Genomic DNA, 72,089 nt, shown 5'->3' with positions numbered 1-72,089 from the left:
GTTAGTTTTGATTCCCCTTCTATTATTAGATATCTTGAACCTTTAACAATTAATTTGTTTAAATCACAGTTTCAAAATTGTCATTTTGATGAAGCAGTATTCCCTACATTAGGGGGAGCCAAATTAGTGCCTGAAGCAAAACATGAAATCACGCGGAATGTTATGAGTTTATCTTATTTAGATTCTCGCACAAATCAAAGTGAACTTGAAGTTCAGAAGATTATAAATTTAAGGGATTGCAAATTAGTTACCAGATTCTTTTGCAGACACCAAGGTCATATTAAAATCTCATATACTTGCTGCAAATATTCCAGCATATATTCATGTCCCTGAAGGAAGACAGCCAGCTAATAAACTTAAGCCGCAAGTTAAGCGTGGAAGGCCTATTGGTGCAAAAGATAAAACTCTCAAAAAGAGAAAATTGAAATTTGTAAACACTCTAGAAAAGGTTATAAAGGTGAATAATTCATTCGACATTCACAAACTCATTTCTCCTGAAAATAAAATCCCTATTATGGAACCTCCCAAAGAAGAACCTACTAAAGAGGAACCTACTGAAGGGGAATCTTCTGAAGAGAAAATTCTTGAAAAGATAACCTTTGAAAAAAGACAAGTATATGATTTTCAAATGGTTTATGGGTCGGTTGGTGATTTTCTGTTTTGCATAACCTCTTCATATGGGTTGGCTCGTGGATTTTTAGCATCTAATCCACCTGGCCCAACCTAACTGCCTTTTTGTTATATATATATATATCTACAATTATTTAAAACTTACAAAAGAATGCATAAGATGGACTATGGAATGGACACATGCATTTTGGAATGTTTTAATTTTTATGTTTCAATTTAATTTCTAATGTAATAATGCTTATGGATATTATGTTTTAGTCATTTTGGTTGTTGATGTTATGCATGTAAGAAAATTGATATATTTTTCATTTTCTAATTTTACGTTTTTAATGGTATTCGTGTTAGAAAAAAACATAATATTTTTTTTTTTTGTTTCGAAACCTCTTTATATTATATCATCAATGTAAAATTAAAAATTAAAAAATTCTTAGTATGTTATTTATGTTTTGAAAAATATAATGGTTGCCACCCCCTTCATGTTCCACTCATTCATCTTCCACCACCATGTATTGCCCTATAAAAGGGTCCTCTCTCTCTCTCTCTCTCTCTCTCTCTCTCTCTCTCTCTCTCTCTCTCTCTCTCTCTCTCTCTCTCTCATTTTGTGATGTATACAAAAAAATTCTTGAAGAGAGTAAACATATAGAAAGGATGAGAGAAGAGGAGAGATAGAGATGAGAGAGATATTTTGTACAATGCTAGTTTGGAATCATCTTATAATTCCTCTCAAGATAATGAAGTTTTTTGTCCCATCCGCCCATACAGTAGGTATAGCCGAACCACGTAAATTTCTATCTCATCTCTATTTATTTTTCTGCATCTTTTATAACATGTTATTAGCACGAGACTCTAACTATGTGAGATATTTCTTTAAATCCTATTTAATTTATTTATTGTAAGTTTTATCCCAAAAGAATATAATATTTTCTAGAAGAGAATGTCTTTTAAAGTTTAAAGAATATCAATCTCCAGAAGAGATGGTAAGATAAACCTCCTGAAGAGGCTATATAGTTAAATCTCCCGTCTATATATTTAATCTCCCAAAAAGATAGACTTTCGGAAGAGATTATATATCTAGTCTCCAGAAGAAATGGTAAATGTTTACCTCCTGAAGAGGTAAGACGTTTATCCTCCAGATGAGGTAGTACATTTAACCTCCGGAAGAGGTAGTAAATTATTACCCATTTTCATATTGTAATTGAAATCATACTCCTAAAGAGTACAAAATTGAGAAGAAAAAAAATAATGTTCCTGAAAAAACACATTTAAGTACCTTCGGAAGGGTGGAAGTAATATTATATCTATTATTATCTCAGTTTTATTTCAATTTTTACATTTTGTTTTTCTAAATTGCTTTATTATTGTTAATTTATCCACGTGTCAAATCTAAGTAAAGTTGAATTTGTTTCCATTGATATCAAAGATAATAATTATTTATCATGGATTTTTGATGTCGATATCCATCTAAGTGCAATGAACTTGGGAAACACTGTTTTAGATGAAAATATTGCATCTCTGTAGGATCACGCAAAGGCTATGATCTTCCTTCGTCATCATTTAGATAAATAATTAAAGACTGAATACCTCACTATTAAAGTCTCACTTATCTTATGAAAAAATTTAAAGAATATATTTGACCATCAAAAGACTGTGATTTTACCAAATGCTTGACATGAATGGTTGTACCTGAGGTTGTAAGATTTTAAACCAATTAGTGAAGATAACTTAACTCTGCATAAGATTAGCTCGAAACTAAAATTATGTGGTAATAATATTACTGATGAAGACATGCTTGAAAATACATTTACTACTTTCTATCCCACTAATTTGCTCCTACAACAGCAATATAGGGAGAGGAAATTTACTAAATTTTATGAACTTATCTCATATTTTCTTGTTGCTAAGCAAAATAACAAGCTTTTGATGAAAAATCACCAAACTCGTCCAACTAGTTTAACTTCTTTCCCTGAAGTGAATATGAATACGTTTCGTGGTTGAGGACGAGGCCACAGGCATGGTCGTGGGCATGGTTGTGGCCATGGTTGAAATATCACTAGCATCTACGTGAGGCTGCAATCCCCTAGAAGAGGGATGACCCCCAGAAGCATGATAATGATCAGGATCAACGACCCAGACATCATAAAAATAAATGCCACAAATGTGAAAGAAAAGGTCATTGGTCGCATACTTGTCATAAGCCTAGACACTTGGTAGATCTATACCAAGCCTTTAAAGAGAAAAGGAAAATAGTAAAGAAATAGAAACAAATTTTGCTGATAATATTGTTCCATAGACCTTGATGTTGGACCATCCAATTCTATTTATCTTGATGTTTCTGATTTCCTTTTAAATCAAGAAGAAAATAATGATGTAATAATTTAAAGTAAGCAATATTATATTTGGTTTTAAATTCATTGTTGTTATGATCAATTATAATAATGGGTTTTTTTTTTTTTCAAATATGCATTGTAGTGTGGATTATCCTAAAGCTTTGATAGATTTTAAAATGTCTATGGAAGAATTTTGTTTAGCTGATGGTGCTACAACACACACAATTCTTTGAAATAGGAAATATTTCCATTACTTGAATATATCTTCAACAAATGTTAATACAAAATGTGGTTCTACAAATTTGATTGAAAACTCTAGAAGAGCTAATATAAAGTTGCCCAATGGTACTGTATAACAAATTGATGAAACTTTATATTCCTATAGATTCAAAAGAAATCTGTTAAGCTTTAAAGATATAAGACTCAATGGATATTACATTAAAACTACAAATGAAGGCAGTAAAGAATTTATTTATATTACTTCTATTGTTTCTAAGAAGAAACAAAATTTTAGAAAAACTATCAACTTTATCTTCTGAACTGCATTATACAAAGATTAAAACAGTTGAATCATATAATGTCTTGCACCAAAAGTACAATGACCCAAAGTTATTTACACTTTGGCATGATCGTCTTGGACATCCTGGAGATGTAATGATGTGAAAAATCATTGAAAATTCACATGATCATCCATTAAAGAACTAGAAAATTCTTTTATCAAGTGATTTCATGTGTATTGCTTGATCTCAAGAGAAATTAATTATCAAACCATCTATTTCAAATATAAGTCTTGAATCTAATAATTTCTTACAAAGAATTCATGGTGATATATGCAGACCAATACATCCACAATTTGGACCATTTAGATATTTCATGGTCTTAATTGATACATTTAGTAGATGGTCATATGTTTCTCTACTTTCTACTTGTAATATTGCATTTGCTAGAATTCTTTCTTAAATGATTAGATTATGAGTTCATTTTCCCAAATATCCAATTAAGTCAATTTGTTTGGATAATGCTGATGAATTTACATCTCAAAATTTTGATAACTATTACATGTCACTTGGAATAGATGTTGAACATCTCGTTGCTCATACTAATACACAAAATGGTTTGGTTGAATTTTTTATTAAGAGACTTCAACTCATTGCTAGACCTATGATTATGAGAACCAAATTGTCTCTATCTATTTGGTGACATGTTATTCTTCATACTGCATGTTTAGTTTGTATAAAACCAATTGCTTACAATTAACTTTAACTCATGCAATTAGTTTCTAGGCAACAACCTGATATTTCTTATTTAAGAACTTTTGGTTGTGCAGTATATGTTCCTATTGCCCAACCTCAAAGAACTAAAATGGGTCCTCAACGTAAGCTTGGTATTTATGTTGGTTTTGATTCCCCTTCTATTATTAGATGTCTTGAACCTTTAACAATTAATTTGTTTAAAGTACAATTTTAAGATTGTCATTTTGATGAAACAGTATTCCCTAAATTAGGGGGAGCAAAATTAGTGCCTGAAGCAAAACATGAAATCACATGAAATGCTATGAGTTTATCTCATTTATATTCTTGCACAAATCAAAGTGAACTTGAAGTTCAGAAGATTATAAATTTAAGGGATTGCAAATCAGTTACCAGATTCTTTTGCAGACACCAAGGTCATATTAAAATCTCATATACTTGTTGCAAATATTCCAGCATATATTCATGTCCCTGAAGGAAGACAGCCAGCTAATAAACTTAAGCCGCAAGTTAAGCGTGGAAGGCCTATTGGTGCAAAAGATAAAACTCTCAAAAAGAGAAAATTGAAATTTGTAAACACTCTAGAAAAGGTTATAAAGGTGAATAATTCATTCGACATTCACAAACTCATTTCTCCTGAAAATAAAATCCCTATTATGGAACCTCCCGAAGAAGAACCTACTAAAGAGGAACCTCCTGAAGGGGAATCTTCTGAAGAGAAAATTCTTGAAAAGATAACCTTTGAAAAAAGACAGGTATCTAAAAATAATAATGAAATCTCAATTCATTATACAGGAGAAATGTGAGATAGAAATCAAGTTGTTGTCAACAACATATTTACATATGTAGTGGCTACTAACATTACCAAAAGTAATGAGAATCATAAACCTAAATATGTTAATGAATGACGATATAGAAGTGATTAACCAAAATGGAAAGAGGCTATCACATTAGAATTAAACTCTCCATTAAAAAGAGAAGTTTGTGGACCTATAGTTTAGATACCATAAGATGTCCAACCTGTTAAATACAAATGGATATTTGTGCATAAGTGAAATGAAAAATATAATGGTTGTCACCCATTCATCTTCCACTCCTTCATCTTCCACCCCTTCATCTTCCACCACCATGTATTGCCTTATAAAAGGGTCCTCTCTCTCTCTTTCTCTCATATTTTTTGATGTACACAAAAAAAAAAAAATGCTTAAAGAGAGTAGACATATAGGAAGGATGAGAGACGAGGAGAGATAAAGAGATAAATAGGAGAGAGATATTTTGTACAAAGCTGATTCTGAATCATCTTATAATTCCTCCCGAGATAGTGAAGTTTGTTATCTGATCCACTAGTGGAGTAAGCATAACCGAACCACGTAAATTTCTGTTTCATCTCTATTTATTTTCCTACATATTTTAAAAACAATTTATACTACTATATTGATATTGATGTTTTTTTTCCCTATAAGAAGTCTATAATTTAATATATTTAACTTAAATGACACTAGCTTAAATAGAGTTAGTGTTTTCAATGTACCATATCCTATTATGTTTGACAAATATTCTCATATATACTCATTTGTATTCTTTTTTTTCTTTCCTACTTTGCTTTAAAACAAGTTAAACCACCAATCCGAACTAAACCACTCAATATTCAAGCCGATCAAACTCAATGCAAATCATATCCTCAATAGTTCAACTTAGGATTGACTTCTTTACAAATCGATAAGATTGAATTAGTTGAAATTTTAAGCCCAACCCATTTCCAATCTGAATCATACACTCCTAATTTCAACTTAAGAATTTAAGCTTGATTTTGTTTGTACCTGGGCTAATAGTTTTGTCTAGAGAAACTATTCCACAAGAACATTATTAATATGATGTAAATATAAAAGCATAGTTTCATCTAAACATCATCTTTAAGAATGTCTTAAAAGAATTTCTATTGAACTAAAATTAAAACATTTTAAAATTTCCACCATTCAGATGGAAATAGCTTTAAAATCTCTCATAGGATGGGAAGAGCACAAAAATTTATGAGACTAATTCTCATTTCTCACGGCCGAAACTATGCTAACAAAAACTTTTGACTAACAATGTCAAAGTTTATTAATGACATGTCGCGCCCGTTGATGGCTACCTAGGAGTATTTTTATTGTTTACGTTCGTTTTTTTTATTTTTTATTTTACTTAAGTTAGATTATACTAAAAATTATTTTATGTTGAGATTTGATCTTAAATTTGTACTTGTGTAAATTTGAATAAAATTTAACACAAAATAAGATTAACTAAAAAAAAAATTTAATATATTTAAATGTTAGGAAAAATATTAATTTTTCAGTTAAATTAATATTATGCGATTCATGTTTTTTCTTTTTTTTCAATTTTTTTATAGATGACAATTCAAATATAAAATAGGACAATTGTTAAAATTGATTTCAAACTAAGCTTTTTGACGGGATAGAAAATACCCGAGAGAGAAAATTAACTCCACAAATTATGCTAATGAATTGAGATTAGGAGGTGCACCTTTCGTCATCAACACAAGGCACTCTTTACAAGCAATCTAATCTAATACTAAACACTAGGAAGAGAGTTTTGTAACTTGAATATAAGTATCACAATTTAATTTTTAAGCATAAGTTTTAAAGAAGAAAAAAGAAAAATTATTTATAGCAAAATTTTAATTTTCCACATCAATAATATTTAGGATTCGTTTGGATCAAGAATTTTATTTGAAAACAAAAAGGAAAGGAAAATGAGGATGAAACTCATTTTCCATTATGTTTTCCTTTTACATAAAATTCTATATAAATAAAAGATTTATCTGAATATGACTAAATTTTTTTTTTAAAAAAAACTAAATATTAAGTGTGTAAAATTAAAATATTGTTTACAAATTTGACATATTTTTTTTATTTTCTTTCTCACATTCCTTGATAACCAATCATGAAAATACGAATTTCTTCATATTGTAAATATGTCAATTTATTAATTTATCTATCTTTGCATTCCTAATTTCAATTTTTACTTTTTAAATATGTTATTCTTTTAATTACTAAACAAACTAATATTATAATCATATCGTAAATGTTTCCTTACATCTTATGTTTGGAAAAAAAAAATTTAAATTTAGAGTTATGGATATAGTAGTATAAAATTGTATTTGATCTTGAATTTAGAATTATATTAGATTTAAATAAAACGTAGTATAAAATTATCCTGAAAATTATTAATGTTAGATAACTACTTTACTAAAAAGTTTAAACTATTAGGTTATGCGCCGACAATGTATATCAAGCTTTAACACTCCCTTGCACGTGCAGTCTGACATCACGTGGAGAGATAAATACACAATAAATAACAACTATTATAAGGAACAATAGTTTTCTTTTTTAAAACTCGACATAATAAACGTGAGTAACAAGACTAGAACCTAGGACCTCCTAGAACCCGGCTCCAATACCTTGCTAGATTACTACTTTACCTAAAAGCTCAAACTGTTAAGTTGTAGGACAACAATGTATATCAAGTTTTAACACTATGTTAGATTACCACTTTACCTAAAAATTTAAACTGTTAGGTTATGAACCAACAATATATATCAGGTTTTAACACTCCCCCGCCAGCACGTGAAAGATAAACACGGGAACACAATAATTTTTATAAATACCACTAGAACCTAAGATCTCCTGATAACGAGATATCGTGCTAGATTACCACTTTGCTTATTAACATTTAAAAACAAGTCTAGAAAGAACTCCAAATTTTCATCTTTAACAAAAATTTAACAATTATTTCTCCCAAAGATCCAGGTGGATTCGAACCACCAATCCTCTCAAAAACCTCTCCAAGATTTTGAGCGCTCGTCCCATTTTGAGATTATGGATCTACCAATTAAATTACAACAATTGACTCAGATGTTTCACTTCATTCTTCATATGGACTTGAATAATTTACATCAGTTTCACCTGACCATGCCTTCGCAAATAAGCATGCTTTCGAGATTGGGGCAGTAGTGGTCGCTCTCTCATTTGTAGTTTTGCAGATTTACGTTACAACAACATTTAGAATTATAAACATTTTGGAATATCTAATGAATGTTGAAATGTTTCAAATGTTGTAATTCAGTTTAAGACAAAATCTGAATTTAATTCATAAAATTTAGAGGATGACATAAATACAAATACTTTTTGAAGTAGATTAGCTAACTTTATTAAAAAGATAGCAAAAGAGATTTTGGGCGAATCAAGAGAAAATTCACAAATGACGGAGAAATGTAAAAGGTGACAAAATTGTAAAAAGCTGCGCAAAAAAAAAAAAGGGTCGGTGGTGAAATTAAACACAGATTAATTTGTATAATAGATTAGATACCAAATAAAAAAAAAGGAGAAAGAGATATAATTAAACTTACTAAAATTAGAGAAAGAATGAGTAGAGACTTAGAAAATGTAAGATGTATAAAAAGTGATGATGATATTATCTTAATTAAGGACGAAAATATAAAATATAGATGGCAAAATTAGCTATTTAATGAAAACCAAATAGACAACTTAAACTTTGAATTGATAAATGGGGAAAAAATTAAAATTATTAGATTTATTCGCAAAATTAGAGTTAATAGAATTAAATTTACACTAAAAAAGATGAAAAAAGAAAAAAAGCATAGAACCAAACAACATCCCAATTGAAGTTTAAAAAATGCTTAGTGATATCTTGAGATCAGCATACAAAGCCTCGATTCAAAGTTAATAGTATAAAAAAAAGTCATACACCAGAAGTATAAATAACATCCCTTAACATTTTCAAGGTGGCCATAGCGTTGGTCCATCTGAGTGTCATGATGTATGAGTTTATCAACCTTATGATCAATGGAAAAAAAAAACACTTTAATACCTAAAGTGTTATAAAAAGTATAAAAACTAATGACTATTACCCCTTCATTTTTCACCACCATAAATTATGTCCTTTCATTTTTCACCACTATAAAATTATGTATTATCCTTATTACCTTATAAAAGGGTCCTCTCTCCCTCTCATTTTGACACACATATATAAAGCTTGAAGTGTGCATACGAAAAGAAAGGATGAGAGAAAAGGAGAGAGCGAAAGAAAAAAATATATTTTGTACAATCGGTTCCAAATCATCTTGTAATTCCTCCCAGAATAGTGAATTTTTTTATTCCATAAGCCTGTGAAGTAGGCATAGTTGAACCACATAAAATTTTCGTCTCGTCTCTATTTATTTTTCTGCATCTTTTACAACACATCTTTATTTAATACATTAAGTGTTATAAAAAGTATAAAAACTGATGACTATCACCCCTTCATTTTTCACCACTATAAATTAGGTATTATCCTTATTACCTTATAAAGGGCCCTCTCTCCCTCTCATTTTGACACACATATAAAGTTTGAAGTGTGCACACGAAAAGAAAGGATGAGAGAAAATGAGAGATAGAAAGAAAAAAAATATTTTTTTGTACGAGATCAGTTTCAAATCATCTTATAATTCCTCCTAAGATAATGAAATTTTTTATTCCATCAGCCCGTGAAGTAGGCATAGCCGAACCACATAAAATTTTTGTCTCATCTCTATTTATTTTTCTGCATCTTTTACAACACGTTATCAGTATGAGACTCTGACTATCTAAGATATTTCTTTAAATCCGATTTAATTTATTTCTTATACATTTTACTCCACAAAAGTATAATATTCTTCAGAAGAAAATATATTTTAAATTTTAAAGAATATTAATCTCTAGAAAAGATGGTAAGATAGTCCTCCTGAAAAGACTATATATTTGAATCTCTCGCCTATATATTTAATTTCCTAAAAAGATATTAAAATCAACCTCCTAAAAAGGTAAGTCATTTATTCTCTAGATGATGTGGTATATTTAACATCCGAAAGAAGTAGTAAATTATTACTTATTTTCATATTGTAATTGAAATCATACTCTTGAAGAGTACAAATTGAATAATAATAATAATAATAATAATAATAATGTTCCTTTAAAAATATATGAAGTACCCCTGAAAAAGTGAAAGTAATATTATATCTATTATTATCTCAATTTTATTTCAATTTTTACATTTTATCTTATTATTGTTCATTTATTCACATGTCAAACCTACGTAAAGTTGAATTTATTTCCCTTGATATCAAATATAATAATTATTTATCATAAATTCTGGATGTTGATATCCATCTAAATGTAATGAACTTGAAAAATACTATTTTAGATTGAAATACCACATCCCAGCAAAATTGCGCTAAAGTTATGATCTTTTTATGTCATCATTTAGATGATGAATTAAAAACTGAATACCTCACTATCAAAGACCTATTTATCTTATGGAAAAATTTAAATGATAGATTTGACCTTAAAAAAACTACGACTTTACCAAATGCTCAACATGAATGACACCTAAAGTTACAAGATTTTAAAACAATTAGTAAATATAACTCAACTCTGTCTAAGATTAATTCAAAACTAAAATTATATGGTAAAAATATTTATGATGAAGACATGCTTAAAAAGATATTTACTACTTTTCATCCCACCAATGTGCTCCTGTAACGGCAATATAGGAAGAAAAAATTTACTAAATTTTCTAAACTTATATGATGTCTTCTTTTTGTTGAGTAAAATAACGAACTTTTGATGAAAAATCACCAGACTCATTCAGCTGGTTTTAACCTCATTCCCTAAAGTGAATATAAATACATATCATGATCAAGGACGAGACCACAAACATGGTCGTGGGCATGATTGAAATAATCACTTGCATTAGCATGAGATTTAAATCCCTAAAAGAGGAATGCCCCCTCCAAAAGAGGAATAAATGATCAAGACTAATGACCCAGACAACATGAAAATAAATGCTTCAGAAACAAATGAAAAGATCATTGATCGTGTACCTATCATACGCTCAGACACTTGAAAGATCTATTACAAGCTTCTATAAACAAAAAGATAAAAAGTAAAATTAAAAATTAAAAAAAAAACAAAACAAATTTTACTGATAATATTATTCCACCTTGATACCGGACATTAACTCTTTTTATCTTAGATATGCGCATAATTATATCTTGAAATCAGCAACACTAAGATAAATAGAATTTGATAGTCCAAAATCAAGGTCCATTTGAACAACATTATCTACAAAATTTGTTTCAATTTTTTAATTCTTTTCCTTTTCTTTTATAAAGGTTTAATATAAATCTACCAAGTAACTGGATCTACCAATGTTCTTTTCCTCCGCAATCTATAGCATTAATTTTCTTGATGTCTCATTAATCCTGATCATTATCCCGCTTCTGGGAGTCATCCCTCATATTACAGTCACACATCCATGCCAGTGATTATTTCAACCACTGCCACGACAATTCCCATTACCATGTCTGCAGCCTTATCCTCAACCATGAAATGTATTCATAATCATTTGAGGGATTAGGGTTGAACCAGTTAGATGAATTTGGTAATTTTTTAACAAAAACTCATTATTTTATTCAGCAACAAAAAGACGTGATATAAGTACAAAAAATTTAATCAATTTCCTCTCCCTTTATTGCTACTACAAGAACACATTAATGAGATGAAAAGTAAATGACTTTTCAAGCATATCTTCATTAGTAATAATTTCACCATATAATTTGAACTTCAAACTAATCTTTATACAGAGTTAAGTTATATTCACTGATCGTTTTAAAATTTAATAACCTCAGGTAAAACCATTCATGTCGAGCATTTAATAAAATCAATCTTTTGATAATCAAATCTATTCTTTAAATTTTTTCATAAGATAAGTATATCTTTGATAATGAGCATTCAGTCTTTAATTTTTCATAAGAAGATCGTACATTTTGCGCCATCTTGTAGAAATGCGGTATTTTCATATAAAATAGTGAAAGTTCATTGCATTTAAATAAATATCAACATCAATAATCCATGATAAATAATTATTAACTTTGATATCAGAGAGAACAAATTCAACTTTATCTAGATTCGACATGTGAATAAATAAACAATAATAAAGAAATTTAAAAAAATAAAATATAAAAACTAAAATAAAATTGAGATGATAATAAATTTAATATTTTACTTTCATCCTTCTGGGAATACTTAAATATATTTTTTCAAGAACATTAATTTTTTTTTTCAATTTGTACTCTTTCAAAGGTTAAATGTATTATTTCGTCTAGAGGATAAACGTCTTATCTCTTCAAAAGGTCAAATTTTAACATCTCTTCAGAAGGTTAAAAATATACTCTCTTCAGAAAGTAAATATTTACCATCTCTTCTGAACACTAGATACATAACCTTTTCAGTAAGTCTATCACTTCGAGAAATTAAACATATAGGCTAGAGATTTAAATATATAATCTCTTCAAAAAGACTATCTTACCATCTCTTTTCAAGATGAGTTTTTTAAGATAATACAAAAATAAAATAATTAAGCCAACTAAATAAACCAACACAAATTTTGAACCACTTTAATATATATATATATATATATATATATATATATATATATAAAAATTAAAATATCATAAACCAACTATTAAAAAGTCAATTTTCATAGTAAAATGATGTTAAAAAATTTTATAACCGGAATCAATTTTCAAAAAAAATAATAAAATAAAAAAAATAAGAAAAAGAAAATTTGAATTTTTTTTTTTTAAAAAAAGTGATATATTATATACATATATTGTCCAACTATTTGTACCTTATTATGCCAACTGAAATTATATTATAAATCTACTTTATTATGCCATATATTTGATAGCTAAATTAAATTATTAAAACAAATGTGTAATATATATATATATATATATATATATATATATATATATATTTAAGAAAAGGTAAATTTTCAAGATTCTAAACAAAAGAAGAATCAACAAGTCTAATTATCTAAAATGTAAAATAACAATTGGGGTGAGACGACTCAGTAAATAAATAAATAAGATTATTATTAGTGTGTGGCCAACATAAGCTTTCATAATATTATAATTTCGTAAAATAACATTTAATATTGAAACTTCAAGACTGCATTTAAAATAAATATAAATTTAAAAATTTTTGTATAAAACTTTTAACATCAACTATAGTAGTCAAATTTTATAACTATGCACTGCAATTGTTAAATTGAAATTAACTTTAAAAATGTAATTATAATACTTAATTATATATACTTATACGTTTTCTTCAGATCATCATTTAGGCACAAAAATGATCATATTCACATAAACATACAATTTTTCTTCAAATCATCAATAGTTTAGTACAAGTAATTATATATATATACTGTAAAAACTTTACTTAGGCCTGTTAATCGTAAGTCATTGTTACCCCTATGACTGAGTTGTGCGGTTTAAAAACTGGACTTAACTAACTGGCCGACCAAACTAAATCAACGTACGTCATTATAAAATCAATTTTCCCTATTAAGTCCTGACTCGGAACCAAGCGTGCACTTAAGAAAAATCTACTACCATATATAATCATTCTATAAATAGTGTGGGTATACTCTAATCTATTTAAACTTTAGGCTACAACACCGAACATTCATAATTTTCTACATCCTGCCATAAGGAATTTTGAAAATATCTTATTATATAATTCATGCAATTAAAATAATATCATGAAAATCTCATTTTTACTCATATTTTCATGACATTTTTCAGTTGAAGCAAATAAATCTAAATTATTTTTATTATCAGAACACTAATTAGCTTTATTACAAATATATATTTCAACTATTAAAATTAATAGTCTTAAAATTTTAAATACACAAATATATTTTAAAATTGTATTATGCTAAATTCTTATTCAACTCTGTTTTCTATTCCTGCTCATGCACTTGTTTAGCCAAAGTTCTGGTGCACTCTTTAAAATTATATGTATTGTAAAATAATGATTAGATGAGACAGCACAGTATGTAAATAAAATTATTACTAATGTTTGGCTAAAATGAGTTTTCATAATATTATAATTTCATAAAATAACATTTAATATTGAAACTTTAAGATTGCATTTAAAATAAATATAAATTTAAAAATTTTTATATAAAACTTTTAACATCAACTTTGTAGTGATCCTAAAAAAATTTAAATTAAATAATTAATTAATTAATAAGAATTATTAATTTAATAATATAATATAATATTACTATTATTATAAGGACAGATGAAGATTGGAATTGAATTGCTAAACCCACCTCCCTTCCCTGAATGCATGTTCTCTCTCTCTCTCTCTCTCTCTCTAAGATTTCTCTCCATTACCCAACCAAATTAAAAAATGAACACCAATTCCAGATCCCAACTCTGCTCCCTAGCTTTTTAACCAGCGTAATTTCTTCTTTTCGACATCGTAGACACCACTCTGGGAATAAAGTAAGGGAAATAGATTATGTCGATTTATTTTGAAAACATATTTTAAATTTAAATTTATATTGTAAATTCAATTATTCACATATACCTATAGTAAGTTTAACTGCATGAATTTATTTGAGTTAAATTAAACCACGGATATTTGATCCAATCGAATTTTTAAGAATATATTTGAATTAAATTAAACTGCAAAGATTTGATGCAATTGAATTTTTTAGAATATATTTGAGTTTAATTTAACTCTAGGGTTTTGATCAACTTGGATTTTTTGAAATATAATAAAATTAAATTAAATAAGTGAAATTGATTGTACTCGTGTCCGATTAATACATGATATTATATGATTGTCGAGTGAGGGAGGTTCTTTTATGCATATATGTAGATTTATGTAAACAGAGTTATTTATTAAGCCAAATTATGTTTCGAAAAGAAAATGAATATTTTCAATTATATAGGTGTGAGTACAAATTTCAAATGCTATTTCATTTAAAGTTAAATTAATGATTATATTTTGCTTACATAAACACTCATTTACCACACACTGGTAATAATCTATTCCGTCTTATTCTCACTCTCAATAATTTTATCACATTTTAAGAAAAACAGGGAGTCAAACCTACCGTGTTATGGGATTGGGATTAGAATTTAGAGTTTTATTGCAAGTGCTTGCGAGATACTGGTTGTATTATATTTTTGTCTATTTTGGGATATAATATGAATACTTGGAGCTACATGTATAATTATGGGGTATTAAAACTCTGGTATAATTTTTTTTTTTTACGTTAAAAATATTTTCCATTGTCCTAATTTTAAATTAAATTATAGAAAGGTGTACCAGGTACCCCACTTTGGGTTCGGGTCGTTATAATTATGGTATCAGAAATACATATATGGAGAATAGAACTCCAAGCCCCACCGGGTTTGAGGCGTTAAAAACTATAGCAATAAAATTTTATAACTATACATGTCTTGGCCGTCCAACTGTTAGCACGTCAGGAGAATTAGTTTCACATCTCAACTTGTGGCTGAGCATAATAAATGACATTTTGGTTCAACAAGGCTTGATCAAGGCACTAATCGGGAAGAATTCAAATGATATCAAAGATGATGATTGGGCAGAATTATAGATGAAGACAGTCAGCACAATCTAATTGTGTTTGGCAAAAGAAGTCAAATATTCGCTATTAGATGAAACTTCACCAATGGAGCTCTAAAAGAAATTGGAGCAGAGGCATATGTCAAAGTCCCTCACTAATAAGTTGTTTCTAAAGAAGAAACTTTATCAACTCCGAATGAATGAGGGAAGTAGTTTTTTTTATCACACAAATGATTTCAACAAGATTTCAACCCAATTATTGAGTCTCAACGTGAAAATTGATGAAGAGGATAAGACATTTCTGCTTTTGTCGTCTCTACCATGTTCATTTGATGGCCTAATAACAGCATTGCTCGTGGGGAAGGATACCTTGATGTTGGATGATATGATGACATCACTTCAATATTCTGAGACGCTAAAAAGGCTGGTTGAGACTTCTCATGAGCAGACTTTGATAGCTAATAGTGAGAGACAGATCGAAAACTTGAAAGTAAACAATGGCGTTCAAAATCAAAAAGACGAGATACGAGCGATGTTGTATGCTATTGGTGTGATAAAAATGGTCACCTCAAAAGAGACTGTGAATATCGAAAACGGTATGAAGAAGAAATGAAGACACAAAATGATAATGTATTAGAGCATGCTACATGACATGATAATGATGAGGTACTTGTAAAGATAAGCAGCTTCCATTGACAAATCAATCAAAATAATGTGCAGTATCGATACAGCAAGAAGTACAGTTATATGAAAAGGAAGTGCCAAAAATTAATGGGAAAGAACATGAATGCTCGCAGCAGTCTAAACGATGATGGATTAGTTTTGAACTCTAAGAGTTCAGTGCATATTTGTTTTAAGAAATATTTTTTCAATTCTTTCAAAGAAGTTCGCAGTATGATATCACTCGGTGATGAGTCTTCATGCGATGTAAGAGGGATTAGATTTGTGAAACTGAAAACACCTATTGGGACGGTCTGTATTTTAGATGACATAAACTTTGTTCCAAGGATACGAAGAAATTTGATCTCCCTTAATCTGTTGGTTTCTAAGGATTGTCACATCTCTGTTGCAGGTGGGGTCATGGAGGTGACTCTACGTGACTCAATGATTTTTACAATGAAGGAGTCTCGTGAGCTGTATCAGTTGATGGAAACCATAGTGGTTGGTGGTTTGACTTCGAATGATAACAACTGCACGTCGTTAGGAACGGATAGACGAGTTCGATTTGCCGATGAAGAAGACTGTGCTCTTTGCATGATTCAGACGTTTGAACCAAGTTATTAAGATTTGCCTCGATCGAGTTCATATCAAGGTGGAGCTATGAACTTGAGAGTTTATACTCACCAAAGTGGAGATTGTTATGGTGAGACTCATAATGGAGTCGGCAGCCGCACCAACCCAGCTGCATTCGTTGACGTTGGAGACCAAGGGCCACCAACCCTACCGACCATGCTGAAATTTCAGTCGTCTCTGCTTAACTTTTACCCTCCATTCATGTGTGTGTGTGTGTATGTGTGTGTGTGTGTGTATAACAATGATGTGTGTAATCTGTGTGGCAAGTGTGTGTAAAACAGAGTGAGGTGTGCAAAAGTTGTGCAGCAGTTGTGCGTAGTGTGTGAGGCAAAGTGGAAGTTGTGTTGAGAGAGAGAGATAGAGCGTGTCTGTGGACGTGGTCGATTCGACCAAACCACGTAAATTTGGAGTTCCATTTTTGGGCTGTTTATTTTGCTCGTGTGTGATTGTTGCTCATAAATCTACCCGATATCAGAGCGAGGTTGGAGCAAAATACATACATACATATATACACACATGGATGGGGGTTAAATGTCAAGCACAAGCGACTAAAATTTCAACATGGTCGGCTGGGTTGATGGCCATCAGTCTTCAAGATTAACGAACACGATTGGGTTAGTGCGACTATCGACTCCATTACAAGTCACACCCTAACAATCTCCACCTCTGCGAGTATTCAACTCCCAAGTCCATACCTCCACCTTGACATGAATTCGATTGAGGCAAATTTTCATAACTTGATTCAAACTTCTGAACCATGCAAAGAGCATTGCCTTCTTCATCGGCAAACCGAACTCGTTTGTCCATTCCTAACGATGTGCAGTTGTCATCATCCAAAGTCAAACCACCAACCACTGTGGTTCCCATCAACTAATACAGCCCACGAGACTTCTTCCCAGTAAAAACTAATAGTCACGTCGAGTCACCTCCATAGTTCCACCTCCGACAGAGATTTGACAACCCTCAGAATCCAACCGACTAAAGGAGATCAAATTTCTTCACATCCTTAAAATGAAGTTTACGTCATCCAAAATACAAACTGTTCCAATAGGAATCTTGAGTTTCACGAATCCAATCCCTCTGACATCACATGAAAACTCATCATCGAGTGACACCGTACCACAAACTTCTTTGAAAGAATGGGAAAAAAAAAAATCTTTCTTAAAACAAGCATGCACTGAACTCCTAAAGTCCAAAACTCATCCATCATCATTTGGATTGCTACGATCATTCATGTTCTTCCCAATCAATTTTCGGCACTCTCTCTTCATATGGTTGTACTTTTTCCAGTATTGACACTGCACATTATTTCAATTAAATTGTCGATGTAAGCTGTTTGCCATTACAAGGACCTCATCATTATCATGTCATGTGACATGCTCCGATATATTGATACCATCCCATGTCTTCTTTTCTTTTTCATACCGTTTTCGATCTTTACAGTCCCTTTTGAAATTGCCCTTTCTATCACACCAATAGCATACAACCTGGCTCGTATCTCATCCTTTTGATTTTGATCGCCATTGTTTACCTCCAAGCTTTCGATCTTTGTTTCTTCATCTCTCACTATTAGCCACCAAAGCCTTCTCATGAGAAGTCACAACCGACTTTTTTAGCGTATTAGAATCTTGAAGTAATGTCATCACATCATCCAACTGCAAGATCCTTCCCCACAAGCAATGCAGTTACCAGACCATCAAATGAACCTGGTAGAGACAACAAAATTAGAAGCGCTTTATCCTCTTCATCAATTTTCACGCCGAGGCTTAATAATTAGGTTAAAATTTTGTTGAAATCATTTGTGTGATAAAAAATAACTACTTCATTCATTCATTCGAAGTTGATAAATTTCTTCTTTAGAAACAACTTATTAGTAAGGGACTTCAACATATATCTTTGCTCCGAATTTCTTTCAGAGTTCCATTGACGAAGTTTCATCTAACACCGAAATATTTGACTTCATATGTCAAACACAATCGGATTGTGCTAAGTATCTTCATCTCTAATTCTTCCCAATCATCATATTTGATATCATCTGGCTTCTTACCGATTAGCAACTTGATCAAGCCTTGTTGAACCAAAATATTTCACTCTGCTTTGCCACACGCTAAAGTTTTCCACCCATCAAACTTCTCCACCTCTAATTTTGAAACGCCAACACCTGCCATTCTACTACGAATCTCACAAAACGGACAGCAAAGTTGAATTCGGGACGACCGAAAACCTTAAAAATGATTCAAGTCGTTCGAAAAACAGATCTGAAATGGCTCCGAAAAGACCGATTAAAGTTCCCAATCAAGTCGATCAATTTTGGTCAAACTTAACGGAATATTTCTCTAACATACTTAATAATCCTGATGGCATTAGTAATGCCATTAGCTGATGTGGCCATGGGGCACATCTGCTGACATGGCACTATAGGGCCCACCGCTTACATTGCCTGGGGGTCACTAATAATGCGTCTTGTGGGGCCGTGGGTACCCTACCAAGGTGGCAGATGACGTGGCACAGGCACTGCATTTGACGTGGCATATCCCTAGACCGCTTACTAGGTGCTGACGTGGCACATTGACTCGACACTAACTAGACGGACACACGCTGACGTAGTGGATGTGGTGGCGCTGACTAGGGCTGACCTCATGTTGACGTCAGCGTCTTCAACCTTCAAATGCTCATAGGCGATCTCCGGAGCGTGGGAGAGTGTGAGCCCATTTGCCGACCACCTGCCAGCGCGTTAAGGCACGTGGGAACATCATCTAGCCACCGGTGGCACGTGTAGCCTCGTCTGAGTTCCATTTAAGCTCTGATTACCACCGTTGACTTTGTCTCGACGAGAGGAATGCGATGATGGCCTTAAAATGCAATTTTGAGATACTTTACAGATGCTCCGAACCAACGATTTTGCTCCCATCTAGCAATTTTGTTCCATCCTCGCTTTGATACTAATTGTTAGGGTGGATCTATGAGAAATCGAGCAAAATAAATAACCCAAAAATGGAACACCGTGTTTACGTCATTCAACCAAATCGAATTACATTCGACGTGGCATATTGATATTAATCATGAAAACAAGGCTCCTAACAAAGAACCTTTGATAATTACATTTTCCTCTTCTTATAAAAATTGTCCTCAAAATTTGCTAATTTAAACTGAATAATGTATTTGTGCTCTTAGTTTGAATGATTTAGTTAAGTCTTATTATAAAACCAATTTGGCAAAATATTTATCTAGGTGACTGAAGTGAATTGTTGGTCTAATTGGGGTTGAAGTGAAAAAACTCGAAAAATGTGAAAAAAGATTAAACGAAAAAATAAAATAAAATAAAATAAAATAAAATTCGGCCCTTCTCTTCTATGTGCATCCTCAAGTTAGAGACTTAACTCAACGTCAACATCTATTGAAGTGCTAGCGGGGTCACCGTTGTCTGCCTAGATTTTTTCTTGGCAAACGTGACCTCTTGTAATGTGGCCAGTTTGGGTCTAAAAAAGGGAAAGAATGCTTGTTTGTTTGGCAAGGAAGAGTTGTCCTCTTCACAAGTGTGAATGCTCGTAACGGGTCGTCGAATAACAGAATGTGTTTCTCAACAAAAGTAGGACAAATGGGTGTATAGACTCATCTTCTTCAAAAATATCCACTGTGGTACTGAAATTGTAAAGATTATGACTCATTAAGTGATGACGATGTTAGCTTTATTAGCAGAGCATTGTCCATGGGGACGAGGGCACGAGCTGTTAAGGTAGTGATAGGGATATTGCTCAAGGTGACGATGGAAGGATGAGGGAAAATTGATGACTAGTGGGGAAGTAAATAAAATGACAGCCGCTTCAACTAGTCCTCCCCTATGCTTACAATTTTCGAACCAGAAGCGTACATTCCTTAGCTCGATCGGGTCATACCGTTGAAGTCATGCTACAAGTAAGATAGTCCGCTCCACAAAGGGGAGTTCCCCATTACTAGTGCAGAAGCCCTCTTCTATAATCATCTGTTGTTCCTCGCTAAGTTTCCACCTTTGTAATGGCGATTTAGTCTTACTTTCAACAACTTTGGGAGTTGGATGATTTGACAACATTTTTAGTTAAATGAAATGAGTAAAAAGACAACTAAAAAGAAAGTTAGGAAAAGCTAATCTCTACAAATCAAAAAACGATTGCTCAAGATGGAATAAGGCTATGATGCTTGAGTTCGAGGAAAAACCTTTTTTAGAGGGGAATGGCCGCGCGTCATGATTGTCTTAAACAACCACATTTCGACTCATAGAGATTAGCCCTTCCTAACTTTCTTCTTAATTGTCTCAATACTCATTTCATTTAACCGAAAATGTTACCAAATCGCCCAACTCCCCAAGTTGCTAAAAGCAGTACTAGATCGTCATTACAAAGGTTGGAACACAACGAGGAACAACGGATGATTATAGAAGAGGCATTCTGCAGTAGTAATGGGAAACTCCCCTCTATGGAGCGGGCTACCTTGCTCACAGCACGACTCCAACGGTATAACCCGATCGAGCTAAGGAATGTACGCTTCTGATTCAAAAATCGTAGGCTTAGGGAGGACTTAGTTGAAGAGACCGTCATTCCAACTACCGTCCCACTAGTCATCAATTTACCCTCACCCCAACCGTCACCCTGAACAGCATCCTTACTACTACATTAACAGCTTGTACCCATCCCCGACAATGCTCTGCTAATAAAGCTTACCACCGTCATCAGTCTAACAAGTTTTAATCCTTACAATTTCAGTATCGCAGTCACCACGATGGATATTTTGGAAAAGATAGTCTATACACCCAATTTCAACAGGTCCTACTTACATTAAGAAACACAATCTATCACTCAACGACCCGTTACAAGCATCCCCACCTAAGTCACAAGTTGAAGAGCGCAACTCTTCCTCCCTTGCTAAACAAACAAGTGTTCTCTCTTTTTTTTTAAACCCAAGCCGACGACATTACAAAAGGTCAACGTTGTCAAGAAAGAAAACAAGTAGATAGCAATGACACCGCTAGCACTTCAATAAATGTTGACGTTGAGTTAAAGCTCTATCTAAAGCACACATAAGGGAGAAGAGCCGAATTTTATTTTATTTTATTTTATTTTTTTCTTTATAATCTATGAGATATATAAATATATGCGTGTGTATATATATATATATATATATATATATATATATATATATATATAAATAATTTCGTTCAATCCCTTTTCATATTTTTTGAATTCTTCCACTTCAACTCCTATTAATCTAACGATTCTCACTTCAGTCTCCTAGACAAATATTCTACCAAATTGGTCCTATAATAAGATTTAACCAAATCTTTTAAACCAAAAACGCAAATACAATACTCAATTTAAATTAGCAAATTTTAAGAATAAAATTTTTATAAGGAGCGGAATATGTAATGATTTCAAAAATGTATATACGATTAAAACATAATAAAAATAATAAAATAAAATTAATCACTAAATTAATATTAATACGAAAGTGTTTCTCTATTAAGATCCTTGATTCTATAATTTATATCTAAAGGACCTAATCTAAACAAGTACTTAGAGATCATTGTGGCTCATTAGTCACTCACTAAAAATTGGCTTAGTCAAAATAAAATTTCATAAGATAAAAAAAATTAACATAAAAAATGTAATAATTTCTATTAAAAAAATAATTCATTAATTAATTTAATTAATTAATTAAATGAGTGTCACCGCGCACTCTCATTTTCCACACATATATTCACATCCTCATCTCATACCGTTTCTCCCACATCCATTCCTGTATTTTTATTAAAAAAATTATAATTTCACCCATTTTCCTTACTCTTATAAATTCAATTTTTTTCCTCAAAATTTTTTTAAACTCTCAGCATTTTTCATAAAAATTTTGTAAGTCCATACCTCCACCTTGACACGAATTTGATTGAGGCAACCATGCAAAGAGCACCACCTTCTTCATCGGCAAACCAAACTCGTTTGTCTATTCCTGACGACGTGCAACCGTCATCATCCGATGTCAAACCAATAGTCACGTCAAGTCACCTCCATAGTCCCTTTGATGTTAGCGTCTTCGACCTTCAGACACTCACTGGGCAATCTTTAGAGCATTAGAGAGTGAGTCCACTTGCCGACAACCTACCGACGCATTAGGGCGCGTGGGAAAGACGCCTGGCCATCGATGGCACGTGCAGGTGCATGCGTCATTTGAGCTCCGATTACCATCGTTGACTTTGTCTCGACGAGAGGAATGTGATGATGACTTCAAAATGCAATTTTTAAATACTTTACAGATGTTCCGAACCAACGATTTTGCTTCGATCTGGCAATTTTGTTCCATCCTCGCTTTGATACTAATTGTTAGGGTGGATCTACGAGGAATCGAGCAAAATAAATAACCCAAAAATAGAACACCGAATTTATGTCATTCGACCAAATCGAATTACATTCGACGTGGTGTATTGATATTAATCATGAAATCAAGAATCCTAACAAAGAAATAACTTCCTATTGATATTAACTTAATAATAATTTTTATTTTATTATTATTATGCTGTAATTGTATATACATTTTTTAGATCATTACATCTTCCCCCTCTTATAAAAATTGTCCTCAAAATTTGCTAATTTAAACTGAGTAATGTATTTACGCTCTTCGTTTAAATGATTTAGTTAAGTCTTATTATAAGCCCAATTTAACAAAATATTTATCTAAGAGACTGAAGTGAATTGTTGATCTAATATGGGTTGAAGTGGAAAAACTCGAAAAATGTGAAAAAAGATTTAACGAAAAAATAGAATAAAATAAAATAAAATTCGGCCCTTCTCCTCTATGTGCATACTCAAGTTAGAGACTTAACTCAACGTCAACATCTATTGAAATGCTAGCGTGATCACCGCTATCTTTCTTGACAGAGTTAACCTCTTGTAATGTGGCCAACTTGGGTTTAAAAAAGGGAGAGAATGCTTGTTTGTTTGGCAAGAAAGAGTTGCCCACTTCACCTTGTGACCTCAGGTGTGAATGCTCATAACGAGTTGTCGAATAATAGAATGTGTTTCTCAAAGTAAGGACATGCTGAAATGGGTGTATAGACTCATCTTCTTCAAAATATCCACCATGTGGTAACTGCGGTACTAAAATTGTAACGATTAGGACTCATTAGAGTGATGACGGTGTTAACTTTATTGGCAGAGCATTGCCAATGAGGATGAGGGCATGAGCAGTTAAGGTAGTGATAGGGATATTGCTCAGGGTGACGGTGGAAAGGTGACGACAAATTGATGACTAGTGGGGAAGTAATTAGAATGGCGGCCGCTTCAACTAGTCCTCCCCTACGCTTGCAATTTTTAAACCAAAAGCGTACATTCCTCGACTTGATCGGGACATACCGTTGAAGTCGTGCTGCAAGTAAGGTAGCCCGCTCCACAAAAGGGAATTTCCCGTTACTGGTGCAGAAGCCCTCTCTATAATCATTCGTTGTTCCTCGCTGGGCTTCCACTTTTATAATGGCAATCTAGTGTTGCTTTCAACAACTTAGCGAGTTGAGTGATTTAGGAACATTTTTAATTAAATGAAATGAGTAATAAGACAACTAAAAGAATAGTTGGGAAAAACTAATCTCTACAAATCAAAAAACAATTGCTCAAGATGGAAAAAAGCTATGTTGCTTGAATTCGAGGGAAAACCCTTTTTAGAGGGGAATGACCACGTGTCATGATTGTCTTGAACAACCACATTTTAACTCGAAGAGATTAGCTCTTCCTAAATTTCCTATTGATTATCTCATTACTCATTTCATTGAACTAAAAATGTTGTCAAATCACTCAACTCCCCAAGTTGGAAAAAAGCTATGCTGCTTGAATTCGAGGGAAAACCCTTTTTAGAGGGGAATGACCACGTGTCGTGATTGTCTTAAACAACCACATTTTAACTTGTAGAGATTAGCTCTTCCTAAATTTCCTATTGATTGTCTCATTACTCATTTCATTGAACTAAAAATGTTGTCAAACCACTCAACTCCCCAAGTTACTGAAAGCAACACTAGATCGTTATTACAGAGGTGGGAACACAGCGAGGAACAATGTATGATTATAAAAGAGGTCTTCTACAATAGTAACATGGAACTCCCCTCTGTGGTGCCCTACCTTGCTTGCAGCACGACTCCAACGATATGGTCCAATCGAGCCGAGAAATGTTTACTTTTGATATGAAAATCAAAGGCCTAAGAAGGACTTAATTGAAGAGACCACCATTTCAACTACTGTCCCACTAGTCATCAATTTACCCTGACCCCAACCGCCACCCCGAACAATATCCCTACTACTACATTAACTGCTCGTACCTATCCCCATCGGCAATGCTCTACTAATAGAGCTTACCACTGTCATCAATCTAACAAATCTTAATCCTTACAATTTCAGTATCGCAATCCCCATGATGGATATAATTGAAGAAGATGATCTATACACCCATTTCCAACAGGTTCTACTTACCTTGAGAAACACAATCTATCACTCAACGACCTGTTACAAACATCCCTACCTAAGGTCACAAGGTGAAGAGCGCAACACTTCCTCCCTTGCCGAACAAACAAGCATTCTCTCTTCTTTTTAGACCCAAGCCGACGACATTACAAAAGATCAACACTGCCAAGAAAGAAACCAAGCAAATAACAATGACACCACTTACACTTCAATAGATATTGGCGTTGAGTTAAAGCTCTAACTTAAGCACACATAAGGGAGAAGGGCCAAATTTTTTTTTTAAATAATCTATGAGATGTATAAATATACCAATATATATACATATAAATAATTTCATTCAATCATTTTTCATATTTTTTGAATTCTTCCACTTCAACTCCTATTAAACTAACAATTCTCACTTCACTTTAGTCTTCTAAACAAATATTCTGCTAAATTGGTCCCTATAATAAGACTTGACCAAATCTTTCAAACCAAGAACACAAATGCAAAACTCAGTTTAAATTAGCAAGTTTTAAGAACAAAAATTTTATAAGGAGTGGAATATGTAATGATTCCAAAAATGTATATATACAATTAAAGCATAATAAAATAAAATTAATCACTAAATTAATATTAATACAAAAGTGTTTCTTTATTAAGATCTTTGATTCCATAATTTATATTTAAAAAAAGACCTAATCTAAATGAGTACTTAGAGATCATTACAGCTCATTAATCACTTACTAAAAATTGACTCAGTCAAAATAAAATTTTTTAAGATTAAAAGAGTTCACGTAAAAAATATAATTATTTCTAAATAAATAATTTATTAATTAATTAAATTAAATTAATTAAATGTGTCACCACGGACTCTCATTTTCCACATATATATTTACATAAATTAATTAAATGAGTGTCACCACCCACTCTCATTTTCCACATATACATTTCGCTTCACCCATATCCATTCTTTTAATTTTATTAAAAAAATTATATATTCACCCACTTTCTTTACACTTATAAATTCAATTTTTTTCCTCAAAATTCTTTTATAAATAAAAAGCTTTCAGTATTTTTCATAAAAATTTTTCAAAAGAAGATAAAGATTAATTAGTGAAAGAATTAATCACAAAGGGAAAAAAAAAATTTAATTCTCTCACCCACTCTTCTTCTCAGAAAAGGTTAAAGTAAATTTTGATCATGTTATTTATTTTTCATAAAATTTTCTCAAATTTACTTTTAAACTCCTCTAGTATTTTACCGCATTAATTTCTATTTAAGAAAATATATTTAACACAAAAATCATATCATGAACTTATTTCTACGTTACATATTTTATAAAAATATGATTAGAGATGACATGAGTAAATTATATTTTTATAAAAATATAAGTACAAATGAGATTTTAATATCATTTTAATTACATATATTATATAATAAAATGTTTTCAAAACCCTTATGGATGTATATGGTAGTAGATTTCCTCTAAAACCATATGATTCCAAATCAAGACTTGATAGAGAAAATTTTGTTTAATGATGATATACGTTTATTTAATTTGGCCGACCAGTCAGTTAAGTTCAATTTTTAAACCACACAACTCGATCATTGAGATAAACATGACTTACAATTATTTTTACAATATATATAAATACATATATAATTACATATACAGAATTATTAATGATTTAAAAGAAAAATATATGTTCATGTGAAATAAGACCATTTTTATACACCTAAATAATGATGTGAAGGAATTGTACAAGGAAGAATTTTAAAACACACACACAAGGAAGTCTATTTTAAAAAAAAATAACACACAAGATGTCTTTTAAAACACGCACGTGCACACTCACTCGCAAACGCACCCACCCTCACCCAGAGAGAAAGAATAGGCTAATTTTTATTAAAAAGAAAAAAAGCTTAAATTTCAAGTATACAAAAAAAGAAAAATTTAAATGTGAGTTCATTAAGAAAATAATGATAATAATTTTTAACAATATAATATAATAATGATCTTTAGCACACTTCATTAAGATAACAATTTTTAATTGTCAAATATACATATATATATATACAATAATATAAAATAATATTTATTTTAATAAAGTTGTTAGACAATAATATGACATTCGTACTAAAGGGAGGGCTTACTATGAAAGGGGCAGAGGCCACACAGGCAACCACGCCCGCACCCGCACCCGACTGTTACTTTAATAATACAATTTATTTAAATAAAGTTGTGAGATAATAATATGGCATTCCTACTAAAGGGAGGGCTTACTAGGAAAACAATGAGAACTGAAATTTTTGTTTTTTCCAAACTAATTTTTGAAAAAGTTATTTATTTAATTATAACTATAATTTTTTTTTTGGGTTGTTATAATATAAAAATCAATTTTTCAAAATTCAGTTCTTAACATTTCACTTTTCAAAAACCAATTGAATTTATTTTGATAAATTTACCATACTTTGGAATTTATATTCCTTTATTTTAAATATTTTCATAAAAAATTACATCCTGATGCAACACTAGTCAGCTAAATTACAGAATTAAACCACCAAATACAACAATATTCTAGCATTCACAAAAAAAAAGAGTAAGGATCGAGACGTCATTACCTCTCCATATACCTTTCATCCACCGCAAGACATCTGGAACATTTGTAGTTGGAGCAACCCTTTCGCCACAAAGCACTGAACCAATTGAGCTAGGGCAGTCCTTAATAAAGCAACAGACAGATCTTCTAGCACTCGCACGCAACTTCAACTCACCAAAACCAGTTTTCACTCATCTTCATCCTGCGCCACACCACTCGGCCTGTCCAATCTGAAGCGTGTCCAGTTCAAAGCAAAGAAACCACGAGCCAGCCGCGAGTTGGCAAGCTTACCAATTTCATGGCCTTTCATCCACTTCATCGATAACAAATTTAATCTACAAAAAGCTACCAGAGCTTAAAAACTGTGGCTGGACACCTCATTTTTATCTACAATTACAACATACAGAACCCCCCCCCCCCCCCCCCCCCCCCAAAAAACCCCAACAATAAAAATTAAAGTATCTCTCAAGGTGTGGTTCAGGTGGTAATGCGGGCTGCGAGAGTACCTCTCATAAGATAAGGTGTTCAAATCATTTCGGGTTCGTTTTTCCTCCTGGATTCCTGAAATTTATCTCTCTTTGGAGTTGTGGGATTGGCTTCAAGGGGCGCGAGATTAGACACGTGAATCGTAAAATAGACACGTGAAAATTCGATGCGTAATCCAAAAATAAAAATAAAAATTGAAGTATCTACCCCTTGGATGATTATAACTCCCGCCTCTACAGGACACCAAGTACCAACCATCATAATAGTACAAGCAAAACACACAACCACTCCTGTGACAACATCAAGAGAACCAAACCTTTTAGACCAAATAACAAACAAAAGGGCATACTCCAATATTTCATGAACATCCATTTGACATTTGAAATAGAATAAATTCTTGGTGACAGATTATTTTGAAAGAAAAACAAATCTATACAATAATTGAATTCAATAGTGTACAGAATAAACCACATTCGAAGGTTGGCGCAAGATTGTTTACGTAAATTTCACACTTATGAAGTCTCAATGAACTAAGATAATATCATCACAAAGCGCTTGCAAGACATGCACTTGAAGTTGAAGATAACATGATTTTTTTTTTTTCACTTCAGAGTAGTGCAATGCGGAACTGAATGAACCAGGCATAGCATATTTAGCCAAGACTATAGAACTTTGGTATGGTAAGTCTAGAATCAGGGAAATGAAAGTGAAATGAAGATTGTGGCATTTGCAGACACCTTTATACAGAATATGGATGAAAGAGCAACATCATTTACCTTCTTCTGTGCGTGGAAACAGGAATCCAAACCATTCAGTATTGCAGCAGCCTCTCTATATCAGAATCAAGTTAGCGTGAATTCTACTTGTTCGAACGTGGATTAAATGAGGAAGAAAGTACTATCAAGGACCATATACGAATATTTGGCAAGCCAAAACTATGAAAGGAAAATTTTGAAAAAGAAAAAAGAAAAAGAACCACGACACGCAAATGGGGAGAGCCGGGCAAAATCCCCGTGCCATCTTCCCCAAAACAAAAAAGAGAAATTTTTTATTAACACTTTGACCTGCCATGCAAGCGCACCTGACATGGCAACGGTCGGATGAGAAACACATACAGTTCACATATGGAGCACCATACAATTGTTCTAAGCGCTCTCGATCATCCTCCCTCCTTTCTTCACAGAAATATATGAAATCGCATCATCGTATAATCATCAAACAATAATATAGCATAAAAAAAATCCTTATATGCCAGACACCACCAGATCTATAGATACGCGCAGTTCATTTGACCGTTCGCGGATCTGCGTCGACCAGATCAAAGATTCATCCACAGATCTGGTCCGGAGGCACAGATTTCTCTATGTCGCTTATCCGAATACAACGACATCATCAGAACGGAGATCGTCGCGTGAATATGGGTGTAGCATATATTAGAAAACGCAGCAGCGAAAAACCATCACGGAGAGAAAAGATCATGCGGTATAAATATCCCTACCTTCTAATCCATCACGCCTTCAAGCAATTTGAGAGTTTCAGTAAACTCCGCAAATCCGGAAGCAAACACACCCACGAGAACGCGAACAGAGCACATCTAATAATGAATCGAAACCACCGCTAACCGGATATAACACAAGCAGGAATCTAATAAGGATAGATAGAAAATTTACATCTAATAGAAGATCTGTTTTAAATGAAGCCTTCGCAGGGATAAAATGCATCAAGCGTCAAAATAAAGATCGCAAATCGATCAACTGAGCATACAATATAATCAAATCAGCACAAGAATTATAGTTTTTCACATCTAATAGAAACAGATCTATTGAAAACCTTCAAATAAACGAATAATTTCAATTAACCTGTCGAGGGACTTCCCGAAATTAAGAAATAGACAACAGAGGACAAAACCTTCGTCGAACGATATGAATCCATGATCAAAATGAAGATCGTGAAACGATCAATAAAGATCCGAGGAAAGTGCAAATAAAAACTAGACTGAGAAGAACATATGAGGAGATAAAGATGAACGGTTCTTGAAGAAGGGTTGGGCTGTGGAGGAGGATGGATGAAAGATAAAGGCCTTTGGGTACCCGTGTGATTTGGTATTTATTGAGTTCCCGAAACAATCTAACGGCTATCAATTGAATGGCTGATCGGATGGTACACTGGCAGGCTGGCAGGTAACGTATCAACGGCTCCCGATGATCTCTGCAGAAGATACTCGACCATAATTTTGCTAGTAGGGTTGTTTGGATTAAGGTGTTTGGTTGAAAAAAGGGAGGAAAGGAAAGAAACTCTTATAAAAGCATGATAATTAATAATAAAATAAATGATGATGCGACCAAAACTTTAGGTGATTCGGATATACCTATTTAACAAAATAGATAGGATCAAAACTTCACTATATTAAAAAAATTACAACATATATCTGGTTTTGTATAAAATATCTCACTTCTTTACTTTATAAAATATTTCACTTTTTTCTCTTATTTTCTTTCTTTTCTATTTTTTACATATTTTTCTTCTTGCACTTTCTCTACTCTCTTCTGCTTCTCTTGTGCATCGTCAATTTCTTCTTCGCAACTCCTCCTTATATAGCCAAAGGCGTAGGCAAACTTCATTTTCTTTTCTTTCTCAGTAAACAATGTTGACTTTTTCTCTTTTTGTTTTACATTTTATCATTATAATAGTAGATGATGGAAATCGGTGAGAGAGATAAAGAATATTAGATTGATATTATAGAGACCCTAAAAATTATAACAATTGAATAATAAAAGAAAAGAGGGAGAAAAAAAAAATTTTAAAGGGTGCATAGTAGAATCTCATCGACAATTGGGATCGTCGACAGGGACACGTGTCTTGTCGACGAGGAATTATCGAAAGGGCTATTTAAGGGTCTGAAATTCGTTGACGAAAGTTATGAGTTAGTCAACGAACTCACTTCTTGACCTCATCAATGAAGTGATGTGTCTCGTTGACGAAACCAAGGGTACAAATAGCTCAAACACGGGTTTTTGGCAAGAAATTTTGCATGTGGAATCTCTCTCTCTCTCTCTCTCTCTAGATTTTAGCTCTCCTCACCTTCTCTCCTCGATTCCAGTCCCGTTCTTCGCCAGATCGATGATTCGAAGCCGCAACACTACTCTTGGGAAGTTTTTCTTTATTTCTGCAGGAGTGGATCATTGGTTAAGTTAATTTGGGAACTGTCACGCCCCGAACCCCGAAATGGGACCCAGGGGTGAAAACATAACCTAACCTGTCCCTGTATCATACAAATCATCATTGATACAGTACAAAGGATGAGGGTCCGATCCCGTGGGGTTCTCAGGCACCCTAAACACATCCAATCATAATCTACGCAGCGGAAAAAGTCATTCTATATCAATATATGCAGTACCATACCAGAGTCTATACAAGAGCAAAACATGACTCTAACAAAACGTACAAACTGGGTGCCCAAATACAACTCAAAATGGCAACCTAACAAAACTACAATCATAGCACTTATCCAAGCGCTAACACAGTACACTGGCCACTACGCTCCCTACATCAGGACGCTAGTTCCGGTTACCCTAAAGACCTATAAAAATGTACGTATAGTAGGGGTGAGACACCTCTCAATAAGGAAGAACACGGGTTATATCGGTGTGTGGCATTTGAGTGTTATCATGATACAATATACACGCAGTTAAATGTATTTCAGTACTAATTTACACAGTGCATACACACACACATACGGCGGTCATTTATACGCAGCCTCATCACAATACATACACATGATCAGTAATCCTCAATGTCGTCACACTCTTCGGCCCGAAGCCGACCCACGACATACGGTGTTGGCCTGTAGCCAACCTACGAACACGGCCCCACCGGCACATGACTAGTCCCCGACTCTCATGGCATCGTGCCGACGCTAAACTGGTGGATCCACACCCTTCAGCTTGATCTGCCGGAATAGGTTCACGCCCTTGGATATAGAGCTGGACACTCTCAGTACCTGGGACAATTTTGGAACCGCGTTCCTACTAGTATTTCAACATATCACACACAAATGCACGCTCATATAACCAAACAAACCACACTCATTTGGTAATCTAAATCATGGTTTTCCAAACAAATATAGTTTAAACAAAGTCAAGGCAGGATCATCCCAACATCACAGTATAAATCAAACATATACTCGATTTTCAACAAAACCCGGGATTCAGCCCGTCGCCCCTTTTTTCCCAAAACTGTAATAATGAAAAACCCATAGTTTTTCCCGTTAGATCCCCCCAAATGAGTAGCCAAAACACACACAAGACCGTGGACCACAGTTCGACCGAGTCCGATTAAAAAATAACCAATATAAACATAGTTCCCCTTACCTTAACCCCGTAAGCAAATCCCAAACTCCAAGGTCCCTAAACAGTTAATTGAGTTCCAAAACCTACAAATCATAGTACGGAATATGTTCACAAGTCCGTAGAAGTTGTAGAGAATCCTTCCACGATCCTCGTGGTAGCTTCCGTTTTCCGATTTCGTCAACGACAGGCGAAGAATTCTAGAGAGAAGAAATAGGGAGAGGTTTAGAGAAAGAGAGATAAAAATCTAAGTTTGCTTAACTTGAAAGAAATGAGAATTTCCTTTATAACCCTTTGACCCGGGCAATTTCCAATTTTGCCCCTCTATTAATATTTAAATCCATTTTTCATATTTTGGGTTCTTATAGAAACCATCCCAAAATTTAGATAAATTAGTTAATTTCAATTTTATTAGGTATTTGGAGTTTCTGTTTTGAGGAGAATATGTTAGGAAAGCAAATATTGAAATTTTGTTGAGAAAAATGTTGATTTCAAGGTGTTGTGCTGTGAACACTATAGGTGTAGGATTGAGTGTTTTGTGAACTTTTCAGTAAGTTAGGTAAGGGGATAAACTAAGTCAAAAAATTTTCATGAAAATATTTATTATTTTACAGCATTAAATTTCAGGAAAATATGTATAATATATAATTATATTTGGAAAATACTATTATGTACAAGAATATGATTTAAACGTGTTTAGTCAAAAAATATGATTTTGGAACAGATTTTACATTCAAGAGGTTACCCTATTTCTGTGTGGCATGAGTTTAATTTCCATATAATGTATATATTAGAATGGAATGTTTTTTTCTCATATCAAGCATGATATAATAGTTTTCATGGCAATTATAAAACAATACAGGAATCATGATTTTACATATTTAAACAATACAAAAAAATTATGTTCAGTATATTATATTATGTAGGCACAAATGTTGTGATTCATGTTATGTATGCTGGCGCAGATGTCATGTTTCATGTTATGTTATACCTGCGTAGATGCTAAGGTTCATGTTGACACAAATGTCATAATCAAGTATAATCAGACATAATTTATGAAATATGTACATAACAGTTATTATTATGAAATACGAAACAAATATGTTTAGTATATGGAACTTATTATATGTTATCAAAATTCAGATGACATGGTTTAGTACAGTTTCAGGAGCACGGTATCATAGTTATATGTTCAAAATTATGATAGTGCTACCACACGACTAGTAATGTGGGAGATGACAGTCGAAGTGGCTTCAATGTAGAGTGGAGTAGTCCCCCTCCCATCGTACTTACAGACTTATGTTTGATCTAGCATGGTCGGTCAGCCATTGCTAGATCCCACCTTTAGGCTGCACAACCTAATCATGTGGGGGTAAGACATGACATCAGCTAACTATCCATCTTGAGTGTATTTCAATATTGTACAGCTATATAAGATAATTTTCATGTATAGCAATCTAGTATGCGTTATTATGATATGACAAATTATATTTTACTCGGTTCTACTACAAATAGATTTTATCAGATATGCTATTTATACTATTTATATGTATAATACGAAAATGTTCATAATGCCACACACTGATATTAGTTTATTTCCCTTACTGAGAGGTGTCTCACCCCAACAATATAAATATTTTAGGAAATCTAGGTAGAGGAGCAGACAGAGTTTCATGACAGTAAAGACTAGTGGGGCTACCTTATCTGAAGGGTGAGTTGTTAAGCTAGGGTCGGGTTTATTTTTGGGTTATGACCCTAGGATACATTTGACCTTTTTGGTAGATGATTGTAAATATAACAGGTTTAGTTGAACTCTGGTATTGTGGTTGGTTGTATGGTATGTTGGAAATTTACGTTTCTTGCTACATAAGTATCAAAATGGTGTTTTGGGTATATCGTTGGTACCCTTGGGTCCAGGTTGTTTATGTTATTCAGTTGAATAGGATATCAGACTTATTATACTAAATAAATTATGAAAAAAAATAAATAAAATATGATAAATTAGGCAGGTCGTTATAGATATGCATGGGGGACATCCACACATTGGTATGTCCCCCCTTCCTATTTTATAACACTCCCTCTTAGATGTCACCCATATATTAACTTCTTCTACTAAGATCTTTAAGATATCTCATTCTGATAAGATGAACCAATTTCTTGAATGTTATAGTTGACAAAGCCTTGGTAAATAAATCGGCTAGATTATCACTTGATCGGATTTGTTGTACATCTATATCACCATCCTTCTGGAGTTCATGTGTATAGAAGAATTTTAAAGAGATATGTTTTGTCCCGTCACCTTTTATGTATCCTCCTCTTAGTTGAGCTATACATGCAGCGTCGTCTCCATACAAAACTGTTGGAATATCACTGATTGATTGAAGACCATAATTTTCTTGGATATGTAAAATCATTGCTCTGAGCCGCACACATTCTCTACTAGCTTCGTGGATAGATATTATTTCAGAATGATTGGAGAATGTTGTTATAATCGTCTATTTCACTGATTTCCAAAATATAATAGTTTTTCCATAAAGAAATATTTATTCAATTTGAGATTTAGTATTATGAGGATTAGATAAATATTCAGCATCTGCATATCCTACTAGTTGATATTTGGAGTCAAATGAATAGAATAGACTCAAATCAGATGTCCCTCTCAAATAGTATATAATGTATTTAATTCCATTCTATTGTCATCGAGTAGGAACAGAGCTATATCTTGCTAGTATATTTACGGTAAATGTAATGTCAGGTCTTGTACAATTTGTCAGATACATCAAAAAACCGATAACACTTAAATATGGTACTTCATGACCAAGTAATTTCTCCCCTTCATCACGAGGTCAAAATGGATCTTTCTTAACATCAAGTGATTGCACCATTATTGGAGATCCCAAATGATGAACTTTATCCATATAGAATTGGTATATTTAGATTGATGAATAAGAATTCTGCCATTTATATATTCAATTTGTAGGCCGAGACAATATTTTGTCTTTCCCAAATCTTTAATTTCAAATTCTGTCATTAAATAATTAACAGCTTTAGTGAGCTAATCAAGAGTCCCAACTAAATTTAAATCATTAACATATATAGCAATTATAGTGAATCCAGATATGATCTTTTAATAAAAACACATGGACAAATTGGATCGTTTATGAATCCTTCTTTCACAAGATACTCACTTAATCGATTATACCACATGCGTCTAGATTACTTTAATCCATATAAGGAATATTGGAGTTTGACTAAATATAAATCTCTAGGTTTTGTTTCAGGCAATTCAAATCCTTCAGGGATTTTCATATAAATTTCACTATCCAATGATCCATATAGGTATGCTGTTACTAAATCCATAAGACGCATGCTCAGTTGTTCAGCGACTGTTAGCCCCATTAGGAATCTGAAAGTGATTCCATCCATTATTGGAGAATATGTCTCCTCATAATCAATTCCGGGTTTCTGCGAGAAACCTTGTGCCACAAGCCTTACTTTATATCAAGTAATTTCATTATTTTCATTTCGCTTGCGCACAAATACCTATTTGCATCAAACAGATTGGACATCTTCTGATGTATGAACTACATGTCCAAAAACTTCTCTTTTTAATAGAGAGTTTATTTCTATTGTGATAGCCTCTTTCCATTTTAGCCAATCCCATACTCTACTGCGACAACCTCAGTGCACTTCGCATGACCCTTAATCTTGTTTTCCACGCTCGCAACAAACATATTAAGCTAAATTATCATTTTGTGTGCAAACATGTTGCACTTGGTTTGCCTATCACTCAACATGTCTCAACCACTCAATAGGTCGTCGATCTCTTTACAAAGTCAATGTCTAAGTCAACTATTCATTATTTTCGTAACAAACTTTGCCTCCAGACTCAGCAAGGTTTGCGGGAGGGTATTAGCAATACACACCCCTCAATCGATTTCATCTATGAAGACATTAATTCTACCCATGAAGACACTTCAACAAATTATGAAAAAATCAATTTTACCAATAAAGACACTTCAGCAACTAATAAAGAAATCAATTCCACCCATGAAGATACTTTAGCAAATCCCTCACCAATTAAAGAAGAATTCAAACCATTACTACACACTTATTGAAAATCCGATTCCAATCTTCAAGGAACCGAATTTTTGAAATTCAAAATACCACAACTGTATCATTCATCTCCTATAAATACTACCCATTGTATAGCCTATGTCTTCACGTTGCTACGTTTTAAAATAAAATTATTTTTTTCTTCCAAATTTATTGTGTTTCTAATTTTCTTTACACATCACATACTTTTTCGAGCTCTCTTTTAATGTTAGAAACTGAAACCTCCAATAAAAAAGTCATAAACTTAAACTTTTTAGACGTCCCTTAACATTTATACTATTAATTTAAAAAAGAAACTTGAAATAATTTTCAATCCATAATTTTTTTATTTTATTGTTCCAAAAGTACTATTCTTTTACAAATTCAAAATTAAATTAAAGTTCCCAACCAATAAATAACTTATAAATTAATTTTCCTCAAAATACTATCTAAGTTCACAACATTCTTATTTTTTGTATAGCAAACTCACCCTATGTTTAGTTCTTAACGTTTATGCAAAAAGGTCATCAAAAATTGAGAAAAAAAAATATAATGCAAAAGTTCCTAATCCACGGACTTCAAGCCACACATAATTGATCCCTTAAAGTCCTAATGCAAATTAAAAGGAGTTGACTTTAATTTACATCACCCAACTCAAGTGCCCTGGATTCCACGAGTCTCTGCCACGTGTCCCAACTTGATTGCTCTACAACCCCCAAACCCGACTCGGCGATTCCCAATCCCCTGCCCTTTAATTGCTTGTGCCTCAAAAACAAAACAAGAAAGAAGAAAATGTGTGCAAGTAAAGCACTCTGCTCATTCCATCACCCCTGCAAAATACAGAACACAAACACCTGCAAAGTGCTAAGCATTCATTCTGCCAAAAGAAAAAGAAGAGAGAGGGAGAGAGAGAGAGAGAGAGATTGACGATGAAGGAAGGAAGAAGGGGGCTTGGAACAGAAGCCCTTTTGAAATCTCTGCCTATTGCTTAGATTAGAATAAACGTCACTGGCTCAATTTCACTCGAGTGCCAAAAAGACCCTTCACAGAGAGAGAGAGAGAGAGAGAGCTAACGTTTACGTCAACCTTTAGAGAGATTAAATTTCCATGTCTATTTTATAGTTCCTATGTTACCCAACACCGAAAGAGCCCTCTCAACTGAAAAAGCCAAATGCAACATTCCCCCTTGCTCTCCTCTGTTCTTATCTGCAAAAGAAAGAACAACCACAAGCATTACCTCATATGTTCGGTCATTCTGTATCCCAGAGATTTTTTCCTTTGGATTTTGGCCCTTTGTCCTGAATTCCAACTGAAAGATGGCGAAGCGGTCCGATTTCGCACAGAAGCTGTTGGACGACCTGCGGCTGCGGAAAGAGCGCATGGCTGCCACTCAGCGATCCAGCCATTCGAACTCCATGGCCGGAGGTAATTAAGCATTAAGCCATTCATTCATTCATTCAATGGATGTTTCTCGCTGTTGACAAAATACAAAGGAAGGAGAATGACCCACATAGAACTTCTTGAATTGCTATATATATTTTTTCATGTCCAAGCGTGCATTTATGAAGAAAGGCCAACTTAATATATATCTGATGATCAAAACAGAGAACATCCACTTTCCGGTTTCTTCTTCTGTTTTTGGTGGGTAAGGCGAATTTTGATAACTTGCAGCTCATGCATGCTATACATCCATTTGTAAACTTTATACTGAACTTTCACCTGGATTGTAATCCTTGTATCATGCTTCAAGCAATTCCAAAAGCATCAGCTGGTAGCTATCACCTGCTTTTCAGAATATCAAAATTCAACACAATTAAAGGTTCAAAGAGAATTCGCTGCTAAGTTGTAATTACAGATTACCAATTATTCACTAAATTACAGATAATCACCGGAGGCACTGCAAATAACTGAAGAGCGGTAGAATTATACATTTCGGCTATCGGCTAGTTATCTTCGTCTGTCTTAGCGTCCAGTGGTGGACCCACAAATTTTCTCCAGTGAGGGGGTAAAAAAAATATAGATAAAACATAGATGTATTTTTTCATATTTTCATAAACACGTACATTCTGATTTAATACTAGTAATAGTTGTTTCAAATAATACCATTAAACAAAAAATTCCAAGAGCATAGAGGTGTAAAATGCACATGCCCTGATTATCATCATGGCAAAAGTACATGTAATTCCCTGGAAAGTGTTATTCTAATCCCTCACATTCTAATTTTGGCCATTAAAATCTTAACGTTGTTGGGGGGTTGGATCTAAGAGTAACAATCACACACGAGCAAAATATTAACAACCCAAAAATGGAACACCGGATTTACGTGATTCAGTCTAATCGACCTACATCCATGGAGCACACACCAATTCACTATAAACGGGGAGAATAATACAAGGAGGAGGAGACTACTGCCTTCAACTCGACTCTCTCTCTCTCTCTCTCACACTCAACGCTCGCAACTTTTGCACACCTCACTACTCTACACACACTTCCACCTACACATATATATATATATATATACACACAGATGGGGGGTAAAATTCAAAAGAGGTGGCTGCAATTTTAGCATGGTTGGCAGGGTTGATGGCCACCAGTCTCCAACGTCAACGAACGCGGCTGGGCTGGTGTGGCTGCCGACGACTCCACACCTGCAATCTCAACAAACGTTTCTATATGCTATCATTTCGGTCCGTTGTGTTCTAAGTTTTTTAATTAACACACTAAGATTTATCCATCCTGTTAAAAAAAAATAAATAAATAAATTTGGGTACCTTAACCCTTTAATTGACCTACTTTCTTATGGAAGCAAATAATCAAAGTAAATTAAAACTCAGATAATTTCTAGGTTACCACAAACTACATCATTCTAGGGAATTGTATTTTCTAAAAAATTGATATCCTGAGAAAGGCTAGAAATAAAAATAAAAATAATTATATGTATTACCTTAATTTGGTTTTATTTTAATTATATTTTACTTTATAAAGAACTATTTATTCATAAACTGATATAATCTTTAATTTGTAGGATTATTGGATTATTTTTATTTCATATTTTAGTTTCCCATAACCCCATATAAATTCCACTTAGTTTTAACTTTTATTTTGTTTATTTACTAAAAATATTTTCTAAATATTAGAAATTCTAAATATAAAACTGTAAAAACATCTTCTTCTTTTTTGTCCATTAATATACCTCTGCTTCAATATTCAATTATGAAATACTTTTCATGTTAAGATTTTATTATGCTTGAGCACCAATTAAGCCACTGGTTTGAGGACTAGCTCTATTGATTAGGCAACCAGGAAGAAGAGAAGAGGAACCAAATTAAAACTTATAGAGAAGAAATGTAGAACAGTTGCTGTATATGCAGTAAGCAGATAAGTAAATAGCAGAAGAAATTTGAACAAAAATTACATCCACTGCTTTATTTTAGAAATGGCCCCTGACCATCAAAATGAAGTAGAGAAGTACTATTACTATTATCTAAAGTCTCACACTTATCGACATTCAAAAAAAATACGGGAGTCGTAATCCACATGATGGGCACCATCTAACTATACCATAAATCAGTAAATTGTGCACCAAACAAATGAACCGGTTCAATGACTGTTTAGCCTTTAAATTTCAGTTAAATCATTTGACAGCAGATATGCTTTAATTAATATGTATCTACAGACAATTGAGAAATACTCGGCAGGCCAACTTTTGGTACATTAATACTAAGTCTATTCACTGGGAGACCACAGAGTTTCTCTCTTAGATCACAATGTGCTCCAGCAAAAAGTTTGTATTTAAACTGACTGATTAAATTTCACTGGTGTGGAGCCTAGCCCTTCGTTTTCTCAGAACCCTCACCTACTCTGAAGATCTTAATGGTTTGCCCACCCAGCTCTTCTCGACTGTATGGACTGCAAGAATAGGACCATAAGCAATTTCATCTGGGAAGCATAATGCCGAGTAATTAAGGATAAAATACTGAAAATTTTGTAATGTTTCTCTTTGTCATGTGATTGGATCAAGATGCTTGTGGCTACTCCCAGCAAAGTTTTAGAGGTTGCGAAGAAATAAAAACACACGGAACTGTAAGTATTGACAATTCTGCATTTCTGTTTGAAATGTTTGCAAGTACATGGTGCAAACTTTATCTGATTTGGGTCTTTTCATTTCCTCAGATTGGCTCCAAACTAGGGAAGATGCACAAAAACTACAATGCAGGAAATAGACCGCTCACAATTGAAGAGGCTTCAAAACAGATTGTTCCCTTTGGAAGAGGGCAAAACTCGGAACAAATAGGCGATCTGTCCACGGCCCTGGCGTTTGCTTTTCAGAATGGAGGAAAACTTGGGAAAATGGAATCCACAGGAACCAGTTCAGTGCTGCATTTCCTTCATCACATTGGCAGGAGACAAGCAGATTTTGGACAGTCAGAAAGACGGGGCACCTTAGTTAGACACCGGTCTTCAACTACCCAGCTCCCTACACTCTCTCCTCTCTATATCAAAGAAATATCAAAAGGGGCACAAAAATTAAACCAGATCCTTAGAGCTTGCACTAATGGAGTTAACTTCGATAAGTATTCAGTAGAAATTGGAAAGGAACTATTGAAAGGTGCTATAGATTTGGAAGAGTCCCTGCGAATGCTTGTGAACCTGCAGGAAGCTTCAGACTACATGATCAGCACGAAGGGGAAAAGTCATGTCAGATTGATTGAGGTTGATGGAGATGACGAAGAGAACACAGAACAAATACCTGATGAGAAGCAACTGGACCGGCCAAGGTTTTCCTTTGACAAGCCCTCAAGAAATTCTCATGGAACTAGTGTCATACAGAGGCTAACAGCTCTAATTTACCCTACAGAAGCTCCTAAGTTCAAAGAAAAGCAAGCTCCAAAAGCCTCAAACTCGGTTTCTCACAAGCGATCAGCTAGCTGTGGCCCTGATTTTGGAACTCCTGGAGCATATGCAGAACAGAAGAAACACTCCAGTTCCTCAAAATCCAAATCAGAAAAAGGGAGACTACCTAATGTGATTGCGAGACTAATGGGACTAGAAGGCCTTCCAGAAAAAGTAGATTCAAAGAACAAGCAGGAATCAACCTACAGGCAGAAGATGGACAGAAATGCTTTCAAGAAAGCTACACAGGGAAGCACAACAAAGGCTGAATTGAAGACTAACGATTTAGACAATCTGGTACCAAAAATTGCAAAACATCAGTTGATAAGAGCAAGTGAAATTCCAGAAACCCAGGATAGAGCATTGGCGTCTCATAGAGGAAAAAACCTGGTGATTGAGAATGCCAACTTCAACATGGTGCTTCACCCTGAAAAATCACCTTGGAGGGACTTGGGAAATGTGGAGGGTATGAAGCCAGTGATTGGATCAAGAAAGGCCAATCTCAAAATGAATAAGCAACAAAGCAGCAACATCAACAGCATGAGTCAGATTACTGGTAGTCGAAAGGGTAATCAAGAGCACACAGTCCACACTGAACAGAGAGCCACAGAAAATGGTGACATCAAGGACCCCTTCTTTAAGGATGAGCCACCTTGGGTAGCGCCACAGAAAAGAAAAAGTTTGGATGATGCCAATATATTGCAGGAGAAGTCCAGGTACAGAGAAATCATGCCTCAAACAGAAAAGAGAAATTCAAATGGGCTTCTACCAGGCAATCAAAAAAGGCCTTGGAATGATCCTGAATTGCAGCAGCAGCATGTGCTTCAAAGAAATGAGTCTCAGGAAGAAAAGAGTGAAGCAGAAGAAGCTAAACAGCAGTTTACAAAACAAAAGTTGGATATACCAAAACAAAGGGGAAGTGAATCAATAGCTAAGATGTCTTCAAAACCCATACTTACCACAATGAATTTGCCAAAACAACAGCCACATGTGAACCAAGCCACATATAGCAGGAAAAGTTCTACTGAAGCTATTGATGCAATGACGTCCAAAGGGTCATTAGATGGCAGAAATGAAGATCTTGCTGGGGATGGAGGCAGCACTAACTTGAAAATCAGCATGAAAGATTCTACGAACAGGAGCTCAGAACAAAATTCCTCTCCAAGTGACCAAAAACCTGAATCAGAAAAGGTAAAACCTCGTGCTGCTCAAGTTGTAGAAGAGAAACCAACACGTGTCCCTTCTACACAGAAGAAAGTAGATAATAAAAAGATGTACAAAAGGGAGATTCCTAGAAAGATAGATGAAGTAATGACTAGAAAAAAAGGAACACCCCGCAATGTAACAAAGCCATTGAAGTCACATCTGCAAAAAACAAAACAGAGAAGGCAAGACAAAATTGGTGGCTCCAATACAGCAGAACGCGAGACTGTGAGAAGGTCCATGAAAGAAATCACTAGATCCAATGAATCAAAAGAAAGCATTCAACCAATGAATATTGAAATAAAATTGCAGAAGGAAGGTGAGCAGGCAGATGAAAGCACAAGCTTAAGTGCATTGCATGTACCGGCTCCAGATATAAGTGTAAGCTCTTCTTTACCAATAGCTACTTCTTCACAGAAGATAAAAGTTAGACGCATACATATCAACCAAAACTTCAAGACACTTCCTCATTTTAATTTTTTTTACTTGCAAACTATAATGGTGAATTCAAATATCCCATTGGATCTTAATGCAGGGTCAAAACATAACCTCTACGACTTCCAATGATAACCAAGGCCAGGCGACGGCTTTTGGCAGAGATCAAGAACTGAAGATTAACAAAATCATACCAAGTCCACTTCCTGGTAAGCACAAACTTGCACATTCAAACTCAAGTTCCCACCCCATGAGTGTTGAAACTGTTACCTTCATTTCTACCAAACAGCACGCAAAAGAACAAGCACATAATTTGTCTCCTAGTCCTTGTCAAAATGCTGGTGCTTATCCACAACTATAAGAAGTTTTCCCATATAAAAGTAACCATGTCTTCCAGGTTTGCCAGTTAAAGTTTTAAGTCTCTAAAATCAAGTCTTACATATTCACCTTACAATATCTGAACCCATGTCAAAACTTCCTTGCTCATCCTTGTTGGGCTTTTGTGGAGCCTAGTTGTGTCTTAATTTGGATGACGACTCGACCTCTATTTAATTAGAGATTTCTATCCTAAGGCTTAGTCCATGGAGCGAAGCCGTACTCGTGGGGGTCCAGGGGCAACGCCCCCGGGGAAAATTTTTGGAGCCCATTCGGAACGGAACCCTAGTCGCAACATATAAAAAGGGTGCTTTCGGGTGATTAGGGTTCGTGTGGTTGTATCCGCGAGAGAGAGCGAGAGCGAGAGAATTGTATCGCCGCACTCTCTGTGCTTTCTTCCTGATAATATTGAAATCCCTGCAACTCCGTGGATGTAGGCAAAATTGCCGAACCACGTAAATATTGTCTTGTGCGTGTGATTGAATTTTTCTTTGGCGTTATTCTTTCTCTATTTGTTTCTCACAGGTTTCGGGAATTTGTTCGTATATTCCTAACAATCCTCAACCCATGTCAACCATATCTTTGTAATGTTTACCAGGAATAGGGTTCACTACCACTCATTATTGTCAAAGTGTTTCAAGATGCTCCTAAAATCCCTCTTCAGCTTGCGACATCTGGCCTTCAGAAATGATCGCATAAGTTCAAGCCATGCATGTCATTTGACCTCTTAAAGCTTTAGTTCTCTGTCTCTTCTTCCTTGTGAACAAATCTCTGATTCTAGAATCCAGAACTCTATATCATTAGTGATTTTATACAACATATATGCGGAGCAAATGGGAGAAATTAATAGACCAAACTCATTGCTTTTATGTCACAGGAAGCCAAGAAGCAAGCACGGACATCCCTTACCCTTCACAGCTGGAGCAACAGAAAATTTCCAAATCATGGATGCAAGAACCACTCACAGAAGATGAAAACCACCTCAAGCAGGTACTAACACAAAGCCAAGTATTCCTTAACTCAGCAGAGGCTCTTTTCAAACTAAACATCCCTGTGGGCATCCTCAATGCCGTTGGTCATATATATCAATACGAGGACGGCAAGCTTGTATTAGACTGTGGCTATGAAGTAATGAAAAGAAAAGGGAGAAGGTTAGAGCTCAGTGTTCATCCTTGTGTTAAGACAACAATCAGTTTTCCCACGAAAATAAGATCCTTGGATGACTTGGTGAAGCAGCTGCACAAAGATATCGACAACTTAAGATTTTGTGGCAGAGATGGGATCAATGAGTGCGACACTTCTGACTACCTATACAAAATGCTCGAGAACGATTTACACGGCAAGGATCCAGACGTGAACTGTATGTGGGACTTGGGTTGGAATGAGATGGCACTCACATTTCTTGAAAAGGATGAAGTTATAAGAGATGTGGAGAGACACATGCTCAATGGGCTCTTAGACGAGATAGCTAGAGAGTTCTTATATTAAGAGTATCTGTTTGATTAAAACATGAAATAGTTTGAGCAAATCAAGTCGTCTTTTTTTAAAAAAAAAAAAAAAACAATTGTATATCACAAATTGAGTTTCGAGTTGCTACATGTGGTTTTGTAAAGAGAAAGAAAGGTTATCCTCGTTTGCGGATTCCCATTTCATATATGAACGTGCCTCTGGTGTGCATCATAGAAATCAAAAACATAACTTTGCTCATTACCCACTTAGGAAGATCCTTGTTCCTTCGTGGGTAAAACAAATACTCATGGAGCAAGGGCACAAAAACAAAGAAACCGGGCTGCATCTAAAAAATGCGACAGTTCTTAATGGATGATGTGGGTTAATCATGAATGAACTTTTCTTTAGAAAAGATTTCTATAAAAACAACTCTCTTGAGGAGCATATACTCAGACATCTAAGAATCAAGCAAACAGGTGGGAAGGGAAAATAAATCTCGAATTTGAAGAGTTGAAAGCCAACTTTCTTACGTTTATCATAAAGTTAAACTTGTCGACCAGTTATACTTAATACTTCCCTTCTTAAAGTCAGTCCCCCCTTTATGCTTTTGCCCCTAAAGCAACACATATTCTTCAATTGTATATGAAGCTCTTCTTTATAGAATGTTTGGGTTTTTGCGCCTTGAAATTTATTTTCAAGCTATTTCTTAGCATGGAAGCAATAAGCATCTAAAGGCTATTGGAGCGATGCTTTCTGGGGAGAACCACAGCCACAGCACAGCATGCTTTTCAACACATCTCTAATACTTTAAAATTTTCTAATATGTCATTTTAAACGTCCAATAGAGGCGACGGATTAGCCACAAATTGACTTTTAGGGAGCACTAACAACTCAAACAATAAACATGCCCTAGAAAAACATACGTTGCGAATTAAAGCATGAAGTTGGAGTCCTACATTTGAAACAGAAGGTAACAAAATTAAGACACAAAATCATACCAAAATTTTACTATATTTTGCCTATTATTAAATCCAAGACTCTTAACACTCAAAACTCATGCTCCAAAGCATGCAAAATTCACATGCATGATAGAAAAAAAAGAGAAACCCATGAAAATCTGTCAAAACTTTTACCCTGTTTTTTGGATGAATGTGTTATGATCGAATCTGAGGGTATTAAAGTCACTTCAAGATTCAAACAGCTTCCTTGGGCGGTAAAGCCGTCTGGAAAGAGAGGGAACCTTCGCTCGAGTCTCCCCTTTATACCCCTCCATCCAAAATGCAAAGCCGCAAGAAATTGAAAACCAGACCCCACCATAGACCTTCCAGATTCCAGCTCTCATCTCCGATGCTTTAAACTGTTCTCCATCCATGAATTGCTGATTAAAGCCCTCGATCTTTACGATTTTGCCCTCCACAATACTATATTTATGGTCCTCTTCGCCTTATTGTATTCCGCAGAAGAGAGGGTGAGGGAGAGAGAGAGAGAGATAGAGATCATCACTTCAGCTCAGCCATGGCGAGGCTTCGTTTTGTTTTATCCTTCCTCTTCCTTTTCATCCTTCAGGCCATTTACGTCGCAAGTATGTTTTTTTTTTTTTTTTTGGCTTTGTAAGCACTAAAATTCTTCTTTTCTGAAATCCCAGCTCTTTGATTATCATTGCTCTATTTCTTCTCTTTTTAGCAGACTCGGAATCATTCATTGGGGTAAACTACGGGCAAGTCGCCGACAACCTCCCTCCGCCGTCGGCCACCGCCAGGCTTCTCCAAACCACCGCGATTGAAAAGGTCAGACTCTACGGGGCGGACCCGGCCATCATCAAGGCCCTAGCGAACACCGGCATCGGAATCGTAATCGGCGCCGCGAACGGCGACATCCCCGCCCTAGCAGGCGATCCCAACTTTGCCAAAAACTGGATTAACACTAACGTCCTTCCCTTCTATCCTGCGAGCAACATCATCCTCGTCACCGTCGGCAACGAGGTCATGACCTCCACCGACCGGAACCTGATGACGCAGCTGCTGCCGGCTATGCAGAATCTCCAAAATGCCCTTAACGCCGCTTCCCTGGGGGGCAAGATCAAGGTGTCCACCGTCCACTCCATGGCGGTGCTGAAGCGGTCCGAGCCGCCTTCATCCGGGTCCTTCGACCCGGGCTTGGCGGACCTCTTGAAGGGACTGTTGGGGTTCAATAACGCCACCGGCTCGCCTTTCGCGATCAATCCCTACCCTTACTTCGCTTACAGGAGCGATCCGAGGCCCGAAACGCTGGCGTTTTGCCTTTTCCAAAACAACCCGGGACGGTTCGACCCGGGAACTAAGATCAAGTACGCTAACATGTTCGACGCACAGGTGAGCCGGACTATCCGACTAACTAATCACGGCCCAACCCAACCTCTAAGCAATCTCAGATAAATGGGCCTTTTTAATTACAACATCCAGGCCTTAAAATCCACCTAAAGTAAATTTATATATAAATAAAATTAAAATTAAGTTAGAAAAACAATCCCCTGCTGGCTGCAAAGAATTAAACTCAAAATGTCTTAATTCGCTCCAAAGCCTGCTTTTGATTATTATCAATGCGCAGGTGGATGGTGTCCGAACGGCATTGAACTGGATGGGTTTTAAAGATGTGGAAATAGTTGTTGCAGAGACAGGTTGGCCGTACAAAGGCGACGAGAATGAAGTGGGACCGAGTATGGAAAATGCCAGAGCTTATAACGGCAATTTAATCGCGCACCTGAGATCAATGGCGGGGACGCCGTTGATGCCGGGAAAACCAATAGACACGTATCTCTTTGCCCTTTATGACGAGGACCTTAAGCCTGGGCCGAGTTCTGAACGGGCTTTTGGGCTTTTTAGGCCCGATCTCACCATGACCTATGACGTTGGCCTCTCCAAGACTAGTCAGGTATGCATTTGTTCCACACCAACTCCTCTAATAGTAGTATAGTTCCACTATTTTGTATATTAAAATTTTAACAATTGCAGCTCAAATGGTAATGGTAAGGGTTAGTTTGTTTTCGGTGTCAGATCTCAGGGGTATGTCAGTGACAGGCGGCAATGATGTTAAAAGGAGTTGAAATTCACATGAACTGTGGTTTTCAAAGTAAAAATAGCAAGAGTGAGGAGGCGAAGTGATTGGAGAGTAAAAAAGTCTTGTTAAAGCCTAATTAAAGAAGTGCCCATGAAAGCATAAAGCCTAATCATGCAAATGCTCCAATCAGCCAATCAGGGGTGGCTTTAATACACTTATTAAAAGTATTTTAAATCTTTTTATAGTAATTTCGTTTCGTCATGTCGGCCTGAAAACTATTTTGATGGAAAAAGAACTTCCTTATATCATGGTTGGTACCATGATTAGAGAGCTCAGTGAACAACCATTTTAATTACTTCGAAAATTTGGACTGCCATTTCATCTTCTTTGTTAATTAGACTCCAGTGGCAGCAGCGCCACCCAAGACTCCGGCAGCTCCAAGAACTCCGGTGACCCCATCGCCGAAACCAAATGCAGGATCATGGTGCGTGCTGAAGGCGGGCGTCACGGACGCCCAATTGCAGGCAAATCTGGACTACGCGTGCGGGCAGGGCATCGACTGCAGCCCTATCCAGCCCGGCGGAGCATGCTTTGAGCCAAACACCTTAGCGTCGCACGCCGCCTATGCCATGAACCTCCTCTACCAATCCTCCGGCCGGAACTCTTGGGATTGCGATTTCTCCCAAACGGCCAACCTCTCCTCCAAGAATCCCAGTAAGCCCACGTCCATTCTCATCCTGGTAATTTGATTCTTACATTTATTGTTGTTTTCTATTTTTTTTTTGAAAGTAGAACAATTAACTGAAGTAATTATATTTTTATTATATGAATATTTTAGTGTGTATTATTTATAATTTTATTATTTTAACTATATTTTTTTATTTAAAGATGAAAATTAGTATTTTTTTAATTAATTTTTTAACTTGTATTAATGTTATAAATGTTTGTCGATTTTTAGTTTTTAGTTTTTGTTTCTGATTGTTATTTTTTGTTATTAATTTCTGTTTTTTAAAGCTTTTTATTTATGCAAGACTAATTGTTGGTCCTTTTGAAAAATATATAATTGAGTTTTGTGCTTTTGTAGGCTATGGTGGTTGCATTTATCCTTCCGGGAGTGCCTAAGAGTTGAGGAAATTGGAACAATAGAAAGATGGTGGGGTTTAGCCTTCCTTTTTCTTTTTCTTTTTTTTTTTTCTTTTTCTTGACTTAATTGGTAAGGTATGTTTCTATGTGCCTATGGATGGAAGAGAGAGCATGGCAATGTGTGCAACTTTGTGAATGAAGTATTTCAGTGGTGCCTTGGGGTACTAGGAAAATCCCTAACCCTAAACCCATGTATTCATGCTTTTGTATATACAGTCAAGATGTGCAAAGTTTAACCAATTAATGGGGTCTTCATTTGAGTATAAATTTCTTCATCCTTTTGAGTTTAAATTAATTTGAAATTTTAGTGAATTTTAATATATTTTTTATTTTATTATTTGATTATTTGAGTTTAACTCAGTTCAAAATGTTTCCTGACTAAAAGTTTTGTAAACGTAACTAAGTATAGGGAAGTTTTCTTTAGAGGCCGAGGGGCTCAAAGGGCGTTTTGGCTCTATATACTTAAAATCTCCTTAAGAAGAAAGGATGGGGTATTAGTTTTAAAGGCTTTGCTCTCTCTTGTGATATTGCTAAAAAAATAATATTTTGATCAATGAGGACATAATGTCACTATTTTATTATTCGAGGACATGCATTTTGAGAATTTTTCACATAAAGCTCATATAAATCCCATAAATTAAAATCTAAGCTTGAATTTGTTGTGAATAAAAGTCAATTATTCTTTATACATATTGAAGGGTTTTTTCATCTAATTGAACTACTTGATTATTTTTATGTCACTACAGATATGATTGACCGTTCATTGCGTGTCTCAAGATAGTGTTTGGTTTTATGGAATAGATCATCCTAAGAATAAGATTGAGTATAATGAAACTTGTATACGACGTAATAAATTTTAAATAATTAAATCGACCTCAAATTTTCTTCTATATATATATATATATATATATATCACATATTATTAATACTCTGATACCAAAGAACATAGTCAAAGTCAACATGGACCCATAGGTACCGAGAAATTACCTATTTATACATACATGTCATCTAAGCATCGAAAACTATAATATACTTAACTTATCTAAAATACCAGAGTTTAACTATTTCTACATATACACATATATCTCAAAAATCAATCCTACCACTGACCTCTGGTACTTACCCTGCAATTGAGGTAATACCACAGAGCTCCTCTATCACAAAGCTCACTTCACTCGTCTGTTGGGGTTTCCTAAAATATTTGTAATGCTAGGGTAAGACACCTCTTAGTAAGAGAAATAGACTAATATCAGTGTGTGACAACGTGAGTTTTATCATATTATAAACATATATTGCAAATAATATAGCTGCAATATATCTTTAACCTGTAACTGATAATACATGAAAATGTGTACTTTTTAAACATAATCTTACCATAACATAATGAATTTTTGTATCTTTTAAATCATATGTTAAATTTGTATATTACTGAAATCTTACCCTGGATGTATAACTACAAATCATGAATGTCCACCGAACCTGGTTAGCCTACCAGGTTAAGTCAAACATGACATAACTACGCACGATTGTCCACCGAACCTGGTCTACCCATCCTACTCTCCATCAACCTCTGGCGAGTCAGTACACAGAGGGTATCCTACTCACTACCTACACTTCGGGGCTAATCGACTTCCGACCCACACTTGCTGAATAGTGTGGTTGCACTGTCAGTTATACATCAATCTGGTCCGCTTATCCTACTCTCCATCAACCTCTAATGGGTCGGCACACAGTGGGTATCCTTCCCTCCGATCTGGCTAGCTAGCAATGGTACCGTGCTCATAACATACGTTACCATCCAAGTTCTGTTACTATATAATACATTTCACATAATATATTTTTATTCATAAATAAAATTTACATATTTTTGAAATAAAATCTGATTTTTACATATTTTTGGATAAAAACTGTCATTTCATAATTTTTGAATAAATTGTCATATTAAAACTGATCACGACATATACGCGCCGGCTTATCATATCACCACATTTGCACCGGCTATCATTACACGACATTTGTGTCGGTTGTCATATCATAATATACTATAAATATACTATTCACGATCTTTCTAAAAATTATTGTAAAATCATACTTATTTCATGAAATAATAACACATTCTAACATACTGTTATTCCATTAAACTTATACCCATGCCACACGAGTGAGTTCTACTCTGTATTATACTATAATATGCTATAAAAGCTGTTTAATACCAGTATTCCCAGAAACTACATTAATTCATAAATAAATTTCTAAAAATACTTGATTTAATCTATTTCCTTACCTAATTCTTGAGAAGCTTGTTAAAAGCCTTAAACCACACTTACAACGTCCAGAACTCCAAATCCTGAAATTGCATTAACGTTAGTTCAAACAATTCAAACCCTAGTATATTACCATCTAACATCTTTCATGTAATAACCCGAAAAATAATGGTATTTAAATAATGAAGAAAGAGAGAAATGGAATCAGTAACAGAAGGAGGTAGTAGACTTCGTCAACGACATTGCATTTTGGAGAATACAATTTCAAGAATTTCCAGGATTCGTTGACAAATGTCTTCAAGATCTCATCGACGAGGTCCCGTTTTGTCGACGAGAAAATACCGAGAGATGGATTTGGGCTACTTTGAATTTCGTTGAAGAAGGGTAGGGTTCGTTGACGAATTTACTGAAGGACTTGTCAACGAGGTGACGTGTCTCGTCGACGAATCTGGCCCTATAAGTAGTGAAAAATTGAATTTTTATCACATTTTCAGGCTTCTCCTCTCTCCTCTCTCTCTCTCTCTCTCTCTCTCTCTCTCTCTCTCTCTCTCTCTCCTACGGACTTTCTCCATTCTCTCTTCGATTTCGGCCCCGCCAGTTGCCGGATCGACGATCTGAAGCCATCACGACGCTCCTGGTAAAGTTCTCTGCAAGTCTGCCAGAGCGGATCATTGGTGAGACGAAGTTGGATTTTATTCCAAATTCAAGGTACGGCCTTTTAATCCATTTTTGGTCTTATGACAGTTATAGGAAATGATGTAGGTGAAGAAATATTGATATTTTATTTTGACAAATGTTATTTTCAGGGTGTTGAGTGGAGAACCCTGCGGGTGTTGGACCCATTATAATAGGGGATTTTTAGCAGGAAACAGGTAAGGGAAATATGATATGCTAGGTTATATGAATATGTTTTTAGTATGAAATTATAAATGTTCCACCAAAGTATTGTTTATAGCAGAGATTTATACAGTTTTATCAAATGTGATTAATATGTTTTAAAATTTCTGTGTGGCTTGAGAATATAGATATAGTATAGAAACATGCTTTACAGTATTTTCAGAGATGTGTTTTACAGAATATATAGACAGTGAATGTATTTTACACCAATTATAGAAATACCATGATTATACAGTTTTGCAATACCATGACATACAAATTAACAGTTAATTACAGAGACATAGTTGATATAGAGATACAGTTTTCCACAGCGTCATGGTTTATATAGTTATTACAGAATCGTGATAAAACCGATAGTTGTATATAAAGGTGTATTATATAGTATCATACCCTATTGGACCATACAATTACAGAGCACGGTACCATAGCTATATACAGTTTATAGAGTACAACCACCTATTCAGATAATACGTGGTATAAAGTAGGCCTGGCAAAACGGGCGGGCAGGCCGGGTTTGGGCGGGTCACTAACGGGCCAGGTCATAAACGGGTCGATGTTAAATGGGTCACACACATGCCAACCCTAATCCACCCGTTTAATAAACGGGTGGGTAACGGGTCACCCGTTTAAAAATATATAATTTTTTTATTTTAAAATTTCATATAAAATGAAATTTAAAAAAAAAAAAACTGCATTATATTTATTCATTTATAAATAAAAAAATATAAAATGTAAAAAATAATACATCCATTTAATGAATACATTTTTAAAAAAATGTAAAAAAAAAAAAAAAAAACACAAGGTGTGAGTGGTCCGAGTGGAGCAGCTGGACGCAGACTCAATTTCAAAAATCAATACATAGTCTCATGAAGTTGTTTGAGATGGGGGTATTGGATGACTTGCGCCCCAATCAACTTTCCACATAAAAGGATTTCTATCCTAATTCTTCTTTCCAAACTTTGTTAAACCCATTCTCTCTCTGTTTTTGATTTCTCGGATCAACTTTCCAGGGAAAAACATCATGGGAAACTTCAGAAACTTTACAATCAAGAGTCGTGATCAAGAAGCTCCAAAGAAAAATCCTTGCCCACGAATGCCAGACAAAAGAACTCATTACCGTAAAAATTGAAAATTGGAAAGACTCCGACGTAGAGGAGGCATTTCGAAATGCAAAAGCCAGATATTGGGCACAGTCGCATAGATCAATGGTCTCCCCTGCCCCTGCCAAATTTCCGTGCCGGACCCAGACATCTACATTGATGAAATCAACTGGGATTCGGAAATAGATGATTTCGAGCTATTATCGAGTCTGGGAAAGGCGATTGATGAGCACGAAGACGAAGAAGAAGAAGAAGAAAAGTTCGAAGCGGATAAATATTCCCACCTCTTGCTTGATCAGAAAATTGAGCCTACAGGGAGTTGGGAACTTTACTTAGCCTTAGGGTTTTTTTTTTTTTAAGTGTGACTGTGTGTGATTGTGAACAGTGAGGCGTGAAGCCGGTGAAGGCTTGAAGTGAAGGGGGACTGAACTGAGAAGGGGCTGACCGCTGAAGCAGCGGATTAACGGGTCACCCGTCGGGTGACCCGCCCAAACCCACTTAACCCATTTATAAACGGGTTGACTTGTGACCTGCCCAATTATCAAATGGGTTACCTTTCTCAAACCCGGACCCATTTTAAACGGGCGAGTCCGGGTGACCCGACGGGTTATAACTCGTTTTGCCAGGCCTAGTATAAAGGTTCATCGCATAGAGCCCATGAGTGGACAGGCTCCCCATCAGATATAGGTTGAGGAGGGCTGATCAAACTTTGGAGTATAGTGATTTATTTCTGGTTGGCCAACCAGGGTAAATCCCGCCTATGGGCCGCACAACCTTGTCATGAGGGGTTAAATCATGACACATAGTTATCCACAGGGAAGTTTACAGTTATTATTATGTTTATACAGCTTTACAGAAACATAAAAGATATACATATACTAGCAGTATTTTGAAAAGAAACCTAAAGTACAGAAATGTTAAGCAATAGGTAAAAGATGAAGATTATATTTCTAGTATTATGCCGTACAGATTCAGTGATACATGACTATATAGTAATAGATTTTCTCAGTATTATAACTCAATTGCCACACACTAGTAATAGCATATTTCGTCTTACTAAGCGTTGGCTCATCTCAGTGTTGAATCATTTTTCAGGTAATCCAGGTAGGTGAGCAGATCAGGCTCGCAGATAGAAGGGCTTCAGTACTGCCCTGTTAGAGAGAGAAAGTGAGTATATTTTGGGAATATTTTTGTATACCCCTCACCGGTTGAGGATATTGGGGAAACAATGATATGTGTATATTTTGGAAAACATGTTAGCACTCTGGTATTATATTGTATATAATTATATATGGATATGTTTATTTGATTTCCGCTTCTTGCTGCTTAGGTTAATGAGTGGGTTTTCCCTAGTATGGTATCAGAGTATGTAGAATGTGATTGTATAAAAAAAGAAAAAAAAAAAAACCCAGTTAAATAGCAGGTCATATATTTCATGAGTTCACATATTTCAAATAACCGCATAAACCCTAAAATAACTTACTTACCCTGATTTTGGGATGGTGCTCAAGAACCCAAAATCAGCAATCTACTCCAGCTAAGTTGTAGAGAATCCCTCGGGATCATCATGGTAACTTTCGATCGTCGAAATGGGGAAAAACGAAGCTGAATTGAAGGAGAGAATGAGGAAAAACCGAAAGTTAGAGAGAGAAAAATGAATAGAAACTGAAACCCTCACTAAAAATATGTTTTTTGCTTACATATAGACTACTAGCCACGTGGCTTTGTCGACGAGACACGTGTACTCGTCAACGAGTCGAAGAAAGGTGTTCATCGAAAAAGCTAATGAGTTCGTCAACAAACCTTTAATGGCCTGATTTTCCTGCTCTCGGTATCTTCTCGTTGACGAGACACGTGTACTTCGTCGACAAGATTTAGAAGGATGTTCGTTGATGAGAACCCTGGGTTCGTCAACAAATTCCTGCTGACGCTCCTTAATATAATTCATTTTTCCTTCTTTTATTTTCCTTTATTATTTTATTGTCATTATTTTTCTGGGTCTCTACATCCTTTCCTCCTTACAAAAATTTCATCCTCGAAATTTGCTATTCACCTCTTACACCTAAAGATAAACGTTAAAATTTTATTAATAACCCTCACTTATGGCGGAGGAATACCGTAGTTACATTTACGATTATGGGAGATTAAATAACTTACCAAAATTCTCCAAAAACCCACTATATCCTATAATCCAAAACAAAATTTATACATATATTACCCTGCACCGCATAAAATAAAATCAAAACAATACTTACCTTACCAGAGCTATTACTTTACTTTTCCTAACTAATGTTGATCCCCACTGAACAGATATGGGTACTTCTGTCGTATCCCCTACTTTAACTCCCATGAAACTTCCTCCACTGTATGATTCCTCCATAATACATTCACTAGTGGAATTTTCTTGGTGTGTAACTCCTGTTCCTTCCTATCCAGAACCTGCACTAATATTTCTTCATATGTTAAAGTATCTCTAAGCTCCAAATCTTCATAGCTGATCACGTGGGAAGGATCTAAGACATATTTCCTCAGTATAGATACATGAAATACATCATGAATCCTGGATAATGCTGGTGGTAAAGCTAATTTGTAGGCAACTGGACCCACTCTCTCAAGTATTTCAAATGGGTCAATGTACCTTGGGTTCAGCTTACCCTTTCTCCCAAACCTCATAACTCCTCTCATCGGTGCTACTTTCAAGAACACATGGTTTCTTACATCAAATTCCAATTTTTGGCGGCGAGTATATGTGTAGCTTTTCTGCCAACTCTAGGTTGCACTAATTTTGTTTCTAATAATTCAAACTTTATCATATGCCTACTGCACTAACTCTGTAATAGTTGACTTTAATAGGGAGAAAATGAGTAGTCTTCGTTAGCCGGTCTACAATCACCTAAATGGCGTTCTGTCCATGCAACTCCAGTGATAACCCTGTAACAAAATCTATAGAGATATGATCTCACTTCCACTCAGGGATGTGAAGTGACTGCAATTGTCCCGCCGATTTCTGGTGCTCAGCCCTTACCTGCTAGCATGTCAAACACTGCTCCACAAACTCGGCTATCTCCCTTTTCATGTCACTCCACCAGAATGACTCCCGGAGGTCCCGATACATCTTAGTGCTTCTAGGATATACTGTATAAAGGGATCTATGCACCTCTTCTAGGATAGTCCTCTTAATTTCAACATCTACAGGTATGCACAGTCTCGTACGGAACCTCAAAGCCCCATCATATGAAATATTAAACTCCTCCCCTTGTCCGTCCTGCACTTTATCCCTTAACTCTTCTAATTCTGCATCATTCCTCTAAGCAGGTTTTGTAACAACCTGAAAATTCATACCCTTTTTTTAAAACCATATATATAAAAGTGGGAGCCGTGGTAACCTGTACATATCCTGTATAATACCTATGCAACGGAAAACATAAATTTTGGCCTAGTTAGGCTTACAAACTCTTGGTTTTGATGATAACAAAGCAAAAGTTATTTAATATATTTTCAAGTGATATGATTACAGGTAAAGATGAATTGCTTAAAATACATATACCCTAACACGAAAGCTTACAAAGATTAAGGAACAAGGAGAGGTTCATAAGAATACCAAAGATCTATACATGAAAGCTAAAAAAGAAGTCTAAGAGATTGAAGAGCAGCATTGAAAGGACTCAAAACCAAGAAAATGTCAAAACAACTTAGGTCATAGTCTTTGTAAGTACTTCTAATTTTATTCAAATATGAAGTTTTCATTTTGAAGCTCATTAGACAAAGAGACTTAGAGACCTTAATATAAAACTTGGAACAAATTTTTCAAAGTCAGACAAGTTCATATTCCAAAATTAACTGAGCAAAGAAGAGAGAAGTTAAAAATATGTTTGAAATGAAAAAAATGTCAGTTGACAAACGACTGTCTGTCTATGGACAAACGACTGGCCAATTTAGAGTAGTTTAATTAAAGACGGAAGCCTGACAGACGACTATCAAGGTTCTGACAGACGACTGCCAGTGCCAAGTGAGAAGTTTGTGAGTGTTCTGCTAGACAACTGTCAACCCTCTGTCTATATTGAAAATTTTGATTTATTCATGGACAGACGACTGTCACCATATGGACAGTCGACTGCCACCCTACCGAGTTGTATTATAACTACATTATTCTGGTGACAGATGACTGCTAATCAAGGGACAGACGATTGCCACCTCTCTGCCTATGATTTTTATAGTTATAACATATGGACAGACGACTGCCACAACTTCATAGTTGTCTGGCTCGCGACATTTTTCAAATTTTCAACGGATATAATTTTTGAAATTCAAATTATTTGAAGGTTAAATAATTTTAATATTTGGAAACAACTCTAAGTACACTTGAAGAACAAGCAAGGAGGTTTTCTACCTCTATAAATACCCTCAAGGATTATTGTTTTATATACCAAGAAATCAATTCAGCTCTCATTTTCTCTCAAAGCCTACTGAAATTCTGAAAGTGTGTTATTGCTCTCATCACTCACAAAATTATCTGAAAGCTTTACTGAGTTTCTTACTAAGTTTGTGCATCAAGTTGTTGATTTTTTCATCCATTGAAAGATACCTGCGGTGATAAGTTTCTAAGAGCTTCATTCTAAAATTCATGTTCTGAATTTACTGAAGTACATAGTGTTTCAATTTGTACTAATTAGCTCTTTGAGGAGCAAGTTCTTATATGCCTTGTTTTATATCTTTGTAACAGGTTAATTGACGGTTCGAGTGCTGAATCGTTGGACCAAACAAGGGGATATTGTTTGGAGAAAGCGGGCTCTAGCCTTACCCAAGGAGTGTTTATAACTGGTCTTGTTCCACCTGGTAACGGAACGGTAATAGTGAATCCTTTCGTGGTTTTGCCAAGGGTGAGGACGTAGACTATGTTGAAGCCGAACCTCGTAAAAAATCATGTGTTCTTCTTTCTCTACTCTACTCTTTATTTTTTAGAAAAATATATAATCTATGTGGTTGCTTTAAAATTCAATTTTGAATGTTTGGTTGTTAAATAGACCGGAAGGTAATTCGTTTTGGATTGATCAGCATTGATTGCGGAAACCGAAAAGGACTACGCTGGTTGATCAATCTTGACATATTAATTTGAAAGTTTATTTAAAAGCTGAACATTAGGAAGAAGAATAATTGTGATATAGGGCTTATAATAAGTTCAGCAAATTTTCACATATATACAGGGCTATTGTTACAAAGATTGAGTGATTGACCTTGTTATGTTGATTGTGATTGTATTTAAGTTTTGATTGTTGTCGCAACTCAAAAGAACTAAGACTAAAGGGAATAAAACTTTTAAAACCCGATTCAACCCCCCCCCCCTCTTGGGAAGCTATTCCAATTTCAATAAACATTCAAATCACATTCCAAAATACATAATACCAGATTGCTACAAATCCACCTATATATATACACAAACATCATTACCTCGAAAACCTCAAAATGTTAAGTGTAAAGACCCGATGAATTATAGCAATTAAATAATAAGAGAAAGGATAAAAAGGAAAATTTTAAGGCACAACAGGGTCTCGTTGACGAACGCGGAAAGTTCGTTGACGAAGAGGCTTCTTGGGATCGTCGATGTGGACGCGAGTCCCGTTGAGGAGAAGTTACCAAGAGGGCTGTTCCAAGGCCTGAATTTTGTCGACAAAGGGTAAGTGTTCATCGACGAAACTCCTTCTTGGAATCGTTGACGAGGTGACATGGCTCGTCGATGAGGCCACGTGGACAAGCATTCTATAAAAGGCCAAGAACACATTTTCTGCGAGGGATACATGCATAATTTCTCTTTCTCTCTCTCTCTCTCTCCCTCTCTCTCTCTCTCTCTCTCTAACTTCGTCTCCCTCTCATTCTCTCTAGAAATCCAGCCTCATTTCACGCCGGTTCGATGATCTGAAGCCGCCACGCTACTCCTGGGAAGTTTCTCTTCATATCTGCTGAAGTAGATCATTGGTTGGGCCAACTTGGGCACCATCCCAAAATTTGGGTAAGTTAATTATTATAAGTTTTATAAGGTATTTGGTATTTCTAGACTAAGGAAATGAAATAATTCTGAAGTTTTGCTGGGGAAAAATGTGAATTTCAAGGTGTTAAGCCGGGAACACCACAGGTGCAGATTTAGTTAGATTTGTAGGTTTCTTGTAGTCAGGTAAGGAGATAAATTAAGTCAGTTTATTTTTATGAAATTTATTATTTTAAAACAGCATGTATTTACAGTAATTATGTATGTTATATAAGAATATTTGGGAATACTACTATTGAACAGGAAAACGGCTTTAAAATACTTAATCATAATTATATTCAGCTTAGGTATTCAGTTTTAATACTATTTAAAACTGTGTGGCATGAGTATCATTTTATGAATTTTATGTTATGGTAGATTTTCAATAAAAGCATGTTTACAATAGTTTTTCAGGGAAACCATAAATAATACAAGAAATTGTGATTTCAGAATTTTATGATAAACAAAATTTTATGGTATATGTTGTATAGAGATTATGTTTATGTGTTCTGCTGCGAATGTATGTAAGGATTTCTGATTTATCAGGTTATCATTAGGCATAACGCGCTGGACCCGGGTTTAGGGGTTCGGGGCGTTACAAATGCTCATGTTGTATTCATGGATTTGATGAATAGAATTTTTAACTAGTATTTAGACCAGTTCGTTGTAGTTTTCATTGACATACTGGTTTATTCGAGGAGCTTTGAGGAGCATGAGACGCATCTACGACTAATACTTTAGATGCTCAAGGAAAAGAAATTGTATGCCAAGTTTAGCAAATGTGAATTCTAACTAGAGAAAGTTGCGTTTCTAGGGTATGTTATATCAGGGGATGAAATTTCAGTAGATCCCAGTAAGATTGAGACAGTGGTAAATTGGGAAAGGCCGAGGAACGTTCAGGAGATAAGGAGTTTCTTGAGACTGGCGGGATATTATCGTCGGTTTGTAGAGGGATTCTCGGGACTATGAAGGGCCTTTAACACGACTAACCAGGAAGAATGCTAGATTTTTATGGGATGATGAATGCGAGCAGAGCTTCCAGGAATTAAAGCAGCGACTCGTTACTGCACCAGTACTAACGATTCCATGGGGGGTGATGATTATGTAATTTACAGTGATGCGTCTTTGAAAGGGCTCGGATGTGTATTGATGCAGCATGGTAGGGTTGTAGCTTTTGCCTCCCGACAGTTGAAGGAGTATGAAAATAACTACCCTACCCACGACCTGGAATTGGCTGCAGTGGTACACGCATTAAAGATTTGGAAGCATTACTTGTACAGTGAGAGATGCGAGATATTCTCCGATCACAAAAGTTTGAAGTACTTTCTCACTCAAAAGGAGCTGAACATGAGACAGAGGAGGTGGTTGGAGCTTATTAAAGATTATGACTGCATTATCAGTTACCACCCAGGGAAAGAAAACGTGGTAGCTGATGCTCTGAGCAGGAAATCAGTGGAACCAGCACTGGCAGCCATGGAGGTTCAGCATCCAATCCAGATGGATCTGGAGAGACTCGGTGTAGAGTTGGTAGAGAGTGATCCTCAGACATTTATTGTCAACTTAGTAGTGCAGCCTACATTTTAGGAAATGATTAAAGCTGCTTAGAAAGAGGACCCAAAATTAGCAGAGGTAATAGCCAGAGTACAGGGTAGTCAGGGAGAGGAGTTCAGTAATTCGGATGACGAAGTTCCGAGGTTTCGCACTAGATTATGTGTGTAATGACCCAAAAAATAATGGTATTTAAATAATAAAGAGAGAGGGAAATGGAAATAGAAATAGAAGGAGGCAGTAGGGCCTCGTCGACGAACACAGGGATTTCGTCGACGAGAAGATACCGAGAAGGGTTTTTGGATAGTCTGAAATTCGTCGACGAGGGGGAATGTTCTTCGACGAAATTATTAAAGGACTCGTCGATGAATCCAGCTCTATAAATGGTGAAAACCCAAATTTTTGATGAAATTTCAATGCTGAAAATCCTCTCCTCTCTCTCTCTCTCTCTCTACATCCCTCTCTCCTTCTCTCTTCAATTCCGGGCCCGCTTCTCGCCGAATCGAAGATTTGAGGCTACAACGACGCTCCTGGCGAAGTTCTCTGCAAGTCTGCTGGAGCTGATCGTTGGAGAAGTTGGTTTGGATTTCGTCCCAATCTCAGGGTAAGACATTTTATTCGGTATTTGTCTTTCCCTCAGTTATAAGAAATACAATACACAAAGAAATACTAATGTTTTGTCTTAGGGGATGTAGTTTTCAGGGTGTTGAGTGGAGAATCCTGCGGGTATCGGGCTAAAGTACAGTAGGGGCTTTTCAGAGATAAGGTAACGGAAATATGCTATGCTAGGAGATTTATTTATGTTATCAGAAATTATATATATATATATATATATATATATGCATGTATACCAGATATTATACAGAATGAGAATTTTCAAAGTATGTGTGGCCTGAGTACATGATATTGATACACAATTTTTCATTATTTCAAGTTATACAGCTATAGATAGATAATTGCAAATTTTATACAAATAGAATATGTACACATATACAATTTTATTCAAATGATTACATAGATATATATTCATAACAGTATATTCAGTGTATATAGAAAGTTATGTTTTCCTAAATGTCATAACACTTAGATTATACAGAAAGAAAGATTACAGACAGATTATATAGAAAGAAAGTACAAACATATTACACAGTTATAGCATCAAGATGTTACAGATATTACAGTATTTACAATATAGATTAATAGTGTTATGGAAACATGATGAAAATAGTATAAAGAGTGTAGTATGTATATATACAGTATCAGATCCCTGTGGAAAGATTACAGATAGATACAGTACAGATGTAGAATACAGAGCACAGTACCGTTGTTAGATACAGATAGAGTGCAACCATATATCTCAGATAGTGTGTGGGTACCGTCGACCGTGCTCAGAGAGTATGTAGCTCCCCAGTTCACTGGGTGGAAGGGGCCGGTTTGACGAGGTAGCAGCCAGTTCCGCGCCTAGGAGAGTATGTAGTTTGGTCGGACTGAGGTAGTGTAGAGTATAGTGACTTACCTAGAGGGCCGACCAGGTTAAGTCTCGCCTACGAGTCGCACAACCCTATCATGAGGGGTTAAATCATGACATACAGAGTCCTAGGGAAAGAACACAGTTATGTATATGTATACAGTTTTTACAGCATTTGTTAAATATAGTATGATATTAGCAGTATAAAAGATAGGAAGTTCAGATGATACAAATGTTTTAAATTACTATAAATGTGTTTTACAGATTTTCCAGATCTTATGGTTTTAAATATGGTTATCATAGTTTACACACTAGTAATAGCATATTTCCACTTACTGAGCGTCGACTTACCCCATGACTTTAACATTTTTCATGTGAGCCAGTTGGGTGAGCAGATCAGGCTCGCGAATAGAGAGTATTTTGATTACCCTGGTTTAGAGGGTAAGTTTATGTAGAGTTTGGTATTTTGGGACAGATATTTTGGAGAGAGATGTATTATGTAGTTATGGTTGAAAATACTGAATTCTGGTATTGTATATATATGTGTGTGTGTGTGTGTGTGTGTGTGGTTATGTGATTTATGTTTTCCACTGCGTAGGGGTGCACATTATATTCAAATATGAGAGTAATTTGTTATAATAAAAAAATGGTGAGAATTTTGAGGACGTTACAATGTGTGCCTACAGATGCTGATATCAGGAGAACGATTTTAAAGGAAGCTCACAGATCTTTATACACAGTTCATCCTGGAAGTAAAAAAATGTAGAAGGACCTTCGAAAATTTTTCTAGTGAAGCAGCATAAAGGTGGAGATTGCCAAGTTTGTAGCACAATACTTGACGTGCCAGCAGATTAAGGTTGAGCACTAGAGACCGGCGGGTCAGTTGCAGCCACTTTTCACTCCGGAATGGAAGTGAGATCACATATCTATGGATTTTGTTATGGGGCTGCCATCGGCATTACATGGTCAAAATGCAATTTGGGTAATCGTGGATTGTCTAACGAAGACCGCCTGTTTTCTTCCCATTAAAATCAACTACTCCATGGACAGACTGACAGAGATTTATGTTTAGGAGATAGATCGTTCTCATGGTGTGCCAGTGTCTATAGTATCAGACCGAGACCCACATTTCACGTCACGATTTTGGAAGAGCTTGCAGGAGACTCTAGGGTCTCAGTTATCTTTCAGCACTGCCTTTCATCCTCAGACAGATGGGCAGACTGAGAGGATGATCCAGATTCTTGAAGATATGCTACGGGCTTGCGTGCTAGAGTTTGGGGGTAGTTGGACCCAATATATGCCACTGGTGGAGTTTACGTACAATAATATTTACCAGACCAGCATCAGGATGACACCTTATGAAGCGTTGTATGGAAGAAGGTGTCATTCCCCATTATACTGGGATAAGATGGGTGAGCAGCGAGTTGTGGGGCCAGAGCTAGTGCAGCAAGCATATGACAAAGTTCAGCTCATTAGAGACAAGATCAGTGCAGCTTAGAGCCGATAGAAGAGTTATGCTGATACTCGCAGCAGAAAATTGGAATTTGATATGGGAAATCACATATTTCTGAAAATAGCTCCATTAAAAAGAGTTATAAGATTTGGAAGGAAGGGTAAGCTTAGCCCTAGGTTTATTGGCTCGTTTGAGATCCTTGAGAGAGTGGGGTCAATTGCCTACAGGCTAGCTTTACCACCCATTTTGTCCAAAATACACGACATATTCCATGTTTCCATGTTGAGAAAATACGTCTCAGACCCCTCCCATGTGATCAATTATGGTGAGTTAGAGCTTAGGGATACCTTGGCGTATGAGGAGATACCAGTGTAGATTTTGGACAGGAAAGAATAGGAATTGCGCAATAAAAAGATTCCTTTAGTAAAAGTCCTATGGAGAAATCATATGGTGGAGGAAGCTTAATGGGAGCTTGAGGAGAAGATACGACAGAAATACCTACATTTATTCAGTGGGCTTTAGTAGTAATTAAGGAAAGATGCAAATAAGTATGTAATGTTCCTTTTGCAGGTTAATCAGTACATGTAATAATCTTTTGGTAGTAGGTAGTATTTTGGTTTTGGGAGAATTTTAGTTTATGTATTTGTAATCTCCCAGGACCGTGAATATAACCACGGTATTCTTCCGCCACAAGTGAGGGTAAGTAATAAAATAAGTAGCCCATATTCTTTGAAGGATGGTGTTCAATATAGATAGTAAATTTTAAGGACAAAATTTTATTATAAGGAAGAGAGAATGTAGAGACCTGATGAATTATAGCAATTAAATAATAAGAGGAATGATAAAAAGGAAAATTTTGAGGCACAATAGGGTCTCATCGACGAATAGGCTTCTTGGGATCGTCGACATGGACGCGTGTCTCATCGACGGGAAGTTACCGAGAGGGCTGTTCTAGGGCCTGAATTTCATTGACAGGGGTAAGTGTTTGTCGATGAAACTCCTTCTTGGACTCGTCGACGAGGTGACGTGGTTCGTCGACGAGGCCACATGGACAGGCATTCTATAGGCATTCTATAAAAGGCCAAGAACACATTTTTTGCGAGGGGAACATGCAGAGTTTCTCTCTCTCTCTCTCTCTCTCTCTCTCTCTCTCTCTCTCTCTCTCTCTAACTTCGTCTCCCTCTCCTTCTCTCTAGAAATCCAGCAAGCCTCCATGCTACTTTTGGAAAGTTTCTCTTCATATCTGCTGGAGTAGATCGTTGGTTGGGCCAACTTGGATACCATCCCAAATTTTGGGTAAGTTAATTATTTTAAGTTTTATAAGGTATTTGGTATTTCTAGACTAAGGAGATGAAATAATTCTGAAGTTTTGCTAGGGAAAAATGTGAATTTCAGGGTGTTAAGCTGGGAACACCATAGGTGCAGATTTAGTTAGATTTGTGGGTTTCTTAGTAGCCAGGTAAGGGGATAAATTAAGTCAGTTTATTTTTATGAAATTTATTATTGTAAAATAGCATGTATTTATAGTAATTATGTATGTTATATCAAAATATTTGAGAATATTGTTGTTGAACAGGAAAACAGTTTTAGAATATTTAATCAGAATTATATTCAGATTAGGTATTCGGTTTTAATACTATTTAAAACTATGTGGCATGAGTATCATTTTACGAATTTTATGTTATGTCAGATTTTCAGTAAAAGCATGTTTACAACAGTTTTTCAGGAAACCATAAATAATACAAGAAATTATGGTTTTAGAATTTTATGATAAACAGTACAAATTTCAATTCACTATGTTATATAATATGCTCGACATAAGGCCATGATTGATAGCCGGTGCAAGGCCGTAATTATGTATGTTATTCGATACAAGACTGTGATTATATATGATATGTCAGAATTTTGAAAAATGCTATCAATCTAGTTTCATGTTAAATCTGTATATGTAAACACACTATATGTTATTAGAACCCAGTTGGTTTAGTTTAGATCAATATTCAGGGCTCGATACCGTAGCTATTCAGTTCAGTTCAGTTCATATTAGTGCTTCCACACTTGCCAATAGAGAGTGTGGGAGATGAATAGTTGATGTGGCTTCAGTGTAGTGTTGTAGATGTTCTCCTGGCAGTCTGGATCAAGGTGGGGTGGGCCCATTGTACTTACAGACACATTTGACTTGACAGTGGTCGGCCAGTCATTGTCAGGTCCTACCTTTGGGCTACACAACCCAGTCATGGGGGGTAATACATGACATCAACTAACTATCCATCTTGGGTAATATTTCAGTACTATCAGTTATAGAAGATGATTTTATAATGTCTGAAATTCAATATGATTTAGCATGATCATGATTATGTATGTTTTATCCAGTATTATATCATCAGTTTTTATCCAGACATATGTTATGTATTGTTTATCTATTATAGTACAAATATACTCATACTGCCACACAAATGATATTAGTTTATATCCCTTACTGAGAGGTGTCTCACCCCAGCTTACAAAACATTTCAGGGAATCTAGATAGATAGGCGGACTGAGCTCCGCACCGGTAGAGGCAGTTCATACTACCCCGGTAGGAAGGTGAGTTACTGAGCTAGGGTTAGATGGTTTTTGGATTATGATCATAGTTTTTCCTTTTGGTCTTTTGAAGGATTGTATATTTATATTTACAGAAATGTTATGAATTGTAGTGAAACTCTGTTACCGTTTGTTGTGACTGTAATCTATGTTTTCTACTGCTTAGGTGTTCACTGCATAGAATAGGTGTATTTCTGGAACCCACGTGTTTATGTTGATTTTTCCATATTGGTATCAGGGTTATTATTAAGAATGATATTTATGTATGTGAGGAAAAAAAATTATTATGGTAAAATAGGCAAGTCGTTACACTGAGGACATTATAACTTAGCACAAGACTCACCCCAAAACTACGCCGACTCAGCCGCCTCCTCTACCGTTGAGCCGGCCCCGCACGCCTTTCTAGATTACCTGAGATGTTTATAATGTTGAGGTGAGACACCTCTTAGTACGGAGAAACATGTTATTACGAGTGTGTGACATATGAGTTAAAGCTCATAATAATATCTTTAACTAAACTGTACATGGAATATTATTTAAAAATGACTATATAGTAAATCACATTTATGACATTTTTAAAAATACATGAGCCTGAGTTTTCTATTCAAAATATTGCTAACTATAATATGTACCCTCTATTTACTGTGCGTACTATACCTATACATAACTCTGAAAACTTCCCTAGATGACTGTATGTCATGATTTAACCCCTCATGATAGGGTTGTGCGGCCCGTAGGCAGGGCTAAACACTGATTGACACTCTAGTGCTAGCCTAACTGTATGCATATCTGAATGCCTATAGCACGAAAGGCCCGTTCCACCTAGTTCAAACGAGGGAGTTCTTAACTCTACCTGTGGGCACAATCGCAATACCATACTCTATCTTAGACGTATGGGTGCACTCTGTATAGAAACGGTACCGTGCTCTATATACTATTTTGTATACTGCTCTATTCCATCAGGGTCTGATACTATATAATAATATCTCTATATAACATCTATCTGTTTAACCATGATTCTATATCAACTGTATTAACCATAATTTTGCAATTTTTTGCATAGTCATAACGCTGAAATATCTGTATATCTATATATTCTATAATTCTAAAATTTAGTATGTCATGGCTCTATGCTCTGTATATCATGGTTCTATAAAATTCTGTATAATCATGGTTCTATGAAAATCTGTATAATCATGGTTTTATAAAATTCTGTATAATCATAGTTTTGCATAATTCTGTATAATCAATGGTTATAAAAACACTGTATAATAATGTTCTGTAAAATACCATGTAATCATGATTCTATACATACTGTATGAACATGATTTTGTAAAATACTGTATATCATAATTCTATATAACCATATAAACTATAATTTTGTAAAGAATTGTATAGTAGTAGTAGCTCTGTAAATGAAAACTGTATAAGCTATATATCATAATTCTGTAAAAACTATATAACCATGTTTCTATAAATCTGTATAACATATTTCTGTAAAAACTATATAAACATGATTCTGAAACTCTGTATGAATTTTCTATAATAATTCAGTATTTCTCATGCTACACAACTAAATAAAAACTCTATAAACATACTTTGTAAAACTGTATAATTTTCAAACTTTGATATGTTCAAAAACCATATTCTAATACTCAATATCAAATACCATACTTTATTGGTAAAGTTTCTAATAAAGCTAACCTAACATGTATTCCCCTTACCTGACTATCTAAGCACTAGGTATTATTTTACAATCTCATGCATACGACATTCATAATTTCAACATCCTAGAATAACACGCATATAATCCCCAAGTCAATCAACTGAATTTACCAGAATAATTATTACATTCACATTTTCCCCAAATCCGCATATCCAAAATTTCCAGTTTATAAACTATTTGTTATTTACTTGGGTTCCTGAAATAATACCCGCTGGAATCCTAACTCGTGCATACGGTGTTTGGAGACCCAAACCCTGAAATCACAACACCTCAATTTAATCATCCCAAACACCAATATATCAACATCTAATACTAAATTTGGGTTCAGAAAAGCCTAATAACTATAAAAATCCTAAAACACCCTACTTACCCTGATTTTAGGATGATGCCCAAACTCCTCAAACTAAGATTTTGCTCCAGCTAAGCTATAGAGAATCTCCCCAGGATCATCATGGTAGCTTCTGATCGTCGAATCGGGGAGAAACAAAGCCAAAATCTTAGAGAGAAGATGGGAGGGCCTTTTTCTAGAGAGAGAAACAAAAGAGGACGAATTTCTTCGTTGAAAATGTGATTTTTGCATATTTATAGGTGGCTGGCCACTTGACTTCGTTGATGAGACACATGGCCTTGTCAACGAACTGAAGAAGGGACTTCATCGACGAAGGCGAAGAGATTGTCGACGAACCAATGGGTCTGAAATACCCCCTCTTGGTTTCTCTTCATCGACGAAACCAGAAATTCATTCACGAACAGAACGAAGGAGTTCGTCAATGAAACTAGGGCATTCATTGACGAACCTTGCTTTACCTTTTTTAGATTTTCCTGAGTTCGTCGATGAAACTAGGGCGTTCATTAACGAACCCTGCTTTACCTTTTTTAGATTTTCCTTTCTCTTCATTATTTAATTATTATTATTTTTTGGGCCTCTACAGCTTTAATCCTCTCTTGCAGGGTAGGCTGTAGTACCAGGTTGGCAATAAATGTCTAGTGCTCACCCCCTACCAACTCCACACCGAGCTTCTCCAAATCCATCTGAATCAGATGCTAAATTACCACTACTAATAATGTTGCTCCCACTGATTTTCGGCTCAAAACATCAACCACATTTGCTTTCCTTGGGTGGTAATTGATGGTGCAATCGTAATCCTTAATAAGCTCCAACCATCTCCTCTGCCTCATATTTAATTATTTTTGCATGAAAAAAATACTTCAGGCTCTTATGGTTAGTAAAAATTTCACACCTACCCCCATAGAGATAATGTCTCCAAATTTTCAGCGCATAGACCACCACAGCTAACTCCGAATCAAGTGTAGGGTAATTTTTTTCATACTCCTTAAGTTGTCAAGAAGCATATGCAACAACCCTCCCATGCTGCATCAACACACATCCAAGTCCCTTTTGAGGCGCATCACTGTATATAACAAATCTATCCTCTTCTGATGGAATAGATAACACCGATGCAGTGACAAGCCGCTGTTTCAACTCTTGGAAGCTTTGCTCACACTCGTTGGTTCATTCAAACTTCAAATTTTTCCTTGTGATCCGTGTTAATGGACCCAATAATCTAGAAAAAACATCCACAAAATGCCAGTAGTACCCCACCAGACCTAGGAAACTTCTGATCTCTTGAACATTTTTCAGTCTCACCCAATTCATCACTGCTTCTATCTTGCTTGGATCTACTGATATGTCATCTACAGAGATCACATGTTTGAGGAAAGTGACATGCCTCAACCAAAACTCATATTTCTTAACTTAGCGTATAACTTCTTTTCTCTCAGTACCTGTAGTACTAGTCTCAGATGATTTCTGTGCTCTTCAAAACTCTTCGAATAGATTAGTATATCGTCAATAAAAACAACAACAAACTAATCCAAGTACTGATGGAATACCCGACCATCAAGTCTATAAACGATGCGAGTGCATTAGTCAAACTAAATGACATAACTAGAAACTCATAGTGGCCATATCTGGTCCTAAATGTTGTCTTCACAATATCCTCTGCTTTAATTTTCACCTGGTGATATCCTAAGCAAAGATCAATCTTGGAGTAGACTTGGGTTCCTTGTAATTGATCAAATAAATCATCAATCCTAGAAAGAGGATACTTATTTTTTATCATCACTTAATTTATCTCCCTATAATCAATGCGCATCTTTAACGTTTCGTCTTTCTTCTTTACAAACAGTACTGGCGTTCCCTAAGGCGACATGCTAGGCCTGATAAACCCTTTATCTAACAACTCCTACAACTGGTCTTTCAGCTCCTTTAACTCGATTGGGGCAGCCATCCTTAGGGTGCCTTAGGTATCAGTGATGTTCCTAGAAATAAATTCACGACAAACTCAATCTCCCTATATGGTGGTAAACTAGGTAACTCTTCTGGAAATACAACTGAAAATTCCTTGACTACCGAAATATTAGCATATTTCAATTCCTCCTCTGGTATACCTTTTATATAAACTACATACCCCAAGAAACTGTCCTGAAGTAGACTCCTGGCCTGAATGGCTGACACTAACTGTGGCGAGGTGCACACACACGATCCCACAAATTTGAATTCCTGCTCTCTCTTGGGGGTCTTAAAATCACCTCTTTTTGATGGCAATCAATGCTAGCGTAGTTAGCTATCAGCCAATCCATACCCAATATCATATCGAATCCCTGTATGTCTAATACCACAAGATCGACTGGAAATATTTTCTCCTGAATACCCACTGGATAGTTTTTAATCACCCTTCTACATATCACTACTGATCTGGTTGGCGTGGCTACTGACAAATCAATATCTAGTAACTATGTCTCAAATTCAATCGACTTGACATACCCCAACGACACGAACGAATGGGTGGCACCTGAATCAAATAAAACAACAGCTTTATAAGATAAAACAATAATCATACCTGTCACGACGTTGCCTGTAGCCTCAGCATCTCTCGGCATCAACACATAGACCCTCACTGGAGCCATGTTCCTCTACTGGCTACCACCCTAGGTGCCTGGATATTTTTGTGAAATGGTATGGGAGCAGGAGCAGTACGATACTGCACATAACAGTCTTGTGCTACATGACCCGGTCCACCACATCAGTAGCAGACATTCCTCCCCTGTTGACATTCTCCTCTGTGTCTCTTTCCACATGTAGGACAAATTCGATATGCCTGCTCACCCTGAACCTCCCGTCTCCCAGTCTCCTGCCTCTGAGCTCTGTCATATCTGTCTCCCCTCCAAGGGCCTCGGCTGGACCCTTCCTGGAATCCTAGAAGCGTGGGCCTCTTTCTCTAACTCGACGTCTTCACATCCCTTTAGCTGCTCTCCTATGCCACTTTGACCCTGTCCACTAATTTGGAGAAATCATGTACTTTTAGGACTGCCACCTATTTATGGATGTGATTCTTCAAACCCCTTTCAAACATTCTCGTCTTCTTAACCTCATCTAGAACGATGTAGGGAGCAAAGCGTGACAACTTGATAAACTTTGTTGCATATTGCTGAACCGTTAGTTGCCCCTATGTCAGATTCAAA

The 72,089-nt window shown here is 35.3% G+C and overlaps 2 protein-coding genes and 2 long non-coding RNA genes across 11 annotated transcripts; 2 read left to right on the top strand and 2 right to left on the bottom strand.

The window, feature by feature from the left end:
- Positions 1-15,693: 15,693 nt before the first annotated feature.
- Positions 15,694-30,810, bottom strand: LOC131163011 (uncharacterized). Of its 4 annotated transcripts, XR_009138899.1 has the most exons (4): positions 28,736-30,810; positions 28,549-28,638; positions 28,065-28,377; positions 22,621-23,347 (listed from the first exon to the last, which is right to left on the bottom strand). It is a non-coding gene; the product is annotated as an uncharacterized LOC131163011 (long non-coding RNA). The 4 variants fall into 4 exon arrangements; XR_009138898.1 differs by lacking the exon at positions 22,621-23,347 and adding an exon at positions 15,694-16,154 and having other exon boundaries at positions 28,549-30,810; XR_009138896.1 differs by having other exon boundaries at positions 28,549-30,810.
- A 6,752-nt stretch (positions 30,811-37,562) lies between these two features.
- Positions 37,563-47,530, bottom strand: LOC131163010 (uncharacterized). The gene is made up of 2 exons (XR_009138895.1): positions 46,458-47,530; positions 37,563-38,751 (listed from the first exon to the last, which is right to left on the bottom strand). It is a non-coding gene; the product is annotated as an uncharacterized LOC131163010 (long non-coding RNA).
- Positions 38,257-45,527, top strand: LOC131163008 (uncharacterized). The gene is made up of 5 exons (XM_058119682.1): positions 38,257-38,394; positions 40,991-41,052; positions 41,143-43,446; positions 43,601-43,709; positions 44,753-45,527. The coding sequence occupies exons 1-5, from the start codon at positions 38,286-38,288 to the stop codon at positions 45,361-45,363; spliced, it is 3,195 nt and encodes a 1,064-aa protein (XP_057975665.1). The 5' UTR covers positions 38,257-38,285; the 3' UTR covers positions 45,364-45,527.
- On the top strand, positions 46,538-49,743 carry LOC131163009 (glucan endo-1,3-beta-glucosidase 7). Of its 5 annotated transcripts, none has more exons than XM_058119687.1 (5): positions 46,538-46,906; positions 47,011-47,675; positions 47,911-48,234; positions 48,759-49,074; positions 49,445-49,743. In XM_058119687.1, the coding sequence occupies exons 1-5, from the start codon at positions 46,840-46,842 to the stop codon at positions 49,480-49,482; spliced, it is 1,410 nt and encodes a 469-aa protein (XP_057975670.1). In that variant the 5' UTR covers positions 46,538-46,839; the 3' UTR covers positions 49,483-49,743. The 5 variants fall into 5 exon arrangements, with proteins under 5 accessions (XP_057975670.1, XP_057975668.1, XP_057975669.1 ...); XM_058119685.1 differs by having other exon boundaries at positions 48,759-49,100; XM_058119686.1 differs by having other exon boundaries at positions 47,008-47,675.
- The last annotated feature ends 22,346 nt before the right edge of the window (positions 49,744-72,089 follow it).

This window comes from Malania oleifera, chromosome 8, assembly GCF_029873635.1.
Source record: "Malania oleifera isolate guangnan ecotype guangnan chromosome 8, ASM2987363v1, whole genome shotgun sequence".
NCBI lineage: Eukaryota > Viridiplantae > Streptophyta > Magnoliopsida > Santalales > Ximeniaceae > Malania > Malania oleifera.
The sequence above is the reverse complement of the archived record's forward strand: the minus strand, read 5'-3'. Positions and strand labels throughout refer to the sequence as shown.

Bases quoted from the DNA above. Each gene is read 5' to 3' on its own strand.
- LOC131163008 (XM_058119682.1), top strand. From the start codon at position 38,286: ATGGCGAAGCGGTCCGATTTCGCACAGAAGCTGTTGGACGACCTGCGG. The intron at 41,053-41,142 runs GTAAGTATTGAC...TCATTTCCTCAG, and splicing joins AAATAAAAACACACGGAACT to ATTGGCTCCAAACTAGGGAA. The intron at 43,447-43,600 runs GTAAGCTCTTCT...ATCTTAATGCAG, and splicing joins TACCGGCTCCAGATATAAGT to GGTCAAAACATAACCTCTAC.
- LOC131163009 (XM_058119683.1), top strand. From the start codon at position 46,840: ATGGCGAGGCTTCGTTTTGTTTTATCCTTCCTCTTCCTTTTCATCCTT. The intron at 47,676-47,910 runs GTGAGCCGGACT...ATCAATGCGCAG, and splicing joins CTAACATGTTCGACGCACAG to GTGGATGGTGTCCGAACGGC. The intron at 49,101-49,444 runs GTAATTTGATTC...GTGCTTTTGTAG, and splicing joins CCACGTCCATTCTCATCCTG to GCTATGGTGGTTGCATTTAT.